At 36.2% G+C, this 72089-nt stretch overlaps 2 non-coding genes and 1 pseudogene across 2 annotated transcripts; 2 read left to right on the top strand and 1 right to left on the bottom strand.

Moving 5' to 3' along the window:
* Positions 1 to 23866: 23866 nt before the first annotated feature.
* LOC100682607 lies at positions 23867 to 30015 on the bottom strand (annotated as a pseudogene).
* LOC119866501 lies at positions 26905 to 27011 on the top strand. The gene has a single exon (XR_005380246.1).
* An 18209-nt stretch (positions 30016 to 48224) lies between the features above and the next one.
* LOC119866478 lies at positions 48225 to 48327 on the top strand. The gene has a single exon (XR_005380227.1). It is a non-coding gene; the product is annotated as a U6 spliceosomal RNA (small nuclear RNA).
* Positions 48328 to 72089: the final 23762 nt, after the last annotated feature.

Genomic DNA, 72089 nt, shown 5'->3' with positions numbered 1-72089 from the left:
TCATCCTGAATGGTAGTTCTGTAGTTATAAAACTACAAAGTAAAACTTGCTTTGTTGTCTTTGTTTATGAAATAGCAATTTTAGCTTTGAAAATGCAAAATGTTATCATTCACTATTGTTTTCTCCTCCAGTAAATCATTGACAAAACTGTGTTCCAGAAACCATTATAGATGCTCAGAACGTATCAGTAAATCAAACAAAGACCACTGCCCTCAAGGGGCTTGTATTCTGCTGGAAGAAAGAGGGAAATAAAAGTAACCTATAAATGAAATACATAAATAATTGCTAGAGGATTCCATCATCAACTAAATTGGCAATTCACTTCCTTTCTATTCCATGTTCATTGAGAATAAGTGTGTGGACGCAGGAAAGAGAAGAAGGCAGACAGTACAAAACAACGAAGAAACCAGGAATTGCACTTAAAGAACAGTAACTGAGTGGAGGGGATACAAGTAAATATTATAAAAGGCAGATTCTATCAAGTGGTAAAAAAAAAAAAAGCATTATAAAAGGTTTCAGGGGACTTAGGGGAAGGAATTCTTTATTTAAATAAATGAAACGACAAGAAATGAGGAAATAGAATATTCCATCAGAGAAAGGAAGTGCTAATTTTAAAGAGCTTAAATAATAGATGTGACAAGTTGTGCTTAAAGAAAATATTTCAACTGTGTAATAAAAAAACATTTCCCAAGTTGAAAAATATATTTTAAAAATCTGGCTGATTTCAAACTTCAAAGAATGAAAGCTCTGAGCTTTGGCTAATCCAAAAGGAATATTTATATAAGGTTTTATAAACGGCCAGTATCCTTGTTTTGAGACGATTTCCTTTCCGTTTTGTACCTTCTACGTTCGCTGTTGGTATCACTCGGCAACTTTGTTTTTGTGAAGTGTAAATTCAAACTAAAATTTAATTTTCTTAGTTGGCTTAGAAATTGTTTCATTTGTTAGTGAAATCACTTTTGAAATAAAGGACACTGTTAGGTAAAGGTGGAGATTGTAGCAGTTTTAAGCTGCCAATCAAATAGAAAATGAAGGTCTAAGAGGATAAATCATCTTTAAAACACCCAGCAATAAAGGCCTCCATTGTTAGGTTGATGTTTTCTTCAGGGCTCCAAGAAAAGATGAATTCACTTTGATTCTCTAAAGAAGTGGGGTTTACCTGATTGTTTTTTTTTTCTCTCCCCCCCCTCCCCTTAAGCAACAGAGGGAAAAACAAGAAAAGTCACTGTAGTGACCATGAAGAAAATTAAATGACCACAGGAAGAGTACAGAAAGACTTTCTGAGTTCCAAGAGGCAACAAATGAAGCAATAAATATTAGACTAATATAAAAATGGTATTGAGTAGGGGGCGCCCAGCTGGATCAGTCGGTGGAACATGTGACTCTTAATCTCAGAGTCATGGATTCAATCAAGCCCCACGATGGGCATGGAGCCTACTTACAATAAAAAATCGTACTGAGTATTAACAGTTAACTTTTATATTGTGCTTCACAGCTTACAAATGTTTTTCACATACCATATGGTATTTAAATCAAAACAACTCTACTTTCCTCAATCATTAATTATCTATTAGTCACTGCTATTCATAAAATAGGCTCAACTTAATTCGGCTGTCACCTGTGGCTAAGCCTTGAACTGTGTTTGTTTTAAGTTCTTCTTGGAATGGAAGGATGGAAAGAAACCTCTAAACTGCCTCATCCATAAAATCTGATACCATGCAATAATCTGGAGGAGCAGTGAAGCAAATGGATATGCAAAAGTTCTTTCAATTGCAGAAAACCTAGCCCAAACTGACTTCAACCAACATGCTGCCTCTCTCTGTCCAGAATTGAGTTTAATTGTCTGGTCTCCCAGATTTGGGTCACTGTTTCCCTCACAATCAATAGCTACAGCCAGGCAAAGGACACAAAATGCCCTAAATTGTCTAGGCTAAACCCAGGACAAATGCTCCATCCCTAGAGCTAAAATAGAAGATATAGGGTAGAATTAGCATTCTGTTGCTCTAAGAATGGAGGCTAATTGGCAAAACCAGAACATATCTACTATAACTAAGGAGCAAAATGTTGCAAAGAAGAGTGTTTCATACCTTGCTACTGTGTTCTTTCCAGGGCTAGTATGTTCCTTCTCTAACTCAAAAAGCTCCCTGTGATTTATGAAACAAATTCCATTATTTCTTATCCTGATATTTCAGATCCTTCCCAACCTGGTCAGGCCAATTTACCTAACCATTCCTGTCTCCGGCCTAACAAAAACCACTCTGGGCCTTTGTTTTTGCGGTTCTCTTTATAAAATGCTTTCTCTTTGCATTTCTGCCTAAGTATAATGATAGTATAATAATTGAGGCAAATACCATGTGTTTTTTTACAGCTGAAAGTTTGTCCTCCTTTCAACACCCAAAACTGTAAACCACTAACACAGTACCCACCTCCATTCTACCCCAGTCACAGTTATTTATGGATCTATCCATCAGAGTCTATTCCTCACTGAAGGTGGGGTTTAGATCTTCAAACATCTTTGCTACCTGTGAAACAACAAAGTACCTTACACTCAGTAATATGGATTTTTAAAAAAATAAACACAGAATATTCAGGGGAAAAAGCAACTCATCCTAGGTCTTCTCTATTTAGGCAGAATTTTTTTGTTTTTGCATTGGAAAAAAAGTTTTAGCAAATCAATAATTCATTTGTTCAACCTTTGATCACTGCAAACTGTGCCAGGTACTGTGCAAGGTGATAGAGACATGAAATTAAATGGCTTCTCTTCCTCAAGGAACTCATGGTCTACACGGAAAGACACACAAGTAACTACAGTACAATTTAATAAGATGATGTGGGAACACAGAGTAAAAGCTGAATTATGTCACAAAAATTCTTAAAAATATTCACAGAAAAAGAAACATTTGAGTTGGAAAGAAAAGAGCAGGAGAATAGCAGGCATAAATAAAATCAAAGAAACAAGTTGTGCTTGGAAACTGGGAGGGTTTAATGTAATCAGGGTTGAATCAGTTGTGGCGCAGAGGAATATGAGGTTAGGAGAATTTATCAAAGCCAGCTAATAGAAGGCTTTATATTGTATTCCAAGGAGTATACATTTCATCATGTAGGTAACTGAGCATCAGCCAAAATTTGAGACTGGGGATTGGTATCAGATTTGTACCCTAGAAGGTGATATATAGGATGGAACAGGGGTGGGAAGGAGACACTGGAAGATGGTTAGAAGGTGAGTATAACTGAAGATTCTAGCCTGGGAAACAGTACATTTTAATGTCACTGTCATTCATTGAGGCAGGGAATATTAAAAATAACAAATTTAGGGGCACCTGGGTGGTTCAGTCAGTTAAGTTTCTGACTCTTGATTTCAGCTTAGATCATGATCTTAGGGTCATGAGATTGAGCCCCAGATCAGGCTCTATATCAGGCTCAGCATGGAATCTGCTTGAGTTTTTACCCTTCTGCCCTTCCCCTGCTCACGTTCTCTATCCTTCTCTCTCTCTCTCTGACATAAACAAATTAATCTTTAAAAAATAGCAGATTTGACAGGAAAAAAATGATCATGTTGAAAATGACTCATGGAACCTTTAGGTGGGGGTATCTAAAAGATGAAATACACAACTAGAAATCGTTACCACTTTATTTCACCACTGGTTATGGGATTAATAAAAATGAAATGTTTTAAAGTAAAACAAAAAGTATACATTCTTATATACAGCAACAAATATTGCATAATGAAAATTATTATTGTACACTGTCAAAGTAGATAAAAATATAATTTGCCATTTGGCTTATATGGTTTACATTTTATAAATGTGAAAGAAGATTTAATAAACTGATGACTAAGTGTGTAACTTTTCATGTAAGTCTGACCCAACAATGAAATGTGTAACTTCTCAGTTCAAGCTGTTCAGGATGGTGACTTCAAGTTCCTGGACCGGACTCCCATCCAATTAGTAAAGTTCAGAGGGGCTGATACTTTGCAAAACATTTTCCAATCCTTTCTGTTGAGACTTTATTGTATTTTTCTTTGCCTTTGTTCTCTGGAATTTCATCCCAACTACTCTCATTTTCTGAGTACCACAAAAATCTACTCAGTAGTTTGGGTGTTTAAAAGTGTTACATTAGCTTTCAGATATTTTCAGTTATTTTGTCAGAAACCATTGAAACCACAAGAAAAGATAAACTGAAAGATTTCTTTTGGTTTCTCTGAAAAATTATATTAATCTCAAACTATACAGTAAAAAAGTTTTATATGCAGGGACGCCTGAGTGATTCAGTGGTTGAGCCTCTGCCTTTAGCTTAGGGCATGATCCCAGGGTCCTGGGATCGAGTCCCACATCAGGCTCGATGTGATGCAGGGAGCCTACTTCTTCCTCTGCCTATATCTCTGCCTCTCTCTCTGTGCCTCTCATGAAAAATAAATAAAATCTTAAAAAAAAAGATTTATATGCAGGTTAAATATGAGTCACCTTTCAAGTTAGAATGAGAAGCCCTCATCTGAATGCTTACACACACTTGGGAGAATAATTTTCTTATATGTTAAAATTCACTCTAGAATACTTGAGTCATGGGCAAGCATTGACAACTGAGCTCACAATTGTTCTATCCTTCACTGAGGACATGTGACACAGCCAGCCAGAGCTGAAGTCTGATGTGGGTATTATTGGGTTTGCTAGCTAATTAAATTTAAACAAAAAAATCCTAAGATAGAATCCCACCCTACAGGACATTATACTCACTTGTAACATTTAATTAAATATGATATATGTTTAAAAATATGAAAAGACAAGCCACAAATTGGGTGAAAATATTTGTGAAACACATAGTTGAAAAAAACTTCTATGGACATATACAACAATCAGATAACAGTCCAATTAAAAAGTGGGCAAAAGATCTGAACAGACACTTCACCAAAGAAGATACAGAGAAGATATACAGATGACAATAAACATGAAAAGATGCTCAATATTGTATGTCATTAGGGAATTGCAAATTAAAACAATGTGATACCACTGCACAATGGCTAAAATCCAAAACATCACCACCAAATGCTAGCAAGGATGTGGAGTAATAGGAACTCTTATTCATTGCTGGTGGGAATGCAAAATGATACAGGCATTTTGGAAGACCTCTTGGTAGGTTCTTACCAAACTAAACATACTCTCACCACATAATCTAGCATCACACTCCTAGGTATTTACCCAAGTGAGTGGAAAGCTTATGTCTACATAACAACCTGTACATGGGTGTGTATAGTAACTTTATTCATAATTGCCCAAACTTGGAAGCAACCAAGATATCCTTCAATAGCTGAATGGATAAACAAACTGGTATGGCCATACAATAAAATATTATTTAGTGATGAAAAGAAATGAGCTATTAAGACACAAAAAGGAATCTTCAATGCATATTGCTAAGTGAAAGAAACCAATCTCAAAAGACTATATAGCGGGGATCCCTGGGTACCTCAGCGATTCAGTGCCTGCCTTCCGCCCAGGGCGTGATCCTGGAGTCCCGGGATCAAGTCCCATGTTGGGCTCCCTGCATGGAGCCTGCTTCTCCCTCTGCCTGTGTCTCTGTCTCTGTCTCTGTCTCTCTCTGTCTCTGTCTCTCTCTCTCTGTGTCTCTCATGAATAAATAAATAAAATCTTTTTTAAAAAGGCTATATACTATATGATTTCAACTATATGACATTCTGTATAAAGCAAGAGCGAGCAGGAAGGACTAAGTGAGAGGGAGGGATAAATAGGTGGAACAGAGATAATTTTTAGGGAAGTGAAACTATCTGTATGATACTGTAATAGTGAATACATGACATAGTGTATTTGGCAACATCCATAGAACTGTCCAACACAAAAAAATGAACCTTAATGTCAACTCTGGACATTAATAATAATGTATCAATATTTATTTATCAGTTATAATAAATGTATCACGGCACTACAAGAAGTTAACAATAGGGGGACTACCTTCTCCCTGAGGGTGGCAGGGGGTAAATATTTGGAAACCTCTGTACTTTAATTTTTCTATAAGCCTAAAAATGCTCTAAAAAATAAAGCCTATTAAAAACTATGATACAACTGACTACATTATTTGTCCACTAAGAAACATTAACAAATGGTATGTTTATGAAGACGCCATAGAAATAGAACACCAAGAGTCAGACACTCAACCGGCTAACCCACCCAGGTGCCCCAAGGTAATGAGCTTTAAATTTTGAATGATAAACTAAATTTAATGAGAACTATTAAAGCAAACAAGAAATATTTATATTTTCTCTCTTCCACTTGCCTATTCTGCTCTGTGTGTCATTCTGCCCCAGGAATACCCTGTCTCCTCCTCTATGCCTATTCAATTCTAATCTTTTTTTTTTTTTAAGATTTTATTTATTTATTTGAGAGAGAGAGACAGCACAAGCAGGAGAGGCAGAGGGAGAGGGAGAGAAACAACCTTAAGCAGACTCCTCGCTGAGCTTGGAGCCCCACATGGGACTTGATCCTAGGACCCTGAGATCATGCCCTGACCAAAAGTCAGATGCTTAACCAATTGCACCACCCACACACCCCCAAGTCCTGACCATTTTTATGGTCCAATTGAAGTCAGACTTCTATTTACTTTAACCAGCAACTTCTCAGAGCTCTTAGTGCAAATTAGAGAAGTTTCCTTCTGAGTCAAAGAAGTGTTCCTTTTGACTATTAATATGGTTAGCAGAAAAACCATGCTACCCAAAGTCATTTTACTTGGTGTTATTAACTTTGTTCTTCCAGTCCTAAAGACAAAACAAAAAACAGCACAAAAACAAAACAAAACCCAAAGTGGAGATATTCACATTTTTCTTAAGGACTTTTCTCAATTCCTTTTCTTTCTTTCTTTCTTTCTTTCTTTCTTTCTTTCTTTCTTTCTTTCTTTCTTTCTTTCTTTCTTTCTTCTTTCTTTCTTTTTCTTTTCTCTCTCTATCTCGCCTTCTATAAAGATTTCTATTATTTATAGTTCTTTTACCACTCCAAGGTCAAACATCTAGTATATACAGAAGAAAAAGCCAGTTTATGCATAAACTTTTGACTTCCTAAGTTTGATTTGGAAGCTACGCCTTTTGACTTCCTAAGTTTGATTTGGAAGCTACGCCAAAGTGTGAGTTCCTCCCAGTGATTTCTCCATATTCCACTGCAAACTTCTCAGAGGAATGCCGCTTCCTTCCCACAAACTACAGCTGAAGTATGATTAAGAGATTGGGCATAACTCCTTGTTCTGTTTTTCTCTACTCTCTACAATACCACAACATAAAACTATATATGTATATCAGACTTCTCAAAAGGTGAGATAATTTAATGATAGTTGTGAAAAATAAACATAAAGATATATGCTTTGTGCATATTTCAATGTAAAAGATTTTGAGATATTATACACTTCCCAGGAAATGTCCTGGTAAATACATCTCAATGCATCCTCCTTTCTGGCATGACTTTTCTCTCCTTAGACAAATACTTATTTGATTCAACAACAGATTATGTCACAAAGGCTGAACAATTCCATATAGAACTATAGTGTTACTCTACCTACTAACCATGGGCGGCTACTGAACACTTCCAATGTAGCTAGTCTCAGCTGAGAAGATTTAAGTGAAAAATATCTACCAAATAGCAAAGACTCAGCATGTGCACACAAATATGAGCATAAAATAATTGTTTATCCATTTATTGTATATTAAAATGATATTTTTTGATACACTGGATTAAATAAACTATATTGTTAAAAATTGATTTTACCTGTTTCCTTTTACTTATTTTAACGTGGTTATTAGCAATACAAATGTGTTTTGCTATAATGCTATATATAATTCTATTGGACATTGTTGGTTTTGAATACTAGAGACAGCACTTTTGCTAGATGGGGTTGGGATTAAGTTGGAGAGGAAAAAAAAGCCTCAGTAGGAGAGTCATGATTTTAAAGTCCTAATTCCAGCAGAAGAATCTAGGCTATATATTTTCATATCAGAGTTAAGTTGAAGGCTTCGGCACTCTATGGCTCATCCTCCTATAGGTATACCTCACCTATGTCACGGAATTTTTTAAAAGTCTCCCTGTGATTATGATTGAGTCTTAAACACACACATATTGAGCTCCAAAACACAAATTTTAATTTCTCCAGACAATGTTCTTTAAAGCAGGGACTGTAAACTCATATGCTTGTAGGGATTAGAGTAGAAACTTCAATAAGCCAAGTGGACCAGGTAGGTGAGCTCTGTGATAAACCAGAAAACACATTTTGCATGAAGAGGGGCAGCTGGTGCTCACTCCAGGCAATTGTTACCACGTGGGAAAGTTAGCCCTGTGTTGCCAGACCTTCTGATATTTTTGGAAAAGCTAGAAATCCAGATTTTTACATGACCTTTCCTTACTTAGTCTTTTAAATAATATTGGGTACCATATACAACCCATATTGAAATCATTTATACTTCGGGTTAAAAATCTGTAATCTGGGGCCTACATTTCGGGAGAAAGAATAATTTTCTAAACAGTTCCATAATTTTTCAATTTGCAGCAAGTTACAATGAAGTCAGTATTTAACATAGGGGTGCAGGGCACGTGACTATCCTACACTTTCTTTACTTCCTTTAGGAAATTTCAAGAACAGGAAGGCATCAGAAAGGGGCAGTTTGTTACAATCACATATTCCTTATTAATTTTTATAGATGAACTATTTCAGGCATTCAACAAAATTCAATGAAACAATATAATACATGATCATACTTATCATCTGGTATAAGTCATAAAACTTGACAAATGAGTAAATTGGTACAATTTCTATGGGGGCCATTTGGCAATATTTATGGAAATTAAAATGTGTCTACGGGATCCCTGGGTGGCGCAGCGGTTTGGCACCTGCCTTTGGCCCAGGGCGCGATCCTGGAGACCCAGGATGGAATCCCACATCGGGCTCCCGGTGCATGGAGCCTGCTTCTCCCTCTGCCTGTGTCTCTGCCTCTCTCTCTCTCTCTGTGACTATCATAAATAAATAAAAATTTTAAAAAAATAAGATAAAATGTGTCTATTCACCCTGTATTCCTCTCCTCAATAATATTGAATTATACCAATTATGGCCTCTACCTTAATCTATTATTATCCTGAATTTAGTGTTTATAATTCCCAGACTATGCTTTTATACATTTGAGATGTATTCATAAATGATATAGTATTCTTTATTGATGTTTTAATATTTAACATAGAATCATATGATAAAATATCTCCTGAAACTGTTTTTCTCCTCTGTGTTAGATGTTCCATTTCTGCATCCACTTTCCCCACTGAGACCAGATGATGGGCCCTATTGTTTTTGGTCCTCAACATTATGTTTCATGAGATTTATCTATTTGATATGTGTGTCTAGTTCATTTTGACAACTATAGAAAATCCCACTGGAGCAATAACACAATGTACTTAGCCATTCTTTTATGAATAATCTTTAAGGCTTTTCCCATTCTTTTTTTTTTAAGTATATAGGTCATGCACATATGTATGACCTATGTGTGTGTAACCAAAGCAGTGCTAGGAGAAAAGAACACATGGAGAATTCTTGCCCTCAGAGTAAGGAAGACCTTTCTATGACATAAAATTCAGAAGCCATAAAATAAAAATTAATTTAAAAAAACCTTATAAATGGGAAAAAAGGAAAGGTGAAAATATTCAAATTACATACCTGGGAAAAATGCAACTCATATTATAGACAATGGGCAATTCACTTTATAGCAGAAAAATGGACAAAGGATATGTAAAAAGGTTCTTCTAAAATAAAACACTAATATCTCCCTGACATATGAAAAGATACCCAAATGGGTTTGTACTAAGAGAAACAAATTCTAGCAACAGTGACACAAAATGTGCACTTACTTGATAGGCTAGAATCCAAAATATACTATGTTGATAAAGCTGTTGGAAAATATTAACTCTTGTGAATTTTTGGTAAGAGAGTCAATTGGTACAATTACTAGAGAAGCTATTTAGCAGCATTTATCAAAATTAAAATGTATGTACTCTTTGGCATCACAATTCTACTCCTAGAATTGTATCCTAAACATATATTATTATATGTGTGAAATTACTATGTATGATTATGTTGTGACATTATTTATAGTAGTAAAAAAGGAAATACCAAAGTTTCATTAGTACAGGGCTGATTACATAAATCATGATGTATTCACACAATGGCATACTTTGCAATTGCTAAAAAATAAAAAAAGGACAAGGAAATACTTTGTAAATGAATTAATATGGATTAACCTGGAAAGAACTTTCAGGTGCAAAAGAACATAGAGTATATGCCACAAAAACAGCATAGAAAATTCATTCCAGGTATATTTTTGTATTTTTATGTTTGAACTATGTGAGTATGTTACCAATTCAAAAATCATATGTATCTGTGTATATTTGAATGGATTTGCTCAGATTCTGTATTAGAGATATCAACTACATACACATATAATAACATACAGTATGATAATATTTGTTTGGTGATGTCTAACAAAAGGATTTTGTGTTGATAGCGTAACTACCATACCCATTTTCCAAAATTCATTTGAGAATTTATTTCCTTTTCTGCATGACATTCTTTTCTTATTGCAGTAGAGTTGACATTCAACGTTACATTTTTCAGATGTACTTGCATGACGTTCTTAGTGATATTTTTTCTGTTGCTATATTACATGAAACATATTACAAACTACTATTTGTCTAATGGGAATTTTTTATAAAACTTTCCTGCCATCAGTGAAATGATCTACCTCACAGAATATTTTCAAAAGTTGATTTATTTCAATTTATTCTTAAATATTACTTCTGATTAAAACCAGGGCTTTGACTTGGATCTCCCATTTTCCCCTTCCGTGTTCAAAAAAGTCTTCCATATTCCCAAAACATATTTCTCCTGAGACTTCTCCCTTCATGCTCTGGCCCATCCCTTTTCCATTGTTCTTTGCTTCCGGACAGCTATATTTTCCCTTAATATACACTGAAAGACTTCTTGTGATTTCTAAAATTTCTGATGTTGTATTCTGATTATATTAAATTATGAACCAAAGTAAAATGTGTAAACATCTATTTTAAAAACTTGGGATGTTATCCAGGATTCTCAATGACTAACCACAATCGCATCTATTTACTTTAAAGCAAGCTCAGGGATGGTTTAGATCTAACAATGGATTTTTAGCCCTTCCATTTTTCGTAGGGCTTCCACTTCTCTCAAGGATTGGATGCAGGTACATCAAGAAGTTTTTTGAAGCTTCCAGGAGTCTACCTATACAGCTGTTAAAAGCAACTATTGCTCTAACCCCTTCTGAGGCTATCATGATAGCATTCTGTGACATTTCCTTCACATCTTTGTTCAAACATTAATTTCTCAGGGATATATGCTCCCAGTCATCTGACATTATTTTAAACTGATTTAAGTCTGATACTCATTTTCACTCCCAATTCAAGGATCACCAATCTTCTTTATCTTTTATACAGAGGGGCGTGTGTATGTGTGTCTTCTTTCTTGTGTGAGGTACTTAGAAGTTTCAATTCATAACAGAAATATTTTGATGTAAAGATTTAGATATACCCATTTACTAGATAGAAGCCTCATGGGATCATGAGGGATCATGGGATTTTTTTTTCATTTTTGTCCATCTCTAAGTATCTAGGACAGTGTCTGGTACAAGGAGGCATTCAATGAATATTTGTTGAATGAAGAAAATGTACTTTTCCATGGAACCCAAGAAGCCTTAATTGTACACTCAATCAGAATACATCTTCAGATATAATTTAAGATGAGCTAAAATCTCTAACTTGGAAAGTTTCAATTTTATCATTTCTTTGATAACTATTCACTTTTTACAAGAAATGTTAATGAGGAAGTCTGTTCAAAATTGGACCAGCCTGAGAAAAGTACAAAGAAAAGAAGAGCCTTGGAGGAAAAGTAAGAGTAAAAACCAATAACAACAGAAATATAAATGAACATCCAAAGCTTTATAGGGTATCACCAACAACAATAATGCCAATTGTGTGATAAGTACTTTTGTTACCATTTCACTTTTCTAAATGTCCTCATCTAGATAAAAATATACTCGTGTGCATAATGACTGAATATCACTCATTTTCAGTTTCAGCTGGAGGTATTTGGGGTGGGGGAAATCCCCAGCATGTTTAAAGACATCATTGCAGGATATCCTCCCCTGGAATCTTGAACCACTCATTTTATTAAGAGAGTTTCAAACATTTCTGTTCTGGGTTGTAACTGAAGTTAATGAAAGATAGATTTCCTTATGAGGATTTACTAAATTCCCTCTGGCCAGATGGCTTCTACATCCTGGGTTTCCTTCCTATGCTGATCTTTGATGCTCCTCAGCTGCATGGCTCCCTTGCTATTTAACCTCATCTCATCACGCTGTCATCCTGCTACAAGGGATTCTCCACAGATCAACCCCTACACAAATCTCTTCTACATAATTGCATCCAGAGATAGAACTGAAATACTATATGTGAAAACAATATTAAGCAAAAACTTCATGAAATAGAATCAAAAGACTGTACATATTGTAGGGCTTTTTTTTTTTTTTTAAGATTGTCTCATGAAAATCTTAACCCTTGCGAATAATGTTTACTAGTGTTGAGTGTAGAGTTGTAGCATGCCTGGCAAAGTGCTTAGCTATATAGTTCTTATTTTTAATATCATATCTCATTAAAGAAAAAATTTGTTTATAATTGGCATAGTATATATATGTATATATATAACTAATGAATATGCAATTTCTAAAAATATGTGCTATTAACACAGTTAATGGATGCTTATTGACTGAGAGAATGAATAGTTATTTTATAAAGTTGGCTTTTTTCCCCCCTATTACAACCCAGTTGTCTCTGCTTCAGCTTTCAGGAGTCACCCTTCACTTTACCATAAATAGCATCATCCTCAATAACTATCTGGTTTTGGAACACTTTCTCCTCCCTAGGTATTTCTAGAATCACTGAGATATGTTTACAGGTTCCAGAATTATTCCAGTTATCACTGCTACCCAGTGCTCTGTTGCTCATGGCAGTCTTTGTCTCCTTTCTCCTCTAGATGATCTCCTGCAGGCTGGAAACATCTTCCCTCAGGCCATCACTGCTCTCTACTTTGGTACTTCATTCCAGCATGATCCCAGAATAGTTCCCAACTCCCCACGGCAAAGACTAGCCAACGTGATTTAACAAGATTCTAACTAAAGCTTCGGGTAGAAAAAAAAGGAATACAGTGAAACACACACATACACAAAATTGGATTAAACATATAAAATCTCTCAGCATTCTTAGACCAGGCTATGACAGATACTCAGACAATTTTCATCTGAGGAAGCTCCCACTCAACTGTCCTTACAAGGACCACCACTGTATCAGCCCACCGGAGAATCCAGACCACCACTCTCAGATGCCCCCAAAGAGGGATTTTGAGCAACTCTTTCCAGAGCAAACAAAACCATTTAAATATTTATTCTTGGAAGAACAGGACTTTATTGTCTTTAACCACCCACCCCCATTCCAGAACAGGGTATTGACTTTACCTTTTCATAAAGGTCAATTAGCAGCAACAAAACTAGGTTCCCTCCAAAATACATCATCCATCTGTGAGAAAAACTACTGTCAGCTTTGAAATAATACTGACCAATTCACACACACTCATACCCACATATATATTAAAGCCATCGATAGGACCAAATAGAAGTCTGGTTTATTGTACATTTGGATCAGCAACATACTTTCTGATCATGTGGAGTATACTCTTACATTCTATCAAGCTATATGGGCAGCCCTGGTGGCTCAGCGGTTTAGCACCACCTTCAGCCGGGGCGTGATCATGGATACCCAGGATTGAGTCCCACGTGGGGCTCCCTGCATGGAGCCTGCTTCTCCCTCTGCCTCTGTGTGTGTGTGTGTGTGTGTGTGTGTGTGTGTAATAAATAAATAAAATATTTAAAAGATATATTTTAGGTATACATTTTCAAATATTAGCAGAAGAACATGTCTATTCTTAAGAAAATGGTAAAATGAGAATTTTATGAGTATATTTTCAAGACTCTTAGTTTTTAAAAGTTATAGTAACAGTTATTTTAAAGTATTTGAAAACCCTAGGAGGAAAGGTCAGAAGCAAACAAGCTAGCAGCTAAGAAGTCCACTGTACCAGTATTTCCAAACATTGAATCATCAGGAGAAGTTCTGAAAAAGACTAACATGTGAGCCCTATCCCCATTGATTCTGATTTGTGTGGGGTGTGGGGTGATCCTAAGCATCAATATTTTTATAAAACGCTCTCTAGGTGATTCTACCTGCAGCAAAGATTGGGAATCTGCATTATAAGCATCCAGTGGGAGGAAGGGGGCGGTGGGTCTGTAATCCTGTAATCCTGTAAGGATTGTAATCCTGTATGTCTGTAATCCTGTCCCTCTGAATGGCGTCAGCAACTCATAAATAAGTGCAACAAAAAGCACATTCTGCATTTGATCAGGAAGATGCACTCCCCTCCTCCTAATTTGGGCAAAAATTTACTTGTGTTGCTCTTCAAAGAAAATTAGAACTTTTAACTATGATTTTTAGAAATTCATGTCTAAATCTATAATTCGTCTTCTTCCTTCCAGAAAAAAGAAAACCTCTAAAATTTTACATTTTAAAAGATTAGTTTAAAAATAAGATACAGTCAGGGTTCCACTCTTGCTCTGGTGGAATTGAACATCTTGGACAAAAGAGGAGAACAACAAAAAAAATTGTTTGAATTTGTAAGAATGTAACTAGTGGTATTTGTTGAATTGGAGACTCTTCAATGTGGATTTAAATGTTGAATTTCTAACTCATAAACAGGGACCATCTTACAATTTCACAAATGAATACCATTTGTAAAATTTAATGTAACTTAAGCTTTTGGAACAGTAGGGAATTGGGGATAGATGACATAGGAAAATGCTAATTTATTGTAGACCTTTGAGATATTTCACCTAATTTTCCAGAGTCTAAGCTGTAACCTAGAGAGCTGTGTACTATTGATATGCATAGTAATATATGCTCATGGAACTTTCAGAAATATCCAGCTTAAAGTGTACATTGATAATATAACTTGAATATTAAAAAGGAATTATCTTACTGTGGACATTTTTCCTCCATTAGGGACAGTTTGGATCAAACCGAATAAGAAATCAGTTTTTATATTAAAATCTTATCTAATTATCTAGAAGTATCTATCCATTTTTGTTTTGCCATCTGCTCTTAATTAGGCTATTTTACAGCTCTGTAAAGGTTTTAAACTAACTTGTAGAAATCTGATAGCAATGCAGATTCTTCCTGGCTAATAAAAATTAGCAATGAATTTAAAAATGAATTTCTCATGTTAAGAAGCATTATTCCTCTCCATAGAGAGTATTATCACTCAAAAATTTTAGCTGTTTATTGACTTTTGACTTGTATGGCATTAATTAGTTGTATTAATCTGAGTTCCGTAGAGAAAGAACCAACATAATGGGGATAGATACACAGACATACACAGAGAAGCAGAGGGAGAGAGAGAGAGATTTACTATTAAGAATTGGCTCACAACTATGGAGACTGAAATCTAAGATCTGTAGTCAGCAAGCTGGAGACCCAGGAGAGACAATGGTACAGTTTCAGTCTAAGTCTGGAAGCCTGAGACCCAAGAGATTGTGTAAGTGCCAGTTGAAGACCAAGTTCAGAGGCAAGAGAAGACCAATGTCCCAGCTCAGAGACACAGGCAGAGAGGAAGAATTGTTTCTTACTCAGTCTTTTATACTGTCTGGGCCTTCAACTTTTTGGATGATGCCCACCCATACTGGGGAGAGTAACATCCTTTACTCAGTCAACTGATTCAAATGTTAATCTCATCCAGAAACATCCTTACAGACAAACTCAGAAATAATGTTTAACTAAATATCTAGCCACCTCAGGGGTCCACACAAGTTGACACATAAAATCACCATCTTAACATGGCATCCATAAACATCTCCTAAACTACACTTCTTCTCCAAATAAAAACAGGTCCATACTCCATCTAAGATCATACAACCCTCCTGCATACAACCAAAAATGAATTAGTATTTTCCCCAGAAGAGAAGGTAAAGTCCTTGAGTGATGCTTACTCATCTCTTCATTATCCCATAATTTCAATATTTTGATGTAAAATTAACAATAAATATTATGATATAAAGTCAATACATCTTACATTACATGATAAGGAAATAAGAGTGAGGAAAGTAAAAAAATATATATGGAAAATACCTTTATATATATGCATATATATATACATATATATGTATACACACAAAAAAACATATAACAAAACCAGGAGGAAAGCTCATGAGTATTACAGTTCTTACTCCTGTAATTGGTCATATGGTCAGAGCTGGTATTTATAACTTTCATTCCTGTAGGGTGCAGGCCATTAGCAATCCTGCTTGGATTGTGTTACCGTGGTTTTCCACTGACTTTAATCACAAGGCAGGGTAAAACTAAGAGATGCCCTAAGAGAGCTCCTGTATTCCAGACATTCTTTCTTACATGTATTGTAGAATAGTAATCCAATTTCGCCTTGGTAGTCAGGATCAATTTTTCCAGCTGGCACAGTAACTCCCTTCTTTGCTTGTTGATTCAGAGGCATGAGGAGTCTAAGGTGGCTGGGCTGCAGACTTAATTTCCAGTTCAGCGGAATCATTGTTGTGTCTCCTCATGGAAGTATTTCTCCCTTTGAAATCAAGACTTCCAAGCCAGCAGAGTAAAAGGTTGCAAGAACAGGAAGCAAGCATTTTATTAGTGGGTCACTAGGATTAGTAGTGGTACCACTCCCATTTCTACCCCTTGATTCAGGTCTATGGGAGGGAGAAAGAACATACACTGAGCACTGGCTCAGGGTGTATATACTTCCCAGAGAACCTTGTCTCAGCCCTACAAATTATTGCCACCTAGCTGGTCCTGTAGTTGAGTCTTTAAGAGGTGATTCCCTGTTCTATCAAGCCAGCTTGCTTCAGGATAGTAGGGAATATGGTAAGACCAGGGAATTCCATGAGCATGAGCCTACTGCCACAGTCCTTTGGCTATGAAGTGAGTTCCCTGATCAGGAACAATGCTGTATGGAATACCATAATGGTAGATAAGGTATTCTGTAAGCAGATGGATGGTAGTTTTTGGCAGAACCACTGCATGCAGGGAAGCCAAATCCATCTCCAGGGTAAGTGTCTCCTCCAGCAAGAATGAAACACTGCCCCTTCCACAGTTGGTGATGGTAGAGGTCCATGCTGCTGGACCCATGAATAACCTCCATCCCTGCCACCATGGCCACTTTGTTCATGAACACATTGAACAATGACAGGGTAGCTGAGGAAAAAGACTACTATCCACAGAACAAGTTCTTCTATTCACTTGATTATTAAAATCTTCCCCTGCTGAGGTAGTAGCAGATACATATACACACCTCACACATGCATGCAGAAATAATGTTTAACCAAATATCTGGGTACCTCTTGGTCCAGTCAAGTTGATAAAATTAACCATCACACCAGTTTTACACATAATTTCACAACCTTTCCCCCATCATTCTTTCATTTAATGACCATGAATACTCCAGTTTATATATATATATATATATATATATATATATATATATATATAGGAACCCAAGTTCCTTTAGAGTTTGGACACTCGAAATGAATCTTTGATGAATCTTTGATGTGCTCCCTTTATATGAGTTATATTTTGGACTTCTAAAAAACTATGAGAGTTCTGGAGGTAAAGCACATATTTCCTTGCCTCTTAGAAAGAATACCAAGCAGCAATGAATTAACTTTATTGACTCTTGTTTCTTTAGCATTTTAATCTCTTGTTATATGGTCTTATTTTCTTCTTAAATGTGGTTCTGTTTCCGGTTGGCATAGGACAGCAAAAAATGAAAATCTGTTTAAATGATCAGACCATTTAATGACCCGTAATGGGTAAAGACACAGATTTGTTCTCTGATAGCTGAGAGATAACAGATTATCTCAGTTACTGGTCTTTTTTGTTAGTTTATTTGTGAGTTCAAATCAATTAAGAAAATCTTTTATGCTTGTTGGAAACAAGAACAGTACTTTGGGAACTGAACCAGTGATTTGTGTTTTACTGAATTTTAACCTACATCCTAAATTGTGAAGTAAAGCTGCAAAGTGTGTGTGGTTCTGTGTCTATAATTGAGAAAAGCGTTTACTTCTCATTGTGTAAGTGTGAAATATTTTCCTGTTTTAAGGGATATTTACTTGTTAGATAAAAATCTTCTAAAAATAAATAAGGTCTGTTCTCATATAGAAAATAGTAAAAAATAGTCATCACAAACATAATTCTAATATTCCCAGAATATAAAGACTCAAAACTTTTGATATTTTAAGATGTGTTTTTTGAAAAACAAACCTTTCTCACCAAACTGTTAGCCTAGAGGCATTTTTTACCTGTAATTAAATTAATGTCAATAAAGTGAATCTTGAACAAATCAGACCAGTGTGCTAATTTTGGATTAAAAAAATCCACAGCAATCCATAATTTCCCTATCAGTATACAATAAAACTGTAAAAAGTATTTTTATAATATTTGGGTTTGTTTTCTCTTGAAGAGACTAGTTAATCTGAGCATCCTAAGTATCATACATTAGTTTCCTAACTAGAAAAGCTAATATTATTCCCATAAAATCTTTTTAGTTTGTCTTACTAAGAGGTCCATTTGTGCAATCCACAGCCCTAGATAATTTCTAAGATAGAATACTGAAATAGTGGTTATCAATCAGTTAATTTTGCTTGGATAAATTGTTATTAATATATTTTAGAAACTGTACACCCTTCAGGAAGGCTCCGCAGACTTACAATGCACTCACTGTGAAGAATATTTTCTCATCTTTATTAGAAGACAATTCTCCAAGGATCTTTTTCATTTCTATATGTCTTACAAGCATGCATACTGGCTGTCTTTGTCTGGATTATCTTTCCAAGGATATTTGTATAATAAATGGACTTGGAAGACTGTGTTTCTATCCACAGTTGGGGACAAGTTAGTCTACAGGCCAGATTAAGAAAGTTAGTGTCACCTTCAAGTAAATTTCATTTCACTTCCTGGGGGCCTATTATAAAAGACTTGGGTTTCCTAAACTCCATGTTCTTCAGCTATAATGCACTCACTGTATGCACAGTATCCACCTGGCCCCTTTACTTTGGTACCTCTAGAAAGTGGTGATCATGGATGACTGATGTAAACATGATGCTCATGCTGCTTGCATTCCTATGAGTAATAAACAATCCCTTGTCTGTGACCCAAGAGTGTTGTATGTTCTGCCAGCAACCATGAAACTAGGGCAGGCTAGCTTGTTAGCAGTAACATATTATAACTTACAGAAGATGTCACAATTCCTGCCGGCAATCAGGAAACCCACAAAACACCCTCTATACCAGTATCAAAGAGGGATAGAAAGCAAAATTTATTAGTGAGTAACCATTTCATATTTACATGCATGTGAAGGTATCCTGAAAATGTCTACAAAGGCTGGATAGAATTTCACACATATTTACACACTTAAATGGAAAAAGAATAATTAAAAGTTCTCAAATCTTCTTGGGAGATAACATGATACACCTGTGATTATCTTCTGATAATCTAAGAGACAATCCTGAGCTAATTCTGAAGGTTGTCGACAGTTCCAATGGTCAGAAGGACTAAGAATTTGCATTGTCAAATCAAAAGGTTGAGACTTTTACTGAGACAATAATGTTACAAGGAGACATCTTAAGGAGGAGAGGTGAGGAGGCCTGTGTCTCTCTCCTCTCCATTAAAAAAGAAAGCTTGATCATCCTACTCCTACTCAACTCAGGGGAAACACTGATCAAATCCTCATGACATAGTTATACATGTATCTCGATAGATAATATTACCCTTCTTTAATAATTAACCACACAGAACAGAATGAGTGGATAAAGGAATCTATTTGTATGGTTATATATCTTTTGTATGGAATATTGGTAATTTCGATGGGCATATGAAGAAGCCTCTTAGTCTTTTTCTATCTCTAACACTGTTTTTTAGACTATGCTTTTACAGGCTGAAATGAAATATTAAGTAGTATTTTTTTTCTATATGAAATCCATAAGACTGGTTCTCATACTTCAGAAACAAATATTAAATCTTTGATTTTAATGCAACATAATTATTTTCATAAGTTCATAGGAATATTTTCATTTTTGAGATGTCATTGCAGAAATCAATTGTACAGCCAAGACCATGTTCTGTTAGAGAATAAATCCACTATAATGAGACCATAAAAGTCCATGAAAGAACAAAAGTTGTAGTTTAGGTCTGGGATCTGAGTCCATGGCCCTCCAAGACATGGGTCTTGTATCTTCTGTGGACTTCAAGATCACAGCTTCATAGGCAGTATGATAGATCAATTAATTCCTCACTGGTGAGAACACTTTAGCATATTTTGTGAACCTTGAAGAAGTAGAATCCATACACATACAGAGATACTGAAGGTGTAACCTAATGAAGATAAATTTTTTTCTTTTCTTCTGCAGAACAGAAATAGCAAGAGTTATTTAAAACTAATGTGGAACATGCTATTAGGAAACAATGAGCATTTTTTGCTAAATCTCTGTAATTGGCCAAAACACTGTGACCAACTTTTTGTTTTTTAATCCACAATAATCCCTAGAATTTATTTAGGATCACAAGGAGATACTGTTATACTGAAGCACTGTCTAACAGGCACAGCCAAGGATTTCCTGATTTTGGACCTTTGGATTTGTTACTTACTATTGGTTAGGATAGTTTCCTACTCTCTAAGGGGTAGACATTAACTTTTGTAATACTGATAGCCATTTTAATGAATTTTGCCCTATTGAGATGCAAATGGAGCTGACCAAAGATACTTTTTTTCTCCACAGAAGACCTAATTCAACTTTGTGTATAATTTCATAGTCCTCTCACACCATTCTTTTACTCAGTCATCACAAATAATTCTGTTTCTTCTAAACTTTTTTTGAAAACTTCACCCCTTGTTTGCTCATTAATATGCTAAATACATTTTGACATGTACTCATTTTCATATGAAAGTTATGTGTTTAACCTTTAAAAACTAGAATTCGAAAAAAATTGAAGGGTTGAAATAATAATGACCATAACCTTTTATATGTGTTGTATTTATATATTAAATATAAACATGTATTTAAATTTAAATATAATATTAATATATATTTATTTTTTTTTTAAATATTTTTTTAAATTTTATTTATTTATGATAGTCACATAGAGAGAGAGAGAGAGAGAGGCAGAGACACAGACAGAGGGAGAAGCAGGCTCCATGCACCGGGAGCCCGATGTGGGATTCGATCCCGGGCCTCCAGGATCACACCCTGGGCCAAAGGCAGGCGCCAAACCGCTGCGCCACCCAGGGATCCCTTAATATATATTTAATATCAATATATATTTAACAAAATATTAGCACACCAAATTCAACAACATTAAAAACATCATTCACCGTGATCAAGTGGGATTTATTCCTGGGTGGCAAGTTTGGTTCAATATTCACAAATTAATCAATGTGGTACATCAGACCAATAAGAGAAAGGATAAAAACCATATGATCATTTCAAAGACACAGAAAGAGCATTTGACAGCCAATCATGATAAAAAACCACCAACAGAATAGGCTTAAAGGGGACATAAAGGCCATCTATGAAAAAAATCACAGCTAACATCACCCTTAATGTGGAAAAACTGAGAGATTTCCCCCTATAGTCATGAAGAAGACAAAGATGTTCACTCTTACCACTTGTATTCAACATAGTACTGGAAGTCCTAGCCACAGCATTCAGACAACAACAGCAATAAAAAGTAAAAGGTGTCCACATTGTAAGAAAGATGTAAAACTTTATTTGCAGAACACATGATACTATATATATAGAAAACCTGAAAGACTCCACCAAAAATCTGCTAGAACTGATAAATGAATTCAGTCACAGGATATAAAATCCATGTACAAGTATCTGTTGCATTTGTATATAACAATAATGAAGTGGAAAATTAAGAAAAAACATTCTATTTAAAATTGAACCCCAAATAATAAGATACCTAGGAATAGGGAATCCCTGGGTGGCTCAGCAGTTTAGCGCCTGCCTTTGGCCCAGGGTGCAATTCTGGAGTCCCGGGATTGAGTCCCACGTCGGGCTCCCGGCATGAAGCCTGCTTCTCCCTCCTCCTGTGTCTCTGCCTTTCTGTCTGTCTCTCTCTATCTCTATCATAAATAAATCTTAAAAAATATATACCTAGGAATAAAACTAACTAAAGTGGTAAAAGACTTATACTCTAAAAACTATAAAACACTCAAAGGAATTGAAGATGACGCAAGGAAATGGAAGACATTCCATGCTCATGGATTGGAAGAACAAATACTGTGACAATGTCTATACTACCCAAAGCAATCCACACATTTAATGCAATCCTTACCAAAACACCAACAGCACTTTTCACAGAGCTAGGACAAATAATCCTAAAATTTGTATGGAACCCAAAAGACCTCAACTATAGCCAAGGCAACCTTGAAAAAACAAAGCAAAGCTAGAGGCATTAGAATTCAGCACTTCAAGTTATATTACAAAGCTATAGTGATCAAAACAGTATGGTTCTGGCACAAAAATGGACACATAGATCAATGGAACAGAATTTTAAAAATCTAGAAATGAACTCACAACTATATGATCAATCAATCTTAGACAAAGCAGGAAAGAATTTCCAATTGAAAAAAAAAAAGTCTCTTCAACAAATGATTTTGGGGAAACTGGACAGTAACATGCAAAAGAATGAAACTGGACCACTTTCTTAAACCATACACAAAAATAAATTCAAAATGGATTAAAAACTGAATTGTGAGACATGAAACCATAAAAATCCTAGAAGAGAATACAGGGAGTAAATTTTTTTACTTTGGCCAGAGCAACTTTTTCTAAATATGTATCTTTAGGCAAGGGACTAAATAAATAAATTAAATAAATAAATAAATAAATAAATAAGTAAATAAATAAATAAACAAACTATTATTGGGACTACATCAAAATAGAAATCTTTTGCGCAGTAAAGGAAACAATCAAGAAAACCAAAAGGCAACCTACAGAATGAGAGAGGATATTTGTGACGTATCTGATAAAGGGTTAGTATACAAAATCTATAAAGAACTTACACAACTCAACACTCGAAAAATGAATAATCCAATTAAAAAATGGACAGAAGACATGCATAAACATTTTTCCGAAGAAGACATACAGATAGCCAATGGATGGATTAAAAGATGCTCTTTACAGATTATCAGGGATATGCCAATCAAAACTACAATGAGGTATCACCACATCACACCTGTCAGAATGGTTAAAATCAGTAACACAAGAAACAACAGGTGTTGACAAGGATGTGGAGAAAGGGGACCCCTCTTGCACTGGTGGTGGGAATGCAAACTGGTGTAGCCACTGTGAAAAATAGTATGAAGATTCCTCTAAAGTTAAAAATAGAATGATCCTATGATCCAATAATTGCAGTCCTAGGTGTTTACCCAAAGGATACAAAAACACTAATTTGAAGGGCTACAAGCACCTGATATTTATAGCAGCATTACCTACAATAACCAAATTATGGAAATAGCCCAAGTGTCCATCAACTGATGAATAGAGAAAAAAGAGTGGTGTGTGGTATTCCACACACTGGAATATTATTCACCTTTAAAAAAGAATGAAATCTTGCCATTTGCAACAATATGGATGGAGCTAGAGAGTATAATGCTAAGTGAAACAAGTGAGAGATAAATACCATATCATTTCACTCAAATGTGGAAGAAACAAAACAAACAAGCAAAGGGAAAAAAATAAGAGAGACAAATCAAAAAACAAACTCAACTGTAGAGAACAAACTGATGTTTATCAGAAGGGAGAGGGTTGGGGGAATGGATTGACTAGGTGATAAGGATTAAGGAAAAGAAAAAATATAAACATATATGTTTTTATATATTAAATAAATATTATACATAGGTTCTTTAATAAGCATAAATAATCTATATGGTAGACTATGTGAATTCTTAGGAGTATTCTAACATTAAATTTTAACCTATTCACAAACTATAAATGAAACAAATTATTCCACTTTGTCTCTAGGACTTCAGTTTGGTATTTCACCTTGCTTCTCATTTAATAACTATAAACATGATATATTTTGCAATGCTGAGATTTAAAGATTCCATAGATATGTAATTCCCTGAACTTATGTAGTTCACTAAAAAATGAGATTTTTTTCCCCCTAAACTCTTTCAAAGATTGCTATATTTTTGGTGCTATAAAGAGCATTAGAATAATTATTAGTTATATATCTTATGCAATTAATTGCATATAAAGACCTAGATATCACCATTACAATCCCTGTTATAGCCATTATTAATTTTTTAAATATAATTTATGAAGATCACTTTGGATACTCAAAATTATTTTTTAAACTTTTAATTGTCATTTAAATGTTTCATCCATTATTTGATTATGCTCTAATTTCATATGTTTAAACTTAGTAAGGATTTTTTTCTTTTTCTTTTCTTTTTTTTTTTTTTTTTTTTTTGGTTTTGGCCAAACTTTTTATTTAGTATTCTGTAGTTGCTTAAACACACACTTAAATGGTCTTATTGGAAGAGGGGAAAGGGAGGTTCTTGTAGATTTCCAGGGAGATGTCAGAAAAGCAAAATATGGCCAGAATTATCCATTTGCTTTTTTGGATTTACTGGGTGAATAGCACTTTCCTTACATAAGCATCTGATCTCAGGTTTTTCATTACTGAGAACATTGAGATTTCCATTTGAAGACACTCTGGAATCCTAAGAGTAGCATACCCCGACCACCCTCTAGTAGCTAGCTTGTTTGTATAGGCAGAAGGATTCACCTCTCCATTTTAGAAGGCTAGATGTTTGTAGAAGGTCTTAGAATTGCTTTGCCTCATTTACTGGGAAAAATCAGATATAGGAAGTGGGACACTTTTAACTTGAAAAATTACAACACTAGTACACAAGTCAAGTCTTAACACATTTAACATTTGCTTATTGAAAGCAATGTCATAAAGTCAAATAAGATTAAACAGGTTTTACTTTTTTCCCTCACAAGAACATAAAACTTATGGAAGGGGAGCTTAATAGGAAATTTAAAAAAAGTAACACAATGTTCCCTTTCAGTGGTCCTTGGGTAGTTATGACAGAAATGGTTCCGCTTTTTTGTTTGTTTCTTTGAACGGGGATTTTGGTCCAAAGTTTTGTTTTGTTTTTAATATCTGCTTCTGCCTCCCCCTCTATCAGATTGGCTTCCTCCACAGCCACCACCTCTTGGTGCCCTCGACTTGAACTGCTGTAGGAATCACGTGGAGGAGGGTACCCCTTTTTAGAAGTGGGAAAGCCCTCTTTCCTGTCTGCCAACCCGATCACAACCACTTGAGTAGAGATCACTCCGGCTGCTTGGGTAATTGTCTCGATTTCCACCAAATCTGTCATGTGAGCTACTGTAATCATCATAGCGACTGCTTCCACGTAGGATGGCACAGGCCCTCGTGTAGGTGGAGCACTACGTGAGTTACCATAACTCTCCTATGAATCTCTGTAGGAACCTCCACTTGGATGATCTGACTAGTCGGGATCAGGACCATAGCCATCTCTATCAATATAGCCTCTTGATGGGTAGTCACCAGGTGAACTGGAATGACCATAATCACAGTTAGTGTAATCTCTTGGTGGTGGTGCATAATCTCTTGTATCATGAGAATTTGGGTAATCTCTGCTTGAATAGCCTTTTTAGTAGAATATCCATCATCCCTTGGGGACAAATACACATCTCTAGGAGAGGGCAGGGGTTCCCTTCGAGGTGGGCCTCCATCACTATCTCTTCCGTGTGACACAGGAGCTCTTCCTCTCATTCTACTGCTGCTGCGAACTGGTCCTGAAGGGGCAGATCTTTCAGGAGGAGGACCACCACTTCGTGGTGATGGTCCTCTTTTTACTAGAAGTGGTCCCCTGGAAAAACTCATGTTAAAACTCATAGAATAGCCACCATCATCCATGTGCCCTCCACGCAAGGGAGGTCCCCTGGTTCCTCCATTTGCTCCTCTTCCACGTCTAAGACCTCTTGGAGAGCCTCTGCTTCTTGGAGGTGGAGGTGGTCCATGTCTACCATTTTCAAAGGATGGTTTAGTGGCTTGTCTACCTTGATGGCTTTTCCATATAAGGACTTTCCATTCATCTCTCTGGCTGAATCCATAGTATCTATCTGCTGGACTCTCAAAGGTGACAAAAGCAAATCCTCTTGATTTGTTGGTTTCACGATCTTTCATCAATAGAACTTCTACTATTTGTCCTTATTTGCCAAATAGTGCTTCAAGGTCTCTTTCATTTGTTTCTGTATTGAGGCCACCAATGAAAAGCCTTCCTGGGCAATCTGCTTCAACCATTTTTCCCCCTGGTTAGAGTCGGAGGGGTGATGACCGTTCCAAGCTCCTATGAGCTCTCAGGCAGGGGCTTCATAGCAGCTCAGCATGGGAGGGGGTGGGGAGGGTGCGCCGGGTCCGAGAACGGAAGAGGGAAGCTGCTAGTACTACTGCACAACCGGATTTTTTCTTTATAACTTTACAGGTATGATGGTTAGTCACTTTGAAGAATATTTAACTCTTTTAAAATTGCACTTTGGAGTTATATGATCTGAAAAAAAAAAACTATCAATAAAAGTAGTAAATTCTCTTAAAGAAAAAGTATAGAATGTTGAGGGAGGATGGGAATTTCAAGTCCACTCAAATGTCAAGAATTTTAGATTTCACATCTAAATCCAGTTTGGGGGAATTATGATTCATTGCTTTATGGGAGTCTGGCAAGATACACAGAAATCTCCCTCTCAGTTTAGGGGGATTGTCCTATGAATAGGGCTTACTCTCAGAGAGGACAATTTACAACTTAAAAAAAAAATCATTGACTTTAGAAAAATCTTATTTCTGGGGGGAAAAAAGTCAAATAGCTTGAATGTGTATATGTGTGTGTGTGCATGTGTTTTAAATGTAATGCTGATGAGCCAAAAAGCAAATTTATCCTAAATATTATGAGTTTTTCAGAAAATCCATTTAAAATATTTTCATATTTAGGGTTTAAGCAATTCTCTTGTTTATTCTATTTAATCAACTATTTTTCCATATATACTCTTATATGTTCACGTATTAAATCTTAATCACATTTTTTAAATATAATTTTGTGTCATGGAAACTGTCCTAACCACTCTGGAAGTCAGAGATAGTTTTCAAATTAAAGGATAAAAGTTAGAGTAGGAACACTATTTTATGAAAGTATAATTAACTTGGATTTTGCTTTTTAGTTTTAGGAGTTACTTTTTTTCACCCCTCTTTGTATATAAAAAAGTGAGTTCAAGTTTTCAGATTCTCCATCCTGTTGGAACTTGATTAGAACTTTATATGGTTCCTAAGGTGAAAGGGATGATTTGAGTCTTTTTTCTTCATTGCCTTCTCTTAGTGAGAGCTCCAGATCATATGTATAATTGCTTTTTACAAGACACACAGCAAAAACACAGCTAATAACCTCAGAAATCTACAGTCTCCTTCATTATTCAGATCAAAGATTGACAAGCAGACAGATCCTATATTGAAAGCTGTAAATTAAAAAAAAAATAAGGAAAGCTGTAAATAACAGAACCTACTATTTTTTCTTCCAAATTTATTATGCTTACTACATTATCTGCATATACTTAATATACTTTAAAATGATAGTCTTATGAAAATCAAAAGTTTAAAAAACTTTTTTGTAGTATATGCTTTTTGGGATAGTTAAGAACATACAATTTATTTATTAATATTTTTAAGTAAAATGTTATATATATGTTTAGTATTTTTCTTAATTTGCTGAGGGCACCATATCATAGACTGGGTGGCTTAAAAAACAGGAATTTATTTTTCACAATTGCAGAGGCTGGAAAGTCCAAGCAAGATAGGTTTTATTCTGAGGCCTGTCCTCTTAGCTTACAGGTGGCCACCATCTCACTGTGGACTCCCATGACCTCTTCCTTATCTACTGAAAGAGAGTGAGCACTCTGGTCTCTCTTCCTTATAAGGAAATGAATTCTATTGGATTAAGGTTAAATCAGGTCATAAGTAGAAGCCCTAACTACTTCTTCTAAAGGCTCCCTCTTAGGGCACCTAGGTGGCTCAGTCAGTTAAGGATCTGTCTTCAGCTCAGGTCATGGTCCTGGGGTCTTGGGATTGAGCCCCATGTCAGGCTCCCTGTTCCTCTGGAAGCCTGCTTCTCCCTCTCCCTCTGCTTGCTGCTCTCCCTGCTTGTGCTCTCTGTCAAATAATAAATAAAATCTCAAAAAAATAATAATATAGGCTCCATCTCCACATATAGCCACACTGAAAGGTTAGGGCTTCAGCATATGAATTTAAGGCAGACACAAACATTCAATCTATAAAAGTATTTTCTAGGTATTTTGTATTCTAATATTCATTAATTAAAAGAGAAATTTGTTTTGCTTGGATACTATTGAGCAGGTTATAAGAGAGTGCTCTGCAGAAAAGTACTGTTTACACAAATCTGTGGAGAATTCTCATGTACATATTTAAGAGCAGCAAAACTTTTCCCTGGTAATTCAAAATTTCTAGATTCAAATTCAAGGGTTTACCCTGAAAAATGTTAAATATGAAAAATTAAATATGTAATTTTAGACATGAGACATTTGAATGACAGGAAAAGAATTCTTTGTAGAAACTGTGTTTCAACATTAAGGCATAAAGATACAATAATAAAGACTCTAGCCTTGGCTCCTCTCTCCCTCCACCCAGTTTTACACTCATTGTTCCCTCCCCACATTTCTATTCTGAATTTGAATAAAGTTCAGGCTGGAGTATTAGATTTGCAGTGAAGGCAAGAGTATTAGTTAAGGTTCAACCAGAGGAGACCAGTGGGAGATAATATCTCTAAACAGATATATGCCTTTTTGTTTATGTATTTGTAGGGACTGGCTACACACTGGAGGGAGCCTATTGGGCAAGAAGTCAGGAAAGAAGGTCATGAGCCAGCTGGAGCTCCAGGGGCAGGAGTAGAGGCTTATGACCACAAGTGGGAGGCTCTCTAATTCATAGAAGACCTGAGCATATTTTAAGGATTTCCAAAGATTGATTCAGACCCATACAAAATAATCTCCTGTTCAATCAATTTAATTGATTAGCAGCTTTAATCAAATCTGCAAAATTCTTTCACAGAAGAATCTAGATTAGTGTTTGATTGAATAACCAAGTGCTGCTATATGTATGCTCCAAAATGGTTTTAACTCCTGACTCTTCCACTGATAGGCATGTAACCTTAAGCTGGTATTAAACACTGACTTTTAATTTCTACATCTGTGAAATGAAAATAAGATCTATATCACAGAATTGCTGTGAGGATTAAAAACTTATAAGTGATAGTTATTGCTAATAAGAAATCATAATTTTAAAAGAAATTTGACATGTTAATGAATTTCTCATTGTTATCCTGAAAAATATAATGCTTAATATATACTCTTTCCTGCTGAAAATAGGAAAAGATAGTAATTGTATAGCAATAAAATATCAATCAACAGCAATAAAAGTTGATAAGTTGCCAAAAAAATACTTTAAAAAGCATATGGGGCACTTGGATGGCACAAATGGTTAAGCATTCTACTTTTGGTTTCATCTCAGGGTCGTGATCTCAGGGTTGTGAGACTGAGCCCCAATTTGGGCTCTGTGCTCAGCTTAGAGTCTGCTTAAGACTCTCTGTCTCAAAATGGATGAAAGACCTAAGTATGAGACATGAATTCATCAAAATATTAGAGGAGAATGCAGGCAGCAACCTCATTGACCTCGGCCACAGCAAATTTTTGCTAAACACGTCTTCAAAGGCAAGGGAAACAAAGGCAAAAATGAACTATGGGACTTCATCAAGATAAAAAGCTTTTGCACAGCAAAGGAAACAGACAACAAAATCAAAAGACAACCTACAGAATGGGAGAAGATATTTGAAAATGATATACCAGATAAAGAGCTAGTACCCAAAATCTATAAGGAACCTACTAAACTTAACACCCAAAGAACAAATAACCCAATCAAGAAATGGGCAGAAGACATGAATAGACATGTCTCCAAAGAAGACATGCAAATGGCCAACACATTTCAACGTGTTTCAATGACACATGAAAACGTGCTCAACATCACTTGGCATCAGGGAAATACTACTAAAAACTATAGTGAGATACTACCTTACCCCAGTCAGATTGGCTAAAATTAACCAAGTCAGGAAATGACAGACGTTGGAGAGGATAGAGAGAAAGGGGAATGCTGTTGGTGGGAATGCAAGTTGGTGCAGCCACTCGGGAAAACAGTACAGAAGTTCCTCAAAAAGTTGAAAATAGAGCTAACCTATGACCCAGAAATTGCCCTACTGGGTATTTACCCCAAAGATAAACAAATGTAGTGATCCTAAGGGGCACCTGCACCCCAATGTTTAGAGCAGCAATATCCACTATGGCCAAACTATGGAAAGAGCTCAGATATCCATCGACAGATGAATGGACAAAGAAGTGATACACACACACATATGCACGCATGCACGCACACACACACACACACTGGAATACTCAGCCATCCAAGAAAAAAAAGAAATATTTCCATTTGCAACAACGTGGATGGATGGACAAAGAAGTGATACACACACACATATGCACGCACACACACACACACACACACACACACTGGAATACTCCTCAGCCATCCAAGAAAAAAAAAGAAATATTTCCATTTGCAACAACGTGGATGGAACTAGAGGATATTATGCTAAAGAAAATAAATCAGTCAGAGAAAGACAATTACCTTTGATCTCACTCATATGTGGAATTTAAGAAGCAAAACAGGATCAGAGGGGAAGAGGGGAAAAAATAAAAGACTATAAAATCAGAGACAAACCATAAGAGACTGTTAATCATAGGAAAGAAACTGAGGGTCGCTGGAGGGAGGGGGGACGGCATAATTGGGTGATGAACATTAAGGAGGGCATGTGATGTCATGAGCACTGGGTATTATATAAGACCAATGAATCAAGCACCTCTGCCTCTGAAACCAGTAATACATTACATGTTAATTGAATTTAAATAAAAATTTTTAAAAAACACCCTTTCTCTTCCTCTCCCTCAGCCCTTCCCCACCATGCATGTGCTCACTTGTGCACTCTTGCTCTCTCCCCTAAGATAAATAAATAAATCTTTAAAAAGGATTATATATATAACATTATAAAAGCATTATAAAAGCATTATATATTTTTAAAGCATTATATATAATATAATATATATTATATTCTGTATATTATATTCATTATATATAATATAATATATATTCTGTATATTATTCTGTATATATATATTCTGTATATTATTATTATATAATATAGTATATATTATATTCTGTATATTATATTCATTATATATAATATATATATTCTGTATATTAAATATATACAGAACTAGAACACTGGAGAAACTATTTAAGTATCTAAAACACATTCACAGCAAATAATTTTTAACTCCTAAAACTGGAATTCAGATTTTCAGCAATGCAATGTGATATTAACTGTAATTAGTATGGTTTGCTTTATAAATAATATATTCAAAAGATTTCAAGTATACCCTATCTCTTTGATGCTTTTCTTCTCTAATATATTTGCTAATATAACATTGCCACTTTGCATTCAAGAAAAGGAGTAAGAGAAACAATAGATTTGATATAATGGAAATCAGAGTTTCAATAAAATCTTTACCCCCAGGTTTTCCCAGGAAGACAGTAGCTAAGGAACCAGCTATCTCCAGAACCCTTCCCCCAGCTTCCTTTCCAACATACAAACATGCACATAGTTTTATTAATGTTTTAAAATACTACATCTGATGCCTTGCCTCAAACACAGAAATACCAACAATCATATTTCAAAACTGTCAAAGTCTATCTTATTATAAGATAAAAGAAACAGTATAGCAGGGACATGAGACAATGGTTGCTTGGTTTTCAGAACTGAGACAACTTTCAGGTTTGAAACCTACCTACTGACTGGGTCCAGGAGAGCCAAAGGAGGAGGAACCCTGTAACAGCATGGAAGGGTATACTGTGGCTTGTCCTTTAGTTCTTTCCCAAAGGCACCTCTGGTTATTCGCTCAGGTGACTGTACACCCAAGAAAACGGGAAATCATCAGATATTTCAAGAACTATTGGACATCAAACACCAGTTAGTTTGCTATCTTCAATCCTATGCAGTCCCAGAATCCAGGAATTGTCCTAATTCTCCTAAGGAGAAAATCAGCCACATGACTGGTCCATTCCGAATCTTACCCACCCAACTCATTACCGCCGATGTTTATTTCCTCAACAGCCTCTGACATCATCAAACAGATCATCATTTTACATGGCTTTTCTAGTTGCTTTTACTAGCAGTCCTGGTCTACCACAAGTTATTTCATCTCCTCTAGAATGAAGTCTCATTCAGCACTTTATCATCTTCTGGAATCATGTATTCATTCTTATACTCTTTTTCAACAGATATTTATTTAATGACTCTTATAGCACAGCATAAGATCAGAGTCGGGGAGAAGCCTAAAAATAACCCACCCTTAAAGAGAAGGAAACATTTGGCATTTCGAGATATCACGTAATAGAACACCTAGAGTTCTTAGTACTTCGGGCAATACTCCCATCTCCTCTTCCCTCATATCCTATACCCTTAACAACCTTATCTCTATAATTTGCTTTAAGACTATCCAATTTAATTCTATTAAATTTAAATATATTAATGTTATTTCTGCCATTCACAAGAAGCCCTTGACTCCTGGGTTATTACCCATCTCTGAGATCCCAAACCCATATGGCTCTATCGCCTAACCTAACCTCATTTCCCACCATTCTCCAGCCCCTAAAATCACTTACTAAGCCCTCTGCGCTAAAGGGCCTATATCTTCAAAAATGTCATTGAAGTTTCTATTTACCTTTTTTTACTCCAACTGAAAAAACTGCCTCGTTCCTGATGGTATGGATTCCTACTCAGCCCCCTAGAGTGATGGCTAGCTTCTCTCCCATATCCTACTACATCTAGGGTATGGAGGCTACTAGGGGCTCTTCATGTTGACACTTCCTGTCATTCCTCCTTTTCTCTTCCCTAGCCCACCCAGAGTAGAATCTCATGCCATCAGGGTATGCAATTTGATTCCCTCCTTATTCCAATCACCTCTGTCCTCCTTAACTCTCTGCATCTACCGAAATATGAAACTGTATATTTATCTTTACCTTCAATTCCTCTTTTTCATTCTCTATTTAATCCAATTCAGCTTTTTGGAATCATCTCTCCATTGGAACAGCTCTTGTTGAGGTCATGAATAATCTCCCATCGTTAAAACTTTTGATGAGTTCTCTATCCTCATCTTCCACGGTTTTCCAGCAACATGCGGCAGCATTAATTAATCCTCCTTTGAACACTTTTATTACCTTGGCTTTCAGATATTGAATTCTCCTGTTTTTCCTTCTACTTCATCAGGTACTCTATGTCTTGTTTTTTTTCCCCTTTCTGCCTATTTCCCTCAGCCTTCACCCCGTTTTTCTACTTTGCTTCTATGACTTAGACTGGTTTTTTGTTTTGTTTTGTTTTGATTTTAAGAGTCTACATATAAGTGATGCCTTGCAGTATTTGTCTTTCCCTGTCTGGCTTATTTCACTTAGCATAATGTCCTCAGGATCTATCCATGTTGTGGTAAATGGCAGGATTTCCTTCCTTCTCATGGCTGAATAATATTCCATTGTGCACGTGCATGTGTGTGTATGTGATATATACACACACATACATGTATGATGCGGTTATATAGATGCAACATATAGATGATGCAATATATTTAATGGCGCATGTGATATATATGATGTGATAATATATCACATCTTCTTTATCCATCTATTCATGGATGGACACTTAGGTTATTTCCATATCTTGGTTATTGTGAATGTTGCAATAAACATGGGAGTGCAGACTCTTGTTTATGCTCAATCATGAAATAAATAGTATTTGCTCCGGTGAGTTCATTCCGTCTCAGGTCTTTAAGTGGCATCTATAAGCTATGACCCTCCACTCTCTGCATCATATGGAAATGTCTCCTCGGAGCTCCAGCTTCATATATCCAAAGGCCTCTTTAACATTTGCAGACTGAATTCCTCATCTCCTGAGCCTCCTCACCCTACAATCCTTCCCATCTTAGTAAATGGCAACTCAATCCTTCCTGTTGCTCAGAACCAAAAAACATCGTATGATCCTCGACAGATCTCTTTCCCTTCTACCCCATATCTAGCTTCTTGACGAAGCTTAGCAATTCTGCCTTCAAATATATCTTCAGATTATAGCTGCTTCTTACCATTTCACTGTTAATATCTCAGGAAACCATCATCATCTCTCACCTGGATCACTTTAAGAGCCTTCCACCCTTGCCCCTAGTCAATTCATAATACAGTAAGCAGTCAGAGTAATCCTTATACAGCATAAATTGAATCATGTTGCTCTTCTGCTCAAAGCCCACTAATGGTTTCCTGTGCAGAGAAGATTTTGAGCCTTTACAATCATCTATAAGGCCTTTTATTATATCCATCCTCCTCTCTGACTTTATTGTGTGCCATGCTCCCTGTCCTGACACCAGCTTTCTTCCTAACATTACAGGCACACTCCCGCCTTTGGGACTTTGTTACTAGTCCATTTTCAAAAATGCTTTTCACATCCTAAGTACCTTCATCTCTCTCACCTCCTTCATATCTTTGGTCAGATATAGTCTTATGTGTGACACTCCTACATTACTATATTTTATTTTATTTTATTTTTTTAAAGATTTATCTATTTGTTTATTCGTGATAGATATAGAGAGAGAAAGAAAGAGGCAGAGACACAGGAGGAGAGAGAAGCAGGCTCCATGCTGGGAGCCCGACTTGGGACTCGATCCTGGGACTTCAGGATCACGCCCTGGGCCAAAGGCAGGTGCCAGACCACTGAGCCACCCAGGGATCCCCCACATTACTATATTTTAAACTGCACCTGCACATGTGTGTGCATGAGTGCACACACACACACACTAGCACTTCATATCCTGTTTTCTTTGTATTTATTGTTATCTCCATTTGACAGAGTATATATTTAACTTTTTGTTTATTCTCTCTTCCTACCCTAGAATGTATGGTAAATGAGGGAAGAATTTTTCTTCATTTTGTTTACAGCTAGATCTCCAGGTTTGAGAACCATGAATTACAGGCACTTAAAACATTTTCATTGATTGGAGGAACTAACAAATTCTTAGGGGCATAAGGCCATTCTGAGTGTATCCAAAAAGAGATATCCACTGGTAAGTTTAGTGGAAATTTCTGTGTATAGATGAATTTGGTGTGATATACATATTTAAATTCGAAAACATTTCTCAGACCACATTTTTACCTCTTCTCAAAAGGCTTCACTGGGATTCTCTTTTTTTATCAGTGGACCTCAAAGACAAGCTGAAAAGTTGCCACTTTACAATCCCACCTATAAACAAATGCTGTCTCTTTATTTTTTTAATGTTTGTCCCCACTAGTAAGCTCCCTCTTAATTTGTCAATGTTAAGTTATTCTCTACTCACTCAGCAACTATTTATTGAATACCTCCTATCTGCCACTGTGCCAATTGTTGGGGATATAGGGTTCTGCTTTCAGGGAACTTACAATTAGATTTTTCTCCACAGTGTATGATAATACCTCTTACCTACAGCTTTCATAACATCATGTAAAATTATGCCGTTATTTGTGGAAATTCTAATATATGTATTATTAACTGTTTTGGGTCTATCCCAAAGTAAACACCCAGAAACAGATGATGTGATCTAATGTAAAGGACAGCATTTCATTCTATCAATGACAGAAGAGCTCAATCCTATTTCCTATACTGTGATTAATCTTTGTATCAGGTCAGAGGATTTCCTGTGACCTGAGCTTCACCTCAGTTTCTTCATCTGTAAGAAAGAGTTAATAACTCCTATTAAGCACAAAAGACTTTTGTGAGGATAGGTAATAAAATGCACTACTTAATGTAAATGAATGCTTAATATACTACTTAAATATGTAATTTAAGGACTGGGCACAGAATAGATGCTATCCTCAGCTCTTTTAATTTACTGTAATATTGTGACACCTGACCATTATAATTGCTACTTTCTTCCATTTAAAAAATATGCCTCAGATTTTCAGTCTGTAGAATGGGGAAACTATATCAGATTGGACTCTTTCAAAAGGCCTCCTCAGAAGTATTACACTAATAATGGGCTGTGATACTTAGGCATAAGTCACCATTATCACATTTTTGAGGGCAGTGCTTTGATGTGCTTCATTAGATTTTTGCATGGTCAACTCTGAAGGGAGAGACAGAAAAGTCACATTCAGGAAAAGCTCTTCAAGGCAGCACACCAGAGGAAAATAAGAAAAATGAGGTAACACCAAGTGTAAAGTAAACCAGGCAAAGGGCCAAGAATTTTTATGCAAGGGAAGACCAGAGACAATCAGCTCTCCCAAACCTACAGCTCCCAGCTCCTTTCAAATGGCAAGAGACAAAGAACACTCTTCTTAGGCAATTCTTAAAAGTCGAAGCCAAATGAGCCACCTCACCTCCACTGCTGTCATAGGACATCCCCTCAGAGGTCACTGAGGCCCTCAGATTAGTGGCTCTACTGACGTCATTCCAGTCACATGGTGAGATGTTCACAGCGTGTGGACATTTCCACTCTGTTCTACATTAATTTTGCGTTGGGGTTACTCTCTCAAGCAAAATGAAAGTGGAAGAATGAAATGTTCAAGTCATTTGATCACAGTTGGGTGGTACAGACTTTGTGCTTTCACTCAAAGTTCCCAGAACTGGGAGGGTACTCTCTCCTCTCTCATTTCAAGTACTTTTGGTCTTTCAAAATGAAAAAAAAAGTAAGCTTTATATCATAACAGCTAGAAATTAGCTGATGCTTTGGCACACTCTGAGACTGTCTTCTGACAATATTGCACAACTGCCTCTACCCCGCAGCTCTTGCTCCATTTTAGAAGGCCTGGAACCAACACTGTGTTCCTTGATCTATCACTTAATGCTTTAGAAACAAAGTGCTCTACTTTATGAACCAGTACTTCATGAACCAATTGACAAACTCAGTTGCATTATCTACTGGAACATTTTATTGATTTCATGGCACTTCACTTGAAAACCAATTTGTGGGGATTTAGGTCACACTTTGATAATTCAGCCTCTGAAAGCCTAACCTCTTTTTATTCACTGGTCATATCTGAACACCCAGGAGTATAACAAAGAGTCACATGATTCCATATCACAAGCTGGAAATGTGATTAATTGCTGTAAAATCGAAATTTTGCTACTGCCCTTCAAAGTTATCTGATTAGCATGAAATGGTACCACAAACAGGATCAGGAGAATAGATGCTATTTATGTATACATTTGTATTTCTTTTTAACATTATTGTGAAAAGATAGCCTATCCCTGCTTATGACATTAAATACTGAGCAGTTTCCTAATCCAAGAATTGAGAACTTTTGATTCCTGATACATAACAGTTGTTATTTACTGTAGTGGTCAATAGGTACATTTTTAAAAGAAAATTTGGCTTTGTTCTTTGCCTGGTTGTTTGGAGGTTTGCCCATATGCTAATCGTTTGCTGCCAGTCTGATGCTTGCTCATTTTTGCTGAATGATTCAGACTCAAACAAACAGGTTTCTTCTCTCTCAACCATCTCTCACCCAGTCTGTCTTAAGCTCATTAATTCTGTGGCCCAGTGACCTTTGAACAGATCAATCTTTCCTTGAGAGTCATCTAGTTACCATATTTAAAAGCTATATTATATATTTTGGGTCAATATAAACTTTTCTAAAAAGTGCTCGTGAACTGTTTTCCCACTAGAATTCCCAAAAGGGCAGTGATTTTCTACACATCACAGAGAGACACAAGAAGCTAGGGATATTTTCCTCTGCTGGTTCCAGAGTAAAGGGCCGAAGACCTCAGGGTTTCTTCTGTCTCCCTGTGATCACACACATCACTGATGGCCTGAGGCACTCATACATTTCAGGGAGCTCTCCAGCCTTCTCTTGAACTAATTCCCTCCAGAGCCTCTGTTCAAGTGTGACTCATCACTTTACAAAGCCACTGCCTCCCTGTACTCCTCCTGCCAAATGTGGAGGGCATGTCTTTCCCATTGGATTCCTGCCACTGCTTTCATACATTTGACGTAATCTTCTTTTCCATTGTTTTTGTGCATCAGATTGTACAAAACTGTAGACAACCCCCCCCCACCAACCCCCCCCCCCCCCCACACACACACACACACACAACGGAGAAAATCTAAAAACCTGCAAAAATGACTCTGTTTGAGGCTTTCAGTTATCCTGGAGTATTCTTTGGCTGTGAAAATCTCCACCAGTTTGAACAGGGAGTTTTAATTTTGTTCTGTTTGTGTGTTTTTGGTGGGAAAGTGGGGTACTGGAAGGCTTCATATGATTGAGGAAAGTCAGAGAGATTAGAGGAGACATAAAAATATAATTAGACGTGAAAAAGTTAAAACAATTTTTAAATAGATAAAGAACACTTGTAGTCAAATTGATCATCCGAGCAGACGCTCGATCTTACTAGAAATTTCATGGCAACAGAAATATTCATCACATCCTGCCTCTGCCTGGACTTTCCTCCATTAATTATCCCCTCTCTTCTCAGTACTGTCAACCTTTTCCTTTCCACTGGCCTCATTTTTGTAGGCTAGAAACACACTCAAGTCTCTCCCCTCTTGGGAATAAATACTTCCTTAACGGTCTCCATTCTAGCTACTGCACCTTCTCCTTTAAGATTTTTCTTTTTCCTTTTAGTTTAGCTTCTAGAACAAGCAATCTACATGAACCGTCTCATAAAATTTAGTTCTTTCCCTTATTGATTACAAGCCTTCTATCCCTGCATTACTGCTATGCAAAAATGAGTCTCTATGTTACTAATTCCAACTTTATTAGTATTCTTGGATATAAGGGACTGACAGTTTATTTCAATCTGGGCCAAGCCAAAAGGGCAGTTATTTTTATTATTGTGGTTATTGTTTTTTAGCTCTTTTACCAAAAAAGTACATAGCTGGAGCTAACTTTAGGTACACTGACCTAGGACTTACTGTCACTTTCCCACTCTGCCTCCTATTTTAGCTTTATTTCTTGGCCATGCTTCATGGTGGCAAACGGTGACAAGATTTACCTCTAGATTTACCTTCCCAGGGCTCCAAATGGGGCAGAGAAAGTTTGTTTGACCAGATCTCCATGTAACTCCCAGGGTTAACTTGGTCAGCATGAGTCACATCCCAACTGTTAAGCAAAGCAGTCCAAGGACTATGACATTCTGACTGGTTAAGGCCTGTGGCATGTGCATTCTTTGGAATCAAGCAGGGCCTTGAATTTCAGCTCTCATAGTTTTTAGTCATAGTAACAATATGGCTACACCTACCATATCATATACTTTGCAGCGAATATCAGTTCTTTGTAATGTCCACGTGACCTACATGTTAAACATTATGAAGATGATAGACGTCTGAACAACTTAATTGGTCCAACTCTAAAACTTAATAAAAAGAATTTGAGGTCTACACTCAAGTTTGTTCAGTTTAAAAATTGTGCTTTTCCCAGAGCACCATGCCAAAATACTATACTAGGAGCACTCATCACAGAGCCAGGACATGCTAACTAATGATAGTTACTTTTCTTTTCTCTGTCCATGCAATTCCAATCATGTCATAATTCTTGGATATTTCATCTTGAAGACCCCTCCTTAGGCTGGCTCCTGTCTACTTTAAATGGTTTCATCTCTCACCATTTTCCCCAGGTTGTTCTGAACCGTTTATTCTTCCCTCGACATCCCAGGTCCCCCCTTACTTGTCTGAAATTTTGAATAGAAAATGCATTCTTTCCATCTGGCCCCGTTCCCCCACGGCAAATTATTCATTTTTCAAGTCTGACCTCGAGCATTTACTTTCTTCTGTGTTCCCCTGTGCTCATACATGCCTCCATTACGGAAACGAGCAGGGTGTAGTGGGTCCCATATGCTCTTCCCACTGTGCTGTGAAATCTCCGAGTCCAGTCCATGGATCAGGTCATGTTCTTTTCACATTCCCAGGGACACAGTGCAGGTACTATATAAATGTTTGTTGAATGAATAAATGTATATACAAAGAAATGAATATTTTTCCCCAAATGGCCCAAACTCTCTTTCCCAGCATAAACTTTGTTAGATACAAGCAATAACCAGACAAAGTGACAGAAAGAGAGAGAGAGACTGCTGAAAAAAACCCTGCCATACAGAGGAACTATAGAGAAAACCTTTTCTTATCTTTTATATAATTAAAGGATCACCAATACATAACCAATTATTATAAGGAAGTAGAGAATTTTGGCTGCTTGCCTCCTAAAACAATTCTCGATAAGCCCCTTGAATTACCTTCATTTTGTGCTCATTCCTCTACCTTTTTTGATGTTGTAACTGCTCTGGTCTCTAGATCTTTATCAGCCTGGACTGTGGAAAAAGTCTCCCCTCACCCCTTTCAATCTGCATAGGCCTCTCTGCAAACCACCTTCCATATGGCCGCACGATTCTATTAATAAAACAAAACAAAACAAGAAATCCTTCTATAGGCTTGTTTTCTGTAAACTCCAGACTGCATGCACCTATCATTTCAAGACTCTTACTTTTCTTGTGCTGCTGCTTTTATATGGAATCCTCTTCTCACTTTGTCTGCTTGGTGAGTACAAGCTCAATCATTGCAACCATCATTTTATCTATGAAGACTGGTCAGATCTCCCCACATATAACCAACTGCTTCTTTTCTTTTCCCTAGAGGTACATGCTTTTATCAAAAAGCCTACAGCACTTTATTTCTTGTATTTATTTATTTTTATCTTTCCCACTAGATGATAAGGCCCTTATTAGAAGGGACTGTGTCTTATTTATCTTGTTCCCTGGTACCTAGCCCAGTGCACAGAACATAAATATTTGATGGTTAGGATGAAAAGAAGGAAGAAAGAAAAGATAGAAATACAGAAAGAATGAAGTCTCCTTTCACTTTTGTTTTAGGCCTTTGAGATTTAAATCCCTAGAGAGAAAAATTTCTAATAGAATAAAGGAGAAAAGAGTTGTCTATATCAAAATTGCTTTTGCCAACAATAGCTTTTGTTGCAATACAGGGAAGTATATATATTCATGGATTCTTTGGTCTGGAGTTTTCACTTGTAAGACTTTAATTCTCCCAGGAATTGCCTTTTCTTCAGTTAGCTTAAAGACCTATTGATAATTGTTGGGGAATAAAATCCAAAAAGACTACATTCTTATCTCTGTGCCAAAATAAATAAATATGAATAGGTAGATTATCTCTGTTAACTATATATTTCTTCCCCCAATAAATTGACTTGATTCTTAATGAGAAAAAAATTGAAACATAAAAAATATTTTCTGTCTTAAAGTCGATACTAATTATTTTACTATTGCTTCAACGTATATTTTGTTTCTTCATCTAGTAGACACTACTGAATTTTTTTTCTATAAAATCCTTTCTCTCTTAGCATCTGTAATGCTGCTTTCCTGGTTGATGAAAGACTGTCCAAGATTGTTGGGGGGGAAGCCGGCGAGGACTGACTCTATTCCTCTTGGCCTGAAGAATTTAATTTGGCTACTGATGCTAGGCTCAGAGTCTCTGGGAGCAGAAAGATGAAGGATGAGATCAATTCTTTTGGATATTTTCATAAGGAAGTAGAGCCCCCTATTCAGATACTGAAACCCTGAACACAAGTCACCCAGATATTTGGGGACTGAAAACCAGAGCACTGAACAGAAACTTATTCCCTCTATTATTATTATTATTATTATTATTATTATTATTATTATTATATGACAGATCATGGGGAAACCATATTAATTCACTGTTGTCTCACTTGAAAAATGGATTTAACACATATTCAATAAGTAGAGTGATGGTTTATTATATTATTTTTAATGTTTTAATATATTTTTAAAATATGATGCTCCTTAGAAGCAAATTTGTTAGTTTTATGTATTTGTATATATTTTTAAAAGGAAACCCTCTGAGACAAAGCATATTTATTGCATGTACCTAAACACACATATAAGTACATAAATTATTATTTATGGGCCTATAGTATTCATCAAAGCACATTCAAAAACTAAGTTTTTTGAATTGATTTTCAAAATGATCAAAAGATATGTGATATCTATATGATATACTATATACCTGTGTGTATGCATACACACAAATATCTACATATGCCCACATAATCTTAGGATAGTTTTAAAATATAGCACCCAAAATATATCAGTTATTATAATTATTTAAAATGTTGATTATGTATAAATGCTTAAAAATAGAAAATTAGAAATATTTATCTTGGAAGCATTCTAATCACTTCCAGTCACTTCCAGTTTGTCACTGATCCATTCGAGTCAATTTTTGTTTATACTCTTAAAACTTAAAAAAAGAAAAAAAAAAAAGAAAGAAATAGCTTTTTGGGGGTTCAAAATGCTAATATATATATTCAATTCAATTTTCTTGATTTCATTTTTAAAAAGGTTTTTATTCATATATTCATGAGAGACAGAGAGAGAAAGAAAGAAAGGCAGAGACATAGACAGAGGGAGAATCAGGCTCCACGCAGGGAGTCCGATGTGGGACTCGATCCCGGGATTCCAGGATCATGCCCTGAGCCGAAGGCAGACGCTCAACTGCTGAGCCATCCAGGCGACCCACAAATTTTCTTAATTTCAAAAGAAATGTTTCTCATTCACTAGTTTTCTCACCACTGAAACATTGGAAAAATATCATGAAATAATTTGTTAAACAGACTATTTGGTGTTCTGTAGACTGAAATGTCAGTGAAACTAAATTTAAACATTTTGAAGCCTTATTTATGTCAAACTGAGTTACCACTGAGGCTTTATGTGTTCTTATCTCTCAGATCTGTCTCCTCCAGCAAAACGAGCCCTTTGATTTAGCACTGATAGTTATATATGTAACTGTAAGATTTCTTTTAAAAGTGCTTCCATACACAGTTAATCTTAAAATTTATTTTTCAGGCAGTTTGTATCAAATACTGACAAAAGAGACTGCTTAACACTGGAAGCTCTTGACTTGAAACTCTGCTTAGTAACTTTGAGTACAAATAAGTAATTGTGTCTTCAATTTTGTACGCTCAAAGAAAAAGTACAGACAAGAAAGAATTATCTGTGAAATTAGCAATAGATTTCACATTGAAACATTGCTAGTTTCCTGTGAAAATCTACTTTTAAAATGAATATAACAACAGCACAGGAATCCACATATTAATATCAATACTCTCAGAAATGAATACCCACTGACAGGACACCTTCCCAATTTAGTTTTAAAGGAGCCATGGGGAACACTTTATAGGCTCACGAGTGAAGGCAACAGATAGGCCACTTTATTATTTTGGAGCAGGTATCACATATTCTGAAATTGCAGTGTTTTCCTGATTTCAGCAAAGACAAAGTATGCCCTATGTGTATCTCATGGTGACTTGGAGTAAAGCCAAAGTACACAGCTCTGGAGTTCTGAGGGTTAAATCATCATATACTATCAATCGGAACAACACATTGATTCAAGTCATTTGCCCTAAAAGCAACTTAGGAATAAACTCAAGTAAAGCTGGTTAGAACAAGTCCATCCCTGTTTTTAGGAAGCTAAAAATGTGGGAATTTAGTTTTTCAGAGACACTCTGAAGTATACATGTAAACAAAAGCAGTGTCTAATTATTAAAAATAAGTTTCTTTAATAATAGGTCATTTAGGTTCCTTTGAGGTAGGTTTTCTGCCATATATTTAAAACACTTATTTCCAACTCGGTAAAAAAGCAACATAACAAATCATCCAAGTTAGTCAATTCTTAACTCCAAAATAAGCTGAATGCTGAAAACATCACTTAGTATTTTTAAAATACTTTATAAATTTGAATTTATATTTAAATAGAAGTCAGTCTTGCTCAGAAAGTCTGAGAAATCTTGGCTTAATAACTATTTTTTTAAGTTAGTTAATGGCGAGCAACTGGAACATACTACAAATGGCTGATGGTAATCAAATAAATGCACCTATTAAAAATCCATGTACCCATAGCTCTGAGGGATTTTGTTATTCATCAGTGAAAACCCTTGTAACAACTACATTTGATTCCCCACAATCATTCATGCTCAGAAACATCCAAACCAAAAGTTAATAAATATTTTCATCCTGTATTAAGCGATATTATAAAGGCCTGGGCATGATAATGAAGTGAGAAACATTTACTGGCATACCAGAGTGGTGTAAAAATAGTAATAACCTTTGACAACAAAAAGCTTAGTCAACTCATAGGGACAGTCGCTTTCTGCCCTAGAAATGAAATCAATATTACCTGGAAAATCAGAAGACTCTGCAACCTAAAATGGTATTTACCTTGAAACTTATAAAACAAAGCATTTCTGGTGAGAAGAATTGATCTTTTCAAATTGCATAATGGCATCATATTTGCAACTACAGGCACACTGAAATATTCAACTCTGCTTAATTGCTAACACTGTACTTCTGAAAGAGGCAAATGTTAGGAATATTTGTTAAAATCAGTTGAAATGTGTACTATTTAACTAGTTTAAACTAATTAGCCACTATCTTGTTTCTTTAGGAAAAAAACTGACATTGTAATAAAACTAGAAGTATGATACACATAGATGCCTTTAAAACCAGCTGCTAGTCCCCAGGACCATAATCATGGGCTTTGCCCTTTGATAAGTAACATGGTAATTCTTATGGGCTTTTTGTGTGATAACTTCTGGGAACCAGTGAGAAGAAAATTTTTACTTTATGCTGCTTGAACTGCAGAACAGATACAGAAATGCATTTCTGTGCACTGTTATATTGTGAATGAAATGCAAATAGAGCCCACTGGGCCTGAGTGCTACAGGCTTTCGACCACAAAGCCACTTATGTTTAGCTTTTGCGCCTTCTGGTGATTATACTTGAAACTAAGTACTGATATGATATTTAGAAATTTCGTTATATTTTCTAAAATAATGAATGCTTGTACTTGGAAAATTGCTTGAAGTCCTATTTCACAGTCCTTTAAAAAAAGAGGAAAAATCAAAGCCTATTTACTAGAATACAATCAAGGGTCCCATAATTCAAAGATAGTTATCCTACTTCTACACGTGCCTTTGTTGACAACTAGCAGTAAAGGTGAACTGAAGAAGTTGTTAAACACTTTAACTGCCAGATTCTTTAACTTTATCAATTATGTGATGTAAAGATAAATTAGAAATACACACACAGAGACACACATACACACACACACATATATAATGTGTATAATGCTGTGGGGATGCTGTGGGAATCAAGGATAAGAAAATGTGTATTCTATTTGGGCAAGGACATATTGACAGAAATAGTTTTAAAACAATAGAAACACCCCCCCAAAAGATATATTTTCGAAGAAATTCAGAGAGAAGTTTAAGGTTTTGATATTGTGTGTCATCACCTTATTTTCTTTAATGGTATGTGGTACAGATAAATAACACAGAAGAGGGATTCCTGGATGGCTCAGCGGTTTAGTGCCTGCCTTTGGCCCAGGGCGCGATCCTGGAGACCCCTGATCGAATCCCACATCGGGCTCCCGGTGCATGAAGCCTGTTTCTCCCTCTGCCTGTGTCTCTGCCTCTCTCTCTCTCTCTCTCTCTGTGACTATCATAAATAAATAAAAATAAGACACAGAAGAATAAATGCCTGAATTCTGAAAATTAAAAAAAAAAATTGCTGAGTGAAGCTAAAGAAGCCCTAAATAATTAAAAAGATATACCTTATTCATGGGTCAGGAAGACTGACATTATTAACATGTCACTTCTTCTCAAATTGATCTATAATTTCATGCAATCATATCAAAATCATAACAGGATTTTCCTTTTGTTTTTTTATCTTTGGCTAGGACTTGGCAAACATTGAAAATTCACCTGGAAATATAAACAACATAAAATAGCCAAAAAGCTTCAGAAACAAAATTGGAAGGCTTACACTACCTGATTTCAAAACACATTATAAAGCTATAAATCTAAGGTAGTGTGGCCTTGGCCTCAAGATAGACAACTATATCAATGGAGTAGAATTAGCTGTTCAGAAATAGGCCCAAGCTTACATAAACAAATCATTTTTGACAAAGCTGCAAAGGCAATTCAATGCAGAAAGAATAGGCTTTCAGCAAAAGGTGCTCAAACATTTGGAAATTCACATGCAAGAAAATGCACTTAGATTCATATTTAGTACCATATAAGAAAAATACTCAAAATGGATCATAGATTTGAATGTAAATTTCTAAAACCATAAAACTTCTTGGAAAAAAAGAAAAAGAGAAGACCTTAACTACTTTGGGTTGTTAAAGATTTCTCAGGACACCAAAAGCATGATCCATATAAGAAAAAACTAATACCTTAGGCTCAAAATTAGAAACTTCTGTTCTTCAAAAGACACTTTTAGGATGATAAACAGACAAGCCACACTGGAAGAAAGTATTTGCAAAGAAAGAAGAAATAAGAAATGATACGGTAGGTGAATTGTGCACTCCCAAAATTTATGTCCTAATCTCTGGCCATGAAAAAGAAAAAAAGAAAAAGAAAAAAGAAAGAAAGAAGAAGAAAGAAAGAAAGAAAGAAAGAAAGAAAGAAAGAAAGAAAGAAAGAAAGAAAGAAAGAAAGAAAAGAACTTTGTAGATGTGAGGTAAATTAAGGATTTTGAGATGAGGAGATTACCCTGGAATATATGGGTGGACCCTTAATGCAATCACATGTTCTTTATAAGAGGAAGGCAGAGGAAGCCTTGACCATAGAAGATAAGGCAGCCACGTGAGGGAAGCAGAGTCAGAGAGAGATGTTATGCCACTGGCTTTGAAGATGGAGGAGGGGAAAAGACCGTGAGCCAAAGAATTCAAGAAGTTCAGCTCTAGATGCTGGAAAAGACAAGGAACAGGATTTTCTGATACCACCTTGATTTTAGCTGAGTAAAACTGATTTCTGGCACTTAGCTTCCATAACTGTCTGTGAATGCTCATAGCAACTTTATTTGTAATGGATAACAACTGGCAATGGCCCCAACATCCATAAAGAAGCAAATGAATAAACCAATGGTGGTATATCCATACAATGGAATGAAACTCAGAAATAAGAAAAAAGGAACTTGTGATACATAAGAAACATGGATAAATCTCAAAATAATAATTCTGGGTGAAAAAGGCCGGATCAAATAAAAGAGTGTACATACTGCAAGGTTCTATTTCTATAAAACTGTGTAAAATGAAAACTAATCACTAGTGACAAAAAGCAAGTAAGTGGGTACTTGGGAAGATGATGGCATGGGAAGGACAGAAGGAAAGAATTCTTAACAGGCATGAACAAACTTTGGGGATGACAGATGGTTTTACAGATGTATACACATGTCAAAACTTACCAAACTGTACCCATAAGCAGTTCATTGTATATAAATGATACCCCATTCAAACTATTAGAAATAAATAAAGTGTATTTTGATGATCTATTTTCACTTCAGAAATGGATCTACATTTCAAAATCACAGACTGTTAATCTTGAAGACATTTGTTTTTGCAGGGTATGTGAGACCACCACAATATTTTAGATGCCTCAACTTGTTTACTCATTTGATTTGTAGTCAAATTTTATATTATTTATATATTATATCTCAGTAAACTCTTCTTCTACTATGAAATAATACCCATAGGTAACATCTATTAACAAGTCATGTTTAGTTTTCCAATTCAATAAAACTACCTCAAGGAGGAACAAATGTCTCAGTTCAATAAAAAAAGAAAATATGAGTTATATTATCTATAATTTGTCTAGAATATGAACAACTGGTAGAACTACAGTAAAGAAAACAGTAAAGATCTAAGGAAAATTCATATGAAATACAATTATGTAAAATATAATTATTGTGCATACAAAAATTAATAACCTAGTTTCTATTCCACTCTAAATTCTAGTATTTCATGCTTGCTTCTGGAGCACACATACTGAAACAGGAATAATACAGAGAAAATTAGCATGGCCCCTGTGCAAGTATGACACACAGGTTTATGAGCATTTCATATTTTTTTAATTTAAAATAAAAAAAATAAATTCTGGTATTTCTATGCTCTCTTCATCTTTTTTTTTTTTTAAGATTTTATTTATTTATTTGAGAGAGAGTCAGCATGAGCGGGTTGGGAGGGGCAGAGGGAGAAGCAGACAACAGGATCATGACCTGTGCTAAAGGCAGACACTTAACCAGCTGATCCACCCAGGTACCCCACTCTCTTCATCTTTTGAGTTATTTATAACTCAAATATTTATAAAACACATTTATAAAACAATTTATAAAATACATTTATGGAGTACCAACTTACATTTAAACACAATGTTTAGCTTCTAAGTACTTACAGAGAAATAAGAAAGTCCATGCCCTAAAGAAGCTGACAGGTTAGGAGGAGAGCTCAATAATTTAAGAAAAAAGATAAAAAAGAAACTAGACCATAAATTAATGCTATGATGTCTACATAAAAGGACTCGCTGAAGATAAGGGAATCATGGAATGAACAGTAAAAATGAGAATCATGATTAAGGCATACTCCCTGGCTTAACTTAAACAAAACTGAAATTTTCTTGATTATATTATATAGGAGTAAAATAAAATATTAAAAGGCCGACTTCTTTATTTCCTCCTTCTATCTTTCAGTTTTATATGTAAGGAATGTTTTGTCTACTATAGATAGAATCTGGATGCCTGATTGATGCAGCCAACTCATGGCTGCCCATTGTCATGAAAAGCTGCTGGGTTATAAACCAAATCTACACAGTTCATAAATATTCTTTTCTAACAAATACAGAGCATGCATTTCAAGCTTTTAAGCCATTCATGAAGATCCACTTTTTTTTTTTTAGATCCACTTTTCAAACAGCAAACTCAATAGCAATGTTTACTACACCATGAAAATAAGAGAAAACAAAACCATTCTCATTTTGTATTTCCTTTGTCAAAATATTTCACCAAACACAATTCTAACCATAACTTCAAAACTATTTATAATTTGCAAACCTACTACTGAATTACAGAAATCATTACCAAATTTCCTGCCAAGAATTTAAAAGTCTTTAAGGCACTTTCCTGCATGAACCATGTAAAATAGTGGCTGCCTAAGCTATGCTGAGTTACTGTGTCTCTTGTCAAAAAATTCCAATAACCCAAAGCCAAAAATTGAGATTAGTTTCAATCTGGTGGCTAAGGCCCCAACATAAAAGTCCTGAACTGCCAGCAGCCATATTTCCCACCTTGAGAATAGGAATTGTGACAGGATCCTGATGTGTTGAGAGAGGCAGAGTCATAAGTTGGGAGGAAAGGCATTTCTATTCCTTGTTAATAAGAGAACTGCCTTGCTGCCTTGATGTTTTTCTTTCTTTCTTTCTTTCTTTCTTTTTTTTAATGTTTTTCTTAAAGCAAAGTTGCCAAAACTTTCTTGGATTCTAAGAGCCCAAAGCTTTTTGCTTAAGCTAGTTCAAGTTATAATTTTTAAAAATTACAAAATTTTTGCAAAATCAAGAAGAAACAATATGAAAGAGAAAAACATTAATAACTATTCTTTCTCTAAGGTATAAATTATCATATAGCCATAATAATTAAGGCAGTAGGATTCTAAGGGTGGAATATAGAGATAAATTAATATAAGATTCAAAACCAGAATCATATCAACTATATATCAAAGAGAAAGGATAAATTCTTTTAAAAATGCTAGGGTCAAGTGCTGACCTAACTGGAAATAAATATGTTCAGATACCTTCCTGACAGCTGGCACTAAATCACATTTCAGGTATATTAAAAATTTTACCTATGAAAAATGAATGTAAAAGTACTAGAAAGAAATTTATTTGGTTACTTATATGAGAATGTGACCAGCCTTTTTAAACAAAGTCACAGCTAGAATGTAAGAAAGGACTTAGACTTGAATTTGAAAAATTCAAATTAAAAAGTTGACTTAGAATAGAAACTTTTACATGAAAAAATGGCAAAAAAGGTAACATACATCAACTGAGACAAAGACTAAATGTCCTTGATATATAAAATGCTTTTTAAAAAAAGGACAAAAATGCATATAGAAAAATGGACTAAGAACACAAAGAGGCAATTTTACAAAAAAAAAAAAAAGAAAAAGAAAAGAAATCTGTAATAAACACAAGGCAAAGTAGTCAACCTCATTCTAAAAGGGGATACAATTTTCAACTGTGAGATTGACAGATGAATAAATGACTGAATACAGTATTGGTGAAGGTATAAAACATTCTTACATGGTTTTAACTGTGATATAAATTTACATGGCTTCCTGGGAGAACAATCTGGTAACTTAAGATATAGACTCTATGACTCATACTCTGCTTCTAGGAATTTAATATAAAGAAATAATTGTGTAAGTCCATAGCCATAAAAGAACTAGGAGATTCACCAAAAACTGTTTTTTTTTTTTTTTGAGGCTGTCCCCAAGGGCACAAAAACTGTTTTTTAATACAGAATCAAATAGTATAATAAGTGCTCAAATGCAAAAGACTTGTTAATTATGACAAAAAGCATATAGGGGAATGTAAGTAGTCATTAAAAGTGATAATTTAAACATATATTTATTGACATAGGAATAAATTATAGGTTATTAACTAAGAATGGAAATTTATAAAATGCTATACTATTTCTTAGAAGTATATACACACATGTATGTAGAATATTTGATATCCTAACAATTGAAAGGAGCAAGGAAAACCTCTTTTCAGGCTATAAACTATATGCCAAATATCCAAGCGGTCTCAGCTTCTGCTTACAAGTGCATGCTAACACTTTTACTACTAACTTTTTACTACAAAGAAGAGTGCACCTGTTTATTCCTCTTAGTTCTGATGAATTAGTTGCTGACCTAAGAGATGTTAAATTAAACCCTGTGTTAAAATTAAGCTCTGAGAGCTGACTTACGCTATATGTGAGAATGGCAAATGTTTTCTACATTATCCCATCAGCTCTGACCAGCTTTGTTAAGTCTCAGACTTAAGTCTTTCCAAGTTAACTAAGAGGATTAAAATATGGACACAGAAACGTTAGCACCCAGGCCTGAGTTTCAAAATCATGCAGGACCAAGAATCATGGACTCATACACAGCTGCTTATTGCTACCATTTTTCCTCTTAATGGGGAGGAAATAGAACATGCTATTCCTCCGTTTAACGTTGACATACCTCCCTTTAATGCTGCAATTAAAATCTGTGAGGTTAGATGGCTTAGACTATGGGCAGTAGACAATATTCCTTGTTCCTATTTTCCTCATCACCTTCCAAAACGTAAATCTCTGTGTATCTATACTCTCCTGTATTCTAATACCTATAATGCTCTGGGCTTCTTTGACCTGACCCAAATTTCTACTCCATTATTTCTCCTAGATCCTTGATTTTATCCTCTTGAACTTTCAATTCATGAAAAAAAAAATTCTATGTTCCCTAAACATTCCCTTCTCTTCCTTTTCTCAACAGAAACCTTTCTCTGCCCACCAACCATGACAGAAGCATGTATGCACCACTGGATTTCCTTCAAAGAAGAGCTTACTGACCAGCTGAAGGGAATGTGTTTTGCCGCCATCTACAGCTGTCAGTTCCTTCCTGGTTGGCCACAATGGGAGTCTCTTTGTCTAAAGTCACACTATTCTTGGGAGCAGGTTGCTAAATGAGTAAGGTAAGACTAAAAGGCCAGCCATTTTAATTCTGGTGGGCTATACTCACTCAAATGCTCCCTGCAGGGTTAGTAAGATTACATCAGCTCTCCCTTGCAATTTACTTTTTCATTTGCCAAATTTGACTTCTTCCTCCTTCCTTTCACAGCTGTTAATTCCTAGTAAGCAATTTGGCTTTTGAACTCCATTTGGTGTCTGTCTCCTTCCAGAAATACAACCAACCTGTGATCACTGGTGTTAGTAGTGGTCCAATAAGCAATTGATAAATTGGGACTTGGGAGCTTATCATTCATCACCTGGCTGACAATGAGGAGCCCTGATGGCAGATGGAACAGCTTCTGGCACAAAGTGGCCTTTAAATTGTTAAAACTGTCACTGGCTATGAATTGGAAGGGTGCCCATGAAATGGGCAGTGAATCTAGAGAGAATATATATATGCTCATGGCAGTGATGAATATCTTGGCCAGTTGTTCAGGGGCATAGAAGGGAAAAGACAAGACAATCAGGAGAATAAGGTGTCCTGTTTGGCAGGGGTAATTGCTCCTGATCATTAGAAGAAATGTTCCTATAAAATGCTGCCCATTACAGTGGGAGTGGGGAGGAATATGTGTGGAATCTAGATGATCCTCATTGTGCCTTTTTGTACTTTGCCCAATTTTGAAAGTAAATAAAAATACAGTGAACCCAACCTGAGAAGAACATAGTTAACAAAAGGCTCAGGCCCCTGAGTTTAGTAGGGCTTGGGTCATGCCATCAAGTTAGCCAGCAAGGACAGGTTGAGGATGAGCTATTGTGGTTCCTAAAATTAACAGAAAATCATGGTAGAGGTCTTGCCTCAATCTGAGTCACAATTTCACAATGCCTAGTTCTGAATTGGTTGTTACAGAGGAAAAACAAGACATGTGGCATATAAGGATTTACTAAATTGGGACACCTGGGTGGCTCAGTGGTTGAGCATCTGCCTTTGGCTCAGGGCATGGTCCCAGAGTCCCAGGATCGAGTCCCACATCGGGCTCCTTGCATGGAGCCTGCTCTCCCTCTGCCTATGTCTCTGCCTCTCTCTCTCTGCCTCTCTCATGAATAAATAAATAAAATTGTTTTAAAAAAGGATTTACTAAATTGAGGAAATATTAAAACATTTCCTCATTACATCATCATTAGAAATTGCTTTACAGTCTAATTGCAAGAACCTCTCAAACTCCTGAGAAAGCATTTTTTCCTTCTACAAGAAGAGTAGTTGATAGTGAATGTGCCGAAACATTTGTCTTTCTCATTTGAGAGTCAGGATCTGCTGGAGTTTTGACTTCTACTGTAGGGTTTTCAATTTAATGCTTTGGAAGATTCAAAATACTAACATTGGAGAAATATATGGATGGTACTGTGCCAGGGTGAGTAGAACAACGATTCTGAGCCATGATTAGGTCATGCTGTTAAAATGGAATAGGGATGTTAAATCTTCAGCCAAAGATTCCTCTTGGCTATTACCCACAGGGACATTTCTACAAGCTTTCTTGATAACAAATCCATGATTTTATATAGAGAGGCAATGTACTAAGTCCCAAACAATGAATATTGCTCAAAGTCAATCATGACAATCCCATTTGCCTTTCAACTACCAGCTTCCCAGCCGGTCTTGCAGCCAGGGTGGTCATGGGTCTCAGCTACGATCAATGAAATAGAAGGAAATATAAAGCAGGATAAGAACGCATGTAACCAAGTTTGTAGATTATTTGGTAAATATTAAACTGAGGATGTTCTCATATGATGTAGTTCCTATTATTAAGCCCTAAAAGGAAGTGCCAGTAATGAGTACTCTCAGACATCTGAAAAATCATGAATAAATTAGTGAATTTTCTCCATGAAGTGGGAGGTAAAAATTCATCTGCTGAACATGAGGTAGAAAGAGAATCATGGATTAAAAGAAGTAGAGTTTCAATATAGTCATTTTAAAGTTCCTGTGCCATGTTGGTCCAAGTTCAATTTGTTCCAAAGAGTATCAATTTTCTACATTTGCTCTGCATTTCCCACCTGTGTACCAGGCCACTCTGGGAAACCAGATCTCACTTCCAGCATTAATGTACTTTATCTGAATTGGAAAGTGGTGTGAAGAGGTAGTCTCTGTGAGTTCAGTTAGGCGAGACTTGGATGCCAAAGTCACTATGGTTTCCATGTTAGTGGGCATGATGGAAGCTGTGCTAAAGTTCAGACCTCACCAGAAGGGCTGAGACAGGTGGCACCATTAGTAGATGAGGCAAATAGAAAGCAACTAGAGCTCTCTACTGAGCAAATGATTAGGACTCAGGGTCAAAGCAAATCTGTGGGAATGCAAAAACCAAATCTAAAACATTCTCTTCCGTTTAATTCATCCATCCAGGCAAGTCTGATATAACTGTACAATTTTGCCTAGTGGTGTTCTGAAAAGAAGTAGATGGGTCTTTATTTCTTAGATATTGTTTTAAGTTATAATCATATTTGCTAGATCTCTCAGTCTTGTGTCCCCTGCAAATCTTAACCTTAGTCATTAAGACAATAGAAGCTCACCCTATGATCACTCCTGTTCTATACATGTCATGCAAGTAGCAATAAAGAAAAAGTTGTAACTAGGAGCTCTGCTATCCATTACTTTAGGACAAGATTAGGAATAAAATCAACAGTGGTTTGGCCCCACAAGAGTGGGAGTAGGGTGGATGGAACACATAATGCAGAAGAATCGCAATTAAGGGTAGATTTAGACAATCTCCCAAATTCTTCCCAAATGTTAGGTGAAGGGGGGGCAAAGGATAATGCTTGGCTTACAGTTAAGATAACAAAAAGAATACTACAATAAACAATCTCAACTATACTCAGTTTCCAAAAGGACAATTAAGGCACAAGGTTTTTTTTTGGGGGGGGGGGTGTTGTTTTTTTTTCTATTTTTCTTTTTATCTATCCTCTGGACCTCACGGGGAATATCTCACTCCTAGATCTGCACAACGTTTCTAGTCCTAACTTATTTTTTTCTCCCAAAGCTCTTCTGCTTCTCTATAGCTGAGAAAATCTTTTATATAGAAGAGTATAAAAGAAAGGCCCTGCTCTCTAGTTAGTGTTATTTGAACACAGAAGCTAAGTACATGGCACCTTTGTTCTCCTTAGTGAACTGTTGGTCTCTAAAGCAGTAGATGATCATCCATTTCTCTGCCAGATTTGGAGCCCAGCAGATGCCTCAGGTCAAGTAGGACCCAACACTTGAGTTAATACTCCAAACATGGCCACAGTACATTCTATCTAGCCCCCATCTTTCTTTGCTATGCCTTGTTATTTCTCCCCATTCCTATTCTATAGCTTCTACATATGCAATTGAAAATTGAGGGAAAATACAGAATTTCTTTATGTTAATTTCATCTTTCTAATACAGAGAAATCATCCTTATTTCTTAGATATTGTTTTAAGTTATCATCATATTTGCTAGATCTCTCAGTCTTGTGTCACCTGCAAATCTTAACCTAGACACAGACATTTTTCTTTAAAGAAAGATTTGCAAGAAGTCTGCCTAGAGGAAGTGAGATGCTCCAGATGACCTCTGAAAGTCCCTGCCAGGCTTATGTTTTGAATTTTCCATAACATTTCATTATGTAAAACAGACCCATTAGCTGTGTTTACTCAGGCACATGGAAGAAGATTGAGACAATTACCTAAAAATCCACTGTGACTTTTCAGTAAATGTTATTAAAGAAAAAGTGGGAAATGGGGCTTGAATTATCCAGGGTGTTTATTTCCATTGATCAAAGTCACAAAATAATTACCTCATTTCACTTTGCCTGATTACTTATAAGTTCATGATAGATTTTATCTTAGAACATAAAGAAAGGGAAATAGAGTAACACTACATAAAAACTGGCATAGCAGACAGCTATCTGTTAAGGTTCCCTTACTTAAAGTGAAAGAACACCTCCATAAAGTCAGAATTGTTTCAAGTATAAGTTAGGTTGTGTATTAGTTAGTCAGTGTATTAATTGTTTCAAGTATAAGTTAGGTTGTGTATTAGTTAGTGTATTAATATATATTCAGTGAATACTGACCAAGAAATGGTAGTCAAAATATAACATTTCACACCAAAATCTTATTAACTTTATACCATAAAATTATGAAATGGCTCTTCTTAGACTTTAGAATCATAATACTGAGCTTTACTGAAAATCAAAAACAAGGGTAAATAATATATGAGATACTATCTTGAGGGTACTACAATGATTAGAAGAGACATTCTAAGACCTTACTTAGAATAATTAAAAACATGCATGTGAAATTAGAATGCACCTAGGAGAACAAGGTAATTTTCATGATGGTAATAAAGAAAATAAAATAACTACTACGAATAATTGAACTGTTATGATTCAAGACAGCAATTTAAAAATGAAACCTAACTTTTCTTTTTCCATGGTTGATGGAGAAGTGTCCAGTCACAAACCATGCTCATCAAAATTTTCTATATATGGTACTGGCAAGGCTATTTACTTTCAGCCAAAGATCAGGAAACATTCCATGGCAATGAGATCTCTTAATTTGTGAGACATTATCTCAGGGGAAATGGTAGACTCCCCTTCACTGGTCACTCACTGTTTACTTAAACAGTATAGTGGACAAAATATGATAAGACATATCATGGGAAGCAAATCCTTTTTAAAGGGAGAGGTAAGAACAAGAGATAAAAAAGGGAACAAGTTCTGCTCAGTGCCCGTTCTGTAAAGAAAGCATTTCCGCACGCTTATTTAATATCCATAGCTACTCTGGGAAAGCATGTTATGGACATGTTACCGATCAGAAAACAAGTTCAGGGGAGCTTGCTGAAGTCAAGAGTATTGAGTGACAAAGCATAGGTCTGTCTTATTCAGTGATTGGTAATTTTAAGCGTCAACTTGGCTAGGGATGGCCAGTAATTTGGTTAAACATTATTCCGGGTGTGTCTATGATGGTGTTCTTAGATGAGATTAACATTTTATTTGGTAGACTGAGTAAGTCAGATTGCCCTCCTAAATGTGGGTGGGCCTCATCCAATCTGTTTGAAGCCTAAATTGAACAAAAGATAGAATGAAAAGTAATTTGTTCTCTCTGCCTGTTTTTAAGTTGGGATATTGGTCTTTTGTACTTGAACTAGAAATTACATCATCAACTTTCCTGGGTTTCCAGCTTGCGAAAGCAGATCACAGAACTTCTCAGCCTCCATAATCATATGATTCAATTCCTCATAATAAATCATATATATATATGTAAATATAAATATTGTACAGTATATATTATATCATACATCTCATTTTGATTCTATTTCTCTGGAGAACCCTAATATGTATCCTTACGCCCATGTTCTCCTGTTCTGAGAAGAAGGTATATTAAATGACCATCACAAAAGTCAAGTGCAGCAATATTTAATTCTCTATCTCATTAGGCATGCAGTCTTTTTATCTTTGCCATGTGTGGTTACATTCTATGTCCAGACATGAACCTGTAAGGACATGAAAAATAAGCCTACAATAGCGAAACAAGATTATCTTCTCATCATTATATTTGCAAATTAGGAGATTAATGAAAACTATCAAGAGTCCAGTTGCAATAATGTTATAGAAATGAAAGCCAGATTGCTAGAGACTTAATAATGTGTGACAGAAAACCAAGGCAACTATCGTCAACAACTTATCCAATATGCACATTGATGTCATAATTCTCTCTCTTTCAGGGGCAGCAGAAAATATAGATCACATTTTCTTTTTCTTTTCTTTTTTAAGATTTTATTTATTCATTTGAGAGAGAGTGAAAGAAAGCATGAGGAAGGTGGAGAGGCAGAACCAGAGAGACACAAGCAAACTCCCCACTGAACAGGGAGCCCAATGCAGGGCTAATCCCAGGACCTCTGAGATCATGACCCAAGCTAAAAGGCAGATGCTTAACTGACTGAGCCACCCAGGTGCTCCCACATTTTCAAAAAGGGAAAAGAGAGTGTTAAGATAGGAAAGAAAAATTATGAAAATAAGTATTCTTTTCAGATGAAACATACTGTAGTAACAATATGTTTATAGGTTGATAAGAAGAATAAAGAGAAAAAATGTTATTTTTAAAAATTATTATTAAGTAAAATAACTGAGACAATATTCAAAGATATGGGAGTCAGGGAAAATAGAAGCCATTCATACTGGAAAAAGATAGAAGAAGGTAAAAATATGAATAAACACACAGCCATACAAGGCATTGTAGTGGTTATCTCAAGAAAATTAGGAAGATATCAGCTGTGAAGAAATAGGTCATGATTAGGGAATTGAATAAAGTAGAAAAGACTAGAATATGCAATATGTGCACAAAAAAAAGGGGCAGGGACAACAAGTAGAAATTAGACTGGAAAAGAAGAAAAGGATTGTTGAGCATCCCTTAGGGATTTGAGATGTATGGCATCAACCATCATCATGAAAGAGAAAGGAAGTAGTTGTTTTTCCTAGGTTGAGGGCCCAGAGGGCAAGAGATATGATCAAAATAGCAATGGTGCAAGTGAGATTAGAGTTGAAATGGAAAGTCAAGAAGCCCAAACTAGATGGGGGAAAAGATCAATATAATTGGGACTAACACTTGGAAACACATGAGAGTCAGGCCCTGGAAACTGATGTGAAATGAAGAGAGTCTCAGTGGAGGTGGTGATAGTACATTAGCTGTTAAAGTCCCTGAGAAGGCAAGAGGGGCAGCACATAGATCACTATGGTAAGGACAAAACTGATAAGTGGCAGCTATCATCAAATGGTATGATTTTATAGATTAGGGAGAATGGTTATGGAGAATAGCAAGCCATAATGGTATAATCAGGTGAAGTCCAGGTACCAGTTTAATGTAGAGGGTGGAAAGATTATTTAAAGAAAAAAAAGGCTGAGGTGGATAAGAAAATTGATTACCAGCAAAATGAAGGTTTATAAAAGCACTGGGAAAGATGGCTAAAGGTCTTACTTGTGAGGAACCAGCAGAAAAGAAACACAGTTGAAGCTAGTTGCAATAAGGCTGTGGAAGAGCAGAGAGTTGGGAGTGGGAGGTGTACTATGGATTGAGAGTGCAGAGACTAGAAAAATGTCAAGGGACAGAAGGTAAAAGATTTGTATCTAGTCCCAAAGCAGAAATGATTAACTAATGCTTAATCATATTGCTGTATTTTATCTGATAATTTGTGATTTCTACCTGAGAGTGGCCAAAAAATGGCTACTAAGATCTGGGAACGATTAAAAAAATCATACTTCAGTTTGTAGCCCTAGGTTTAATTGAACTTAACTATCATTATGAATACCAACAAAGTCAGTATCTTTAAAACTGTTAAAGATATTTCTTTCCCAAACACCTTCACACACACACACACACACACACACACACACACACACACACACAATGGCTTCCTTCTTAATATACCATTGTCAATAAACACATCTACTGCTCTCCAACTCTGAAAATCTCAGTTCTCCTCCATTCCCACCCTCTCTCCTTCCCTCTATCCCTCTTTCTCTTCTTTCCTCTCTGTCTCTTTCTCTCTCTCTCTCTCCTTTTCTATCCTTCATTCCTTCCTTCATCAGCCTGGGAGACAGTATAGTGATCATGCATTCACTGATTTGTATCCTGACTTATTTCATTTTCAGTTTTGACCTATTTGTTTATTGGTCTCACAGCACCTAATATCAGATTATTTCTCAGTTTTTTTCAGGAACATATTCATCTTTTCTTTAGTCTGATTGATTCTTTGTAGAATACTCCATCTAGCAATAGCAGAATATATGTTTTTCTTAAGCTTAGATGGAACATTTACCAAGATAGAACACATTTGGGGCCAAAAACACAACAAATTCAAAGACGAAAAACCATACAATGTATATTCTCAGGCCACAATAGAATCAAACCAGAAATCTATAGCCAAAAGAGTTGGAAAAAAACCTCAAATATTTGGAAATTAATAAACATAGGTCTATGCAATGTATTAAGGAAATCTCAAGAGAAATTTACCACATTAAAGGTATTGATATTAAAAATGAAGAATGATCTAAAGTTGATAACCTAAGCTTTCACCTTAGGAAACTGAAGAAAAAAGAGCAATATAAGTCTGAATCAAGTGGAATAAAATAAGTCATAAAAAAATTAGAGCAGAAGTCACTGAAATTGAAAATAGGAAAAATAAAGAATGTCAATAAAATCAAAAGTTGATTTCTTAAAAAGATCAATAAAATTGATAAAACTCTAATCAGGCTAACTAGAAAAAAAAGAGGTAGATACACCAAACACAAACACACACACACACACACACACACACACACACCCCTTTCACTACCAGACATGAAAGAAGGATCATCCTTACTGATCTTATAGACATTAAAAAGATCATAAAGAAATGCTATGAACAATACTGTGCAAATTAATAACAGTTTAAATGTACCAATTCTTTAAAAGACAAACTACTAAAGCTCACATAAGATGAGAAAAATAATCTTAATAGCCCCTATGTCTACTAAGCAAATTGAGTCAATAATTAATAGCCTTCCAAAAAATAAGGCCCAAGCACTCAAATGGCTTCACTAGTGAATTCTCCTGAACATTTAAAGAAGAAATAATGCCAATTATCCACAATATCTTCCATAAAATAGATGCAGAGGGAATATTCCTGATGCATAAGGTCAGCTATTTATCATCAGAACAAAGCCGGTTAAAGATATTTCAAAAAAATTAAAGAATAATAAAATTAAGAGAAAACCCATACAAAAAGTCTAACCAAGATAGTAGCAAATTGGAAACAGTATTGTATGAAAACAATTCTATAGTACAACTGAGTGAGATTTATTCCCAGTATGCAAGGCTGCTTCAACATGATAATACCAACCTATCTGATCTATCATATTAACAAGTTAAAGAAGAAAAATCTCATGTCAACTGACACAGAAAAAGCAGTAGACAAAATCCAATTAATTCATGATAAAACTCTCAGCAAACTAAAAATAGAGGAAAACTTCCTGAACTTGATGAACATCTACAAAAAACCTGTGGCTAACATCATATTTAACGGTGACAGACTAGATGTTTTCCTTCTAAGATAAGAAATAAGGCAAGTATAATCTCTCTAACCACTTCTATTTAACAACATACTGGAGGTTAGTAACATACTTAACTCCATTAAGAAAAAAAAGGTACACAGATTGAAAAGGAGGAAATAAAACTGTTATTTGCAGATGACATGACTAGTTATATAGAAAATACCAAAGAACCTACAAAACAATCTCCTGGAACCAATAAGTGAGTATAAAAGGATGGAAGGCCAATTTACAAAAGTCAATTGTTTCTGTATATATCAACTACAAACAATTAACATTTGAAATTTAAATAAAAACATTTACAATAACCCTCCAAATGTGAGGATTTAATTAATCTAATTGAAATATGTAGGCATTAATTAAATAAAATATATATAGGGTCTGTATGCAGAAAACTAAAAATTTCAATGAAAGAAATCAAATAAGACCTAAAGAAATGGAGAAAGATTCTATCTTGATGGATTGGAAGACATAATGTTGTTAAGATATCAATTTTTCCCATCTTAATCTATAGATTCAACACATTCAAACAAAAATCTCAGCAAATTATTTTGTAGGAATCAATAAGCTGATCCTAAAGTGTATCTGGAAAGGCAAAACACTTGAAGAATTATACAATACTGGAGAAAAACAAAGGAGACTGATAGTATTTGATTTCAAGACTTACTATAAAGCTACAATTCTCAAGGTCACATAGTACTGGTAAAAGAATAGATACATAAAACAATAGAAGAGAATAGAGCCTACACATAAACTTGTACAAATATACTCTACTGATTTTTCACAAAGGTGTAAAGGTAATCCTTTGAAAATAAGATAGCCTTTCCAACAGAAGGTGCTGGAACAACTGGATGTCCATAAACAAAATAATGAACTTAGACACAAACTTTATATCTTATATTAAATTTAACTCAAAATGGATTATATACCTAAATGTGAAATGCAAAACTATACAATTTCTATAAAAAAAAGAGGAGAAAACTATTCAATCTTAGACTTGGTGATAAATTTTTAGACAGAACACTAAAAGCATGATATGTGGGGGAGGAAAGTGCTAAATTGTACTTTATTAAAATTAAAAACTTCATTTTCTACAAAAAATACTGTTGAACAATGAACAGACAAGCTGCAGACTGGGAGAAAAATATGTTCACAATATATCTGATAAAGGAATGGTATTCAAAATATAAAATGTATCCTTAAAATTAAACAAGAAAACAACTCCATTAAAATAGGCAAAAAAAATCTAATTAAACACACCAGGAAATATAGATGTAAGTAAGCATATGAAAAGATGCTCAGCATTTGTCATTAGAGAAATAATTAAAACAATGCAGTAGCTCTATGTACCTATAAGAATGGATAGAATAAAAATTGTAAAAACCTAACAAAACCAATTTCTGGTGAGGATATGGACTAACAGAAACTCTTATTCACCACTCCTGGAAATGGAAAATGGTATAGCCACTTTGGAAGATAGTTTGGAAGGTTCCTTCAAAGCTAAACATAGTCTTATAACAATCAAACAATTGCAGCCTTAGGTATTTATCTAGCTGATTTGAAGACTTAATGTCTACAAAAAAAGCCTGCATGTACATGTTTATAGGAGCTTTATTCAAAACTAGGAGCACTCAAGAGGTCTTTCAATTGATGAACAGATAAACTGTGGTACATCCATACAATGAATTATCATTCAGTGATTAAACATAAAAAGCCATTAAGCCATGAAAAGACATGGAGGAATCTTAAATGCATATGCTAAGTGACAGAAGCTAAGCCGGATACAAGAAGTTGGAAAAGGCTACCTGCTGTCTGGTTCCAACTATACGACATTGTGGAAAAGGCAAAACTCTAGAGATGATAAACAGATCAATGGTTGCCAAGGGCTCAGCATTCTGGGGAAAGTTGAATAGGTGAAGTACAGGGATTTTTTAGTGTGATGAAACCATTCTGTTGTATATGATACCGCAATTATGGCTACAGACACTATGCATTTGTTAGAACCAACAAAATTTATAGCAGAAAAAGTGAACGTTAATTAGTGGAAGCTTAAACAAGTCATTTAGGAGGTTGAGGAATATGGACTGAATGTATATTGTGACAAAAAGAATCTAACTGTATTACAATGTATGAAGAAACTTCATTGAAGTGGTTGGGAGGGAAGAGGTGATGAGTATTTTTAGAAATGAATGGAGTCTATAAGACTAAAGGCAAAAGGAACCTACATTAGCACTATCTTCTAGTTAATAAAGTTGTTTCACATAGGGGTGCAGGTTAACTATTCTAAAACCACTATACGTAAATACTAGAATAAACAATTACATAAATGAATAGCAGAGGGTAGGAATCAAGTTTCTCTTGTTGGAGTGGGAGGTTATAGACAAGCAAGGAAGACAGGTTAGAATGATTCATGTGGTATTACATAATTACCCATGTTAACTTAATATAATGATGAATTAGGATATATAGAAATATTTATGGATACATGTATACCCATGGGTTAGTGTGTATACATGTTTCCTTGATCTCTTATAAAAGGAAATAGGGCTCCTTGGAAGAAATGGCTGATTCTAGGACAGGGAGAGGAAATAAAATGAGCCTAAAGTATGTTATAGTATTAGAACATAAAGAGGTACTAAAAAAAAAAAAAAATCTATGTAGATATGTCAATGGGATATAGGTGCCAACCGAAAGAGCTTCCAATGGCCAAAGGTAAAACAATTTGAGCAAAAAAAAAAAAAAAAAAAGGAGTATTGGATTATAAACCAAAATATAAAAAAATATCCAGGGTCTATAATGAAATAAATAAATGAGGAAATAATTAAATACACGGAGAGCAGAAACAAATATGTGTGGCATACAATTCCATATAATTTATGTAGATACTCTATCTTCAAAGATATATAGCATAACTTCCTACTCCCTAAATATGGGCTGTGCATAGCAACATTTTTGACAAAGAGTAGAGTATAGAAGGGGTGTGTGGTGGGAAGTAATTTTACAGTGGCCTGTAATGGACTACACCTGAAAAACACTACTTCACCCAGATGATCAAAATTAGTAGTAATAGTGATAAGTCATCAAAAGATGTGATATCATGGGAATGGCACTTTACCTGTGTGGTCTTCCCCAAAACTCTTAACCTCAGTGGAATCATGAGAAGAAAAAGACATCAGACAAACCCCAGTAGAGGGATGTTCTACAAAAATACCTAACCAGCACTTCTGCAAAATCTCAAGATCAAAAACAAGAAAAGTCTGAGAAACTGTCACAGCTAGGAATTGCCTAACGAGAAACAATGACTAATCCTAATGACTATCCTGGATAGAATTCCTAAACAGCAAAAAGACATTAAGTAAAAACAAAGGAAATCTGAAAAATGTATGTACTTAATAATGTATCATACTAGTTTATTGTTTGTGACAAATGTACCATATTACTGTAAGATGTTAATAATAGGAAAAACTAGATAGGAGATATATGGGAACTCTCTGTATGATCTTTGTAATTTTTTTCATAAACTTAAACCTATTATATATATATATCATATAATATACTATAACATATATACTATATAGAAAATATATAAAATTAAGTCTATTTAAAATAGACTATTTTAGGGCAGCCCAGGTGGCTCAGTGGTTTAGCGCTGCCTTCAGCCCAGGGCGTAATCCTGGGGACCCAGGGTCGAGTCCCATGTCGGGCTCCCTGCATGGAGCTTGCTTCTCCCTCTGCCTGTGTCTTTGCCTCTCTCTCTCTCTCTCTGTGTCTCTCATGAATAAATAAATAAAATCTTAAAAAGTAGACTATTTTAAAATATACTATAACATATTAAGTTATATATATAAAATCTGTAAAATTAAGTCTATTTAAAATAAAAAACTTATTAACAATATAAAAAAGGGAGTGGGGAGGAGCAAGATGGCGGAAGAGTAGGGTCTCCAAATCACCTGTCTCCACCAAACTACCTAGAAAACCTTCAAATTATCCTGAAAATCTATGAATTCGGCCTGAGATTTAAAGAGAGACCAGCTGGAACGCAACAGTGAGAAGAGTTCGCGCTTCTATCAAGGTAGGAAGACGGGGAAAAAGAAATAAAGGAACAAAAGGCCTCCAAGGGGGAGGGGCCCCGCGAGGAGCCGGGCTGAGGCCGGGGCGAGTGTCCCCAGGACAGGAGAGCCCTGTCCCGGAGACGCAGGAGCTGCACCGACCTTCCCGGGGGAAAGGGGCTCGCAGGGAGGTGGAGCAGGACCCAGGAGGGCGGGGATGCCCTCGGGCTCCCTGGGACAGTAACAGCAACTGCGGACCCAGGAGAGTGCGCCGAGCTCCCTAAGGGCTGCAGCGCGCACGGGGGACCCGGAGCAGCTGGGGGGGCTCGGGCGGCGGCTCCGCGGAGGGGGCTGCGCGGCCCCGGGAGCAGCTCGGAGGGGCTCGGGCAGAGGAAGAGGCTCCGTGCAGAGGGGGCTGCGCAGTTCCAGGAGCAGCTCGGAGGGGCTCGGGCGGCGGCTCCGCGGAGGGGGCTGCGCGGCCCGGGAGCGCGAATCCACCAGCGCAGGCTCCGGAGCACAGGGCGCCGGGACACAGCCCAGGATCCGGCCTCCCCCGGGACAGGCAGAGGCCGGGAGGGCCCAGGACAGCGAGGACGCTCCTGCCCCAGCTGAGCAGATCAGCGGCCCCGCCCGGAGCCTCCAGGCCCTGCAGACGGAGTTCCTGCCGGAGCTGAATCCAGGTTTCCAGAGCTGCCCCGCCACTGGGGCTGTTCCTCCTGCGGCCTCACGGGGTAAACAACCCCCACTGAGCCCTGCACCAGGCAGAGGGGCAGAGCAGCTCCCCCAACTGCTAACACCTGAAAATCAGCACAACAGGCCCCTCCCCCAGAACACCAGCTAGACGGACAACTTCCAGGAGAAGCCAAGGGACTTAAAGAACACAGAATCAGAAGATACTCCCCTGTGGTTCTTTTTTTTTTTTTTTTTTTTTGGTTTTTTTTTTTGTTTTTGTTGTTTTTTTTTTGTTTGTTTTGTTTTGTTTTGCTTTTTGATTTGTTTCCTTCCCCCACCCCCCCCTTTTTTTTTCTCCTTTCTTTTTCTTTCTTTTTCTTTTTTTTTTCTTTCGTTTTTTTTTCTCTTCCCTTTTTTTTCTCTTTCTCTTTTCTTTCCTTCTTTCTCTCCTCTTTTTCTCTTTTTCCCATTACAACTTGCTTTTGGCCACTCTGCACTGAGCAAAATGACTAGAAGGAAAACCTCACCTCAAAAGAAAGAATCAGAAACAGTCCTCTCTCCCACAGAGTTACAAAATCTGGATTACAATTCAATGTCAGAAAGCCAATTCAGAAGCACTATTATACAGCTACTGGTGGCTCTAGAAAAAAGTATAAAGGACTCAAGAGACTTCATGACTGCAGAATTTAGAGCTAATCAGGCAGAAATTAAAAATCAATTGAATGAGATGCGATCCAAACTAGAAGTCCTAACGACGAGGGTTAACGAGGTGGAAGAACGAGTGAGTGACATAGAAGACAAGTTGATAGCAAAGAGGGAAACTGAGGAAAAAAGAGACAAACAATTAAAAGACCATGAAGATAGATTAAGGGAAATAAACGACAGCCTGAGGAAGAAAAACCTACGTTTAATTGGGGTTCCCGAGGGCGCCGAAAGGGACAGAGGGCCAGAATATGTATTTGAACAAATTCTAGCTGAAAACTTTCCTAATCTGGGAAGGGAAACAGGCATTCAGATCCAGGAAATAGAGAGATCCCCCCCTAAAATCAATAAAAACCGTTCAACACCTCGACATTTAATTGTGAAGCTTGCAAATTCCAAAGATAAGGAGAAGATCCTTAAAGCAGCAAGAGACAAGAAATCCCTGACTTTTATGGGGAGGAGTATTAGGGTAACAGCAGACCTCTCCACAGAGACCTGGCAGGCCAGAAAGGGCTGGCAGGATATATTCAGGGTCCTAAATGAAAAGAACATGCAACCAAGAATACTTTATCCAGCAAAGCTCTCATTCAAAATGGAAGGAGAGATAAAGAGCTTCCAAGACAGGCAGCAACTAAAAGAATATGTGACCTCCAAACCAGCTCTGCAAGAAATTTTAAGGGGGACTCTTAAAATTCCCCTTTAAGAAGAAGTTCAGTGGAACAGTCCACAAAAACAAAGACTGAATAGATATCATGGTGACACTAAACTCATATCTCTCAATAGTAACTCTGAATGTGAACGGGCTTAATGACCCCATCAAAAGGCGCAGGGTTTCAGACTGGATAAAAAAGCAAGACCCATCTATTTGCTGTCTACAAGAGACTCATTTTAGACAGAAGGACACCTACAGCCTGAAAATAAAAGGTTGGAGAACCATTTACCATTCGAATGGTCCTCAAAAGAAAGCAGGGGTAGCCATCCTTATATCAGATAAACTAAAATTTACCCCAAAGACTGTAGTGAGAGATGAAGAGGGACACTATATCATACTTAAAGGATCTATTCAACAAGAGGACTTAACAATCCTCAATATATATGCTCCGAATGTGGGAGCTGCCAAATATATAAATCAATTATTAACCAAAGTGAAGAAATACTTAGATAATAATACACTTATACTTGGTGACTTCAATCTAGCTCTTTCTATACTCGATAGGTCTTCTAAGCACAACATCTCCAAAGAAACGAGAGCTTTAAATGATACACTGGACCAGATGGATTTCACAGATATCTACAGAACTTTACATCCAAACTCAACTGAATACACATTCTTCTCAAGCGCACATGGAACTTTCTCCAGAATAGACCACATATTGGGACACAAATCGGGTCTGAACCGATACCAAAGGATTGGGATTGTCCCCTGCATATTCTCGGACCATAATGCCTTGAAATTAGAACTAAATCACAACAAGAAGTTTGGAAGGACCTCAAACACGTGGAGGTTAAGGACCATCCTGCTAAAAGATAAAAGGGTCAACCAGGAAATTAAGGAAGAATTAAAAAGATTCATGGAAACTAATGAGAATGAAGATACAACCGTTCAAAATCTTTGGGATGCAGCAAAAGCAGTCCTAAGGGGGAAATACATCGCAATACAAGCATCCATTCAAAAACTGGAAAGAACTCAAATACAAAAGCTAACCTTACACATAAAGGAGCTAGAGAAAAAACAGCAAATAGATCCTACACCCAAGAGAAGAAGGGAGTTAATAAAGATTCGAGCAGAACTCAACGAAATCGAGACCAGAAGAACTGTGGAACAGATCAACAGAACCAGGAGTTGGTTCTTTGAAAGAATTAATAAGATAGATAAACCATTAGCCAGCCTTATTAAAAAGAAGAGAGAGAAGACTCAAATTAATAAAATCATGAATGAGAAAGGAGAGATCACTACCAACACCAAGGAAATACAAACGATTTTAAAAACATATTATGAACAGCTATACGCCAATAAATTAGGCAATCTAGAAGAAATGGACGCATTCCTGGAAAGCCACAAACTACCAAAACTGGAACAGGAAGAAATAGAAAACCTGAACAGGCCAATCACCAGGGAGGAAATTGAAGCAGTCATCAAAAACCTCCCAAGACACAAGAGTCCAGGGCCAGATGGCTTCCCAGGGGAATTTTATCAAACGTTTAAAGAAGAAATCATACCTATTCTCCTAAAGCTGTTTGGAAAGATAGAAAGAGATGGAGTACTTCCAAATTCGTTCTATGAAGCCAGCATCACCTTAATTCCAAAGCCAGACAAAGACCCCACCAAAAAGGAGAATTACAGACCAATATCCCTGATGAACATGGATGCAAAAATTCTCAACAAGATACTGGCCAATAGGATCCAACAGTACATTAAGAAAATTATTCACCATGACCAAGTAGGATTTATCCCTGGGACACAAGGCTGGTTCAACACCCGTAAAACAATCAATGTGATTCATCATATCAGCAAGAGAAAAACCAAGAACCATATGATCCTCTCATTGGATGCAGAGAAAGCATTTGACAAAATACAGCATCCATTCCTGATCAAAACTCTTCAGAGTGTAGGGATAGAGGGAACATTCCTCGACATCTTAAAAGCCATCTATGAAAAGCCCACAGCAAATATCATTCTCAATGGGGAAGCACTAGGAGCCTTTCCCCTAAGATCAGGAACAAGACAGGGATGTCCACTCTCACCACTGCTGTTCAACATAGTACTGGAAGTCCTAGCCTCAGCAATCAGACAACAAAAAGACATTAAAGGCATTCAAATTGGCAAAGAAGAAGTCAAACTCTCCCTCTTCGCTGATGACATGATACTCTACATAGAAAACCCAAAAGCCTCCACCCCAAGATTGCTAGAACTCATACAGCAATTCGGTAGCGTGGCAGGATACAAAATCAATGCCCAGAAGTCAGTGGCATTTCTATACACTAACAATGAGACTGAAGAAAGAGAAATTAAGGAGTCAATCCCATTTACAATTGCACCCAAAAGCATAAGATACCTAGGAATAAACCTAACCAAAGATGTAAAGGATCTATACCCTCAAAACTATAGAACACTTCTGAAAGAAATTGAGGAGGACACAAAGAGATGGAAAAATATTCCATGCTCATGGATTGGCAGAATTAATATTGTGAAAATGTCAATGTTACCCAGGGCAATTTACACGTTTAATGCAATCCCTATCAAAATACCATGGACTTTCTTCAGAGAGTTAGAACAAATTATTTTAAGATTTGTGTGGAATCAGAAAAGACCCCGAATAGCCAGGGGAATTTTAAAAAAGAAAACCATATCTGGGGGCATCACAATGCCAGATTTCAGGTTGTACTACAAAGCTGTGGTCATCAAGACAGTGTGGTACTGGCACAAAAACAGACACATAGATCAGTGGAACAGAATAGAGAATCCAGAAGTGGACCCTGAACTTTATGGGCAACTAATATTCGACAAAGGAGGAAAGACTATCCATTGGAAGAAAGACAGTCTCTTCAATAAATGGTGCTGGGAAAATTGGACATCCACATGCAGAAGAATGAAACTAGACCACTCTCTTTCACCATACACGAAGATAAACTCAAAATGGATGAAAGATCTAAATGTGAGACAAGATTCCATCAAAATCCTAGAGAAGAACACAGGCAACACCCTTTTTGAACTCGGCCATAGTAACTTCTTGCAAGATACATCCACGAAGGCAAAAGAAACAAAAGCAAAAATGAACTATTGGGACTTCATCAAGATAAGAAGCTTTTGCACAGCAAAGGATACAGTCAACAAAACTCAAAGACAACCTACAGAATGGGAGAAGATATTTGCAAATGACATATCAGATAAAGGGCTAGTTTCCAAGATCTATAAAGAACTTATTAAACTCAACAGCAAAGAAACAAACAATCCAATCATGAAATGGGCAAAAGACATGAAGAGAAATCTCACAGAGGAAGACATAGACATGGCCAACATGCACATGAGAAAATGTTCTGCATCACTTGCCATCAGGGAAATACAAATCAAAACTACAATGAGATACCACCTCACACCAGTGAGAATGGGGAAAATTAACAAGGCAGGAAACAACAAATGTTGGAGAGGTAGCGGAGAAAAGGGAACCCTCTTACACTGTTGGTGGGAATGTGAACTGGTGCAGCCACTCTGGAAAACTGTGTGGAGGTTCCTCAAACAGTTAAAAATATACCTGCCCTACGACCCAGCAATTGCACTGTTGGGGATTTACCCCAAAGATACAAATGCAATGAAACGCCGGGACACCTGCACCCCGATGTTTATAGCAGCAATGGCCACGATAGCCAAACTGTGGAAGGAGCCTCGGTGTCCAACGAAAGATGAATGGATAAAGAAGATGTGGTTTATGTATACAATGGAATATTACTCAGCTATTAGAAATGACAAATACCCACCATTTGCTTCAACGTGGATGGAACTGGAGGGTATTATGCTGAGTGAAGTAAGTCAGTCGGAGAAGGACAAACATTATATGTTCTCATTCATTTGGGGAATATAAATAATAGTGAAAGGGAAAATAAGGGAAGGGAGAAGAAATGTGTGGGAAATATCAGAAAGGGAGACAGAACGTAAAGACTGCTAACTCTGGGAAACGAACTACGGGTGGTAGAAGGGGAGGAGGGCGGGGGCTGCGAGTGAATGGGTGACGGGCACTGGGTGTTATTCTGTATGTTAGTAAATTGAACACCAATAAAAAATAAATTAAAAAAAAAAAAAAACAATATAAAAAAGGCATCATGTCCAACACTTAAACCTTACCTTTCATCAAAAATCTCTCCCTCATCATCAATTGGGTCATCTATGTCAGAAATCCAGACCTATTTTTGACTCTCTCCTTTCATCCTGCTCATTTAAATCATCACTGAGTTTGGTCAATTGTTCTTCCTTAATAATTTACAAATTCATTTCTACTTAATTCCTACCGCCGTACTCCAATAATTTTCACCAAACTCCTTTAATAGACTTATAGTTAAAGCTTCAGTTTTTTCCCTACTTCAGTCCATTGTGTCATGCTGTAACCACAGTAAAATTTCAGAAATAGCAAAATTATTTTTTCCCCTGCTTGAAATCCTTATTGACACCCCTGTGTCTTCAGCATGGAGTCCAAATAGCTTAATCACATCATAGAAGACTCTGTCATAACTACTTTCGCCTACTTTTCCAGGACTATCTCTCTATATCTCCATCCTTCTCTCCTATCATATTGAATTACTTACAGTTATTTGAGTGGTTTGACACTCTCATATCATTCTACAATATTTTCTTCCTGCAGCTGAAATGTTACCATTTCTGAGAAAGCTTCTTCACCTCTTTCAGGTTGTTAGATGCTCCTTTTGCCTAGCCTTCTGGGTATACCTTGGTGAAAATACTTATTACATTGCCTAATAATTTGTCCTTTTTTTTTAGTCACATACCCTCAACTTGGGCTTTTTGAGGGAAAGGACATCTTTTCTCTCTGAATTCTAAGGGTTTGGCATAGTATCTGAATATAATATTCAGCAAATATCTGTGTAAAAAGTTCTGCAAGTCAACTTTTTTAATTAAAGA

The sequence above is a fragment of the Canis lupus genome, chromosome 27 (assembly GCF_011100685.1).
Source record: "Canis lupus familiaris isolate Mischka breed German Shepherd chromosome 27, alternate assembly UU_Cfam_GSD_1.0, whole genome shotgun sequence".
In the NCBI taxonomy this organism is placed as follows: Eukaryota; Metazoa; Chordata; class Mammalia; order Carnivora; family Canidae; genus Canis; species Canis lupus.
This window is presented reverse-complemented; position numbering and strand designations above follow the sequence as displayed.